The 69109-nt window shown below is 46.4% G+C and overlaps 2 protein-coding genes and 2 long non-coding RNA genes across 5 annotated transcripts in view; 3 read left to right on the top strand and 1 right to left on the bottom strand.

Annotated features, from left to right (window-relative positions):
* Nucleotides 1-111: 111 nt before the first annotated feature.
* LOC135318904 (uncharacterized) lies at nt 112-6880 on the top strand. Its single transcript, XR_010377338.1, has 4 exons — nt 112-388; nt 3852-3993; nt 4411-4542; nt 6809-6880. It is a non-coding gene; the product is annotated as an uncharacterized LOC135318904 (long non-coding RNA).
* A 15267-nt stretch (nt 6881-22147) lies between these two features.
* Nucleotides 22148-29689, bottom strand: LOC116153437 (uncharacterized). Its single transcript, XR_010383877.1, has 3 exons — nt 29460-29689; nt 27976-28072; nt 22148-25267 (listed from the first exon to the last, which is right to left on the bottom strand). It is a non-coding gene; the product is annotated as an uncharacterized LOC116153437 (long non-coding RNA).
* A 329-nt stretch (nt 29690-30018) lies between these two features.
* On the top strand, nt 30019-53803 carry BCL6 (BCL6 transcription repressor). Of its 2 annotated transcripts, none has more exons than XM_010976122.3 (10): nt 30019-30126; nt 40451-40489; nt 41505-41676; nt 43211-43432; nt 45053-46024; nt 46681-46865; nt 48269-48436; nt 49528-49658; nt 49772-49909; nt 52601-53803. In XM_010976122.3, the coding sequence occupies exons 3-10, from the start codon at nt 41516-41518 to the stop codon at nt 52742-52744; spliced, it is 2121 nt and encodes a 706-aa protein (XP_010974424.2). In that variant the 5' UTR covers nt 30019-30126; nt 40451-40489; nt 41505-41515; the 3' UTR covers nt 52745-53803. The 2 variants fall into 2 exon arrangements, with proteins under 2 accessions (XP_010974424.2, XP_031308906.1); XM_031453046.2 differs by lacking the exon at nt 30019-30126 and adding an exon at nt 38009-39291.
* A 12631-nt stretch (nt 53804-66434) lies between these two features.
* Nucleotides 66435-69109, top strand: part of RTP2 (receptor transporter protein 2) — a 3461-nt gene continuing 786 nt past the window's right edge. The window contains exon 1 of the mRNA XM_010976123.3: nt 66435-66598. Within this exon, the coding sequence (XP_010974425.3) occupies nt 66435-66598 (164 nt within the window). The remainder of the gene's footprint in view (nt 66599-69109) is intronic.

The raw sequence follows: 69109 nt of genomic DNA, 5'->3' as shown, positions 1-69109 counted from the left end.
AATACTCTGTGCACAGGACTTCGTGTTCTCTTTCAGGTAGTGGCTGCTCAAGGGATATTTGCAAAGTTAATGACTGAACGAATCTGCACTAGAGCAGATGTCAGGGGAATGCTGAGTCTAGAAAGTTCTCAGAGGGGAGTTATTCACTCCCTCTTTCAACATGGATTACTCATCACTATTCTTTCAGCATTTATTCAAAGGCTGCTGTACACTGGGGAGATGATATAAAGAATAAGTCAGACATGAGTTTTAGTCCTCGGGTGCTTACGTTTTGTAAGATGAGAAATGACTGGTGTTTTTCAAGTCTGAGAAGAAGCAGACACTAGCAGAGTAAACATAATTCAAGCTCAGAAAACGGACAACAAAACATTCAGAGGTGACCAGTAAGGTAAGTCTAGTGTTGAACAGGCAGGAGTGGCTCCTTATAGAGGAAACGCAGCCGAAGATGGTGAACAGTCACTGATGACTCACCCATCAAAATAGGAAGCTCTGTCTGGTAAGGAAGATGGTGACATCCAGGCGGCAGAAACCACGAAGGTTCTGCACAAATACTTACCACAGCCGACTGCACCTTCGCTGCCTGGGCTGCTGCCTGAAGAGAGGGGAGGCCTACTCACTGGCCATGGCTCCCCGGAGGCAGGGCAGCACTGTGGAGGGAGACCCCAGGATCTCAGGGTCACTGCCCCACTCTGAACAAAGTCTCCCTCGTGTAACAGCTCTGCAAATTTGGGCATATAGGAAAGTGGAGATAATCACAATTTCCCTTTTCACTGAGTTGCTGTGAAGACCAAAGAGTTAATACCTGTAAAGGGTATAAAGCAGTGCCTGGCTGGTAAGAAGCACTCACTTAGTCATTAGTTATTGTCATTGTACTGCTATCCTTGATTCCAGTGGCTTGTATATTGGAACGGCAGCAACCCTAATGAATTTTAGAAGGAAGAGACGATGCTTACATATCACTTGGGTATGAAATAAGAGTATGTCATACAGCTTGCATCTTAGATAACGGCTTCATTCCTAAGATGACAGTTCTCCTGTCAGCCAGGAGCTGGCTTCTCTCAACTGCCAGACAGTTGTCCTCTGTGGCAGACCTCCAAGTGGATCATGATGTTCCCTGTTTGGGGACTTTAACCCAAGACTTTTAAGAGGCACAGAATATCATCCTGCCAAAGCCACACACTAACATTGTCTTTCACTCTGCCAGACCATTGCACCTATCAGACGCTATGATCTATTTTTAATATTTAAATGTTACTCTACCTTGAAAGTAGATATTTCTTTATTCAGGCAAATGCTGATTTAATCCCTGTATTTCTTTTCTATTTAAAACATCAAAATATATATTTTAAAAGTATATACCTTAAATAAAAATAATTCATTTAAAAAGAATTTACAACTAGATGTTGGATCTAACTCTTCTGCAAAAATAAAATTCTGGTTTTACATTTTGCAGGTAGTCGTTTAATATAAACATGTTTTAGTACAAATAACAGCTTTCAAAATTATGACTACTGAATAAATATTTTCAGAATGTAATTATTTCTATTTATTTATGTTTATGTATCAAATATTACAACTTACCACCCAATGCTAGGGTCTCAATTTGCCCTGTTTTCTTTTTGAGGGAAAAGTAATTAGATTTATTTATTTATTTACATTTGGAGGAGATACTGGGGATTGAACCCAGGACCTTGTGCATGCTAAGCATGTACTCTACCACTTGAGCTATCCTCCCCCTTTGCCTTATGAGATGCCTTAAATAAAAGAACACATTCATAAAAAGGAGAGATACTTTCCAAATTGTCTGATAAGATAACTTAGTTGAATAGTCAAGAAATTAAAAAAAAAGCCCTCGAGTTTATTTCACACCAGCATCAGCCAGATAAAACGTTAGGGGCTTATTGCTAGGTGGGCACAAGAGTGGGTCTGAGATCATCCAGAGAAGGTGGTGGCTATAGTGAAAATAGCACAGACTTTGGTGCCAGGAATATGGCCCTAAAACTGGATACTGACACATTGGCCAAGTGTCTTCTGAGCCTCACTTTATTCACATGAAAAAGAACCATAGTAAAAGCAACCTCACAGGGTCATTGGGAAGATTAGATCTAATAAGTTATATAAAGTGCCTGGAACATAGGAGATGCTCAATAACTTGCAATTCTTATGATGGGGCTCATTTTGATGTATTTGCTGCAGATACAATTCGATGGTGTTTGCAGTGTATTTTTGTCGTTGTTGTTTATTGTTGTATTGGTATTTTAAAAGGCATGTTAGCAATTCTTCCTCCATGAGGTTGCCCCAGGGGGAGCCAGAAGAGGCTGGCTCATTCCTCTAGCCCATAAGACTTTCTAGAGTGCCTGTTCCAAAGCACACTGGAAAGACCATCACCCTTTGTCCACACTCAGCAGGCTACTGTTGATAATGAAGAACAGGAGGTAGGGAGACCAGAGACGTAGTCCTGTACTCCATCTCAAAAGGGCTCTGTGACCTTGGGTCAGTTGCCTCCTCTCTCTGGGCCTCAGTAGCCTAGTTTTAAGACCAGGAAATCAGATAAAATTTTATCTGGGAAACTTCCAGTTCTAAAACTGCATTAGGTAACCAAATCTATGATTTTCTGACTTAGGTATAGGTTCAAGAGAAAGACAATCTGTAGAAATGACTAAGCAGGTAGGAGGCATAAACTGTCCAACTCGTGTTTGAAAAAGTGTGCTATTGACCCGAAGTTCATGTTTTCTTAAAAGCTAAAAATTAAAGAAGATCAGATCATTTTTCCCCTGTGACCAAGGAAGGATTTTCACACAAGCTTTATCGTCAACACCTAAGATGGTCATTTGTAAATATTTCTCTAGTCCTGGCAATAGACATGCACTTAGCACAGCACACAGTATCTTCCTGTTCACTCTGCTGACCAAGGACTCACATATGGGTTGGGATCTGGGGTAGAGTCTGTGGCCCTGGATCCTATCTGTAGCCGTTGAGGTTACCCACCACATACAGCCCCAAATATAGTTGGTGAGTGCTAGCTTGCAGTGATAAATTATTTCCTATACTTGAACCAATGAATAAGTCCAGGTCTAAACCATCCATCTTCTAAATCTGATCAGCCATGGAATGGGTCACCTTGGGAGGCAGAAAGCTCCCCGCCTGGAGATATCAAAGGAGTACGGTGGACTCTTTGTGAGGGGTATCATGTTGGACATTCAGGTATAGAGTGATCTCTAAAGTCCTTCTGAGCCGACGTGTATGATTTTCTGGTTCTACCTAGTCTTGTCAGGCTGACTCTGGAATGTGGGTGATGGGTTTTATCATACTCTAAAAAAGAAATGAGTTGTTCAACCCCGACAAGGAAGAGAAAAAGGCCAACTCCGCACATGGGCTAAAAGAGTCTTTTACTAAAGACACCAATATTCCAGGGTTCTGAGCCATGGAGTTATAAATTTTGATTAAATATGAATGACAGCATTGTGAAAAAAAGTTCAGCAGAGGTAACTGACATGCCCAAACCAGGACTTGGCACGCCGGAGAGGGCTAGATCACCTTGCCGGTAATCACTACGCTACCTGACAATTACCTGCCTGCCCACTTCTCCCTGGATCCTCCGAGAATCCCTGGACCTGGCTTGGTTTGTACCCAGCTCAGTACCCATGGCTCCAAGAATTGTTCTTTAGCTTAATCCAGTCCTCCTTCCCTTGGCATGCTGCCTGCTCCAACCCAGAAGTTAAAAGGTTGCACTTCCTTAAAATGTAGTATTTCCCAACTGAACCTGCATCAATCAACTGATTAGTATAATTGCACATGCATTGCTCAAGGCCCAACTCTGGCTAATGATCGCTGGCTTTGTCTTATACCAGGCTGGCCTTTCCTTGATCCCGCGGAGAACTGACCCCTTGAGAAAAAGTGCACAAGAAGATCTGAAATGTAACAGGGACAACACCATGTCAAATTGCCATAGCCATCCAGAGGCCATCCGTTTGCAGCGTCTGTCCAGATCTGGTAAGGCAATTGAGTCTCAGTTTCCATGGTGGGGTGTGGAGAGTGACTCAGAAGATAAAGAATGGCATGGTACAGGAGCCACTACAGAGGTTTCCTGCCCTAACTCTCTTTTTGGGCTCTTTAGCTGGCCCTACACTCCCCTCAGTTTTCTGATTCCCACAACTCACCTTGGGGTGGCGTTGATTTGCTGGTTGGATGAAGGAGTAGCATGGTTCAATGCCGGGAGACCTGGGGGCTTGGTCTGTGGGCATCAAGACAAGCTCGTGGTCTTTACAGGACTCACCCTGTCTTCAGCTGGAGCCCAAGACCAAGGAGAGCAGCCCATCCTTAGAAGGAGTCTACCTGAAAGGCCAGGTCCATGCTTGTCAATGCAAGGCAGGGTATTAAGGTCTGGCTCACTCCACTGTTCTCTCTCAGGAACCACAAAGGGGTGGTAACACCACCAGCTGGAGAGCAGGGCTCACTCACGCTCTGGCTCCTGCCTGCTCCTGTCTGAGGTTGCTGTGATCTTCTCTGTTTGAAGAAAGCTACTTGGCTCTAAACTAAAATGTAAGTCTCATGAACGAACCTCCTTCCAAAGAATATGCCCTTCTCTCTCTCTCTCCTCTTCCTTTGCCTCTGTCTTCCTTTTGGTCATTTAGGTGGTGATACATGTTCACAGGGGATTAAAACATTTAACATGGTCACCAGAGAAGCCCAAACAGCAGTGTTTTGAATCTGTTGATGAAAAAAAGGGAAGTGATACTGGCCATTGGGTGAGCGGTGACATCAAAGAGAAGCCGTGTTCTCTTCCCTCCAGTGTGGCTGGGATTTTTTTTACCTCAAGAAGAGGATTAAATAGAGCTTTCCAGGAAAAGTATGACTCGTATTTTTATTTTTTTGCTCCTTCTACCTTCTTTTTGCAATCCATTCAGAAATATGTACATGCATTTGATACCCAGAGACCAATTTCATTTTGTGCAGAGACCTAATGCCATTGAAAACTGATACTAGGACTATACTTAATGAAACAATAACGTCCAAAGGCTTTTATAACCACTATGTTGATCCTCTGAACAGCACAGCAGAGTTTGAAAGGACGAGTATGAGTATTACCCCAGTTTTGGGGGGAAAGCAGGGCCAGAAGGTGAAATGCCTTGTCCAGAGGTCATACACCTGACAGACAGAAGCGTCAAGACATCATCACTTTTCTAACTTCAGGCTCAGTGGGATTTTTACTACATCTTACTGCCTCTTCCCACACAATAATCTTTTGAGATTAAGTCTCTAGACTCTAGAGTTGAGCCCATGGAGTTACTAAAAGGACTAAGAAAAAAGGAGCTTTGAAAAGGTTATATTCTTATCCCTCTTTCTCTGCACAGTGTCTGGGAATCAAGGGAAAGGAGTATAGTTTAAGATTGCTTTAAAAATTCGCTGGCCCACGGTTACCTGACTAATGACAGTAATAAAATCCTGTCTATCGAGACCACACTCGTCTTGGTTTTTCTTGGCTCATGACTTGTCTTAGCTGAGTGGCCAGCTATGTGCAAGTTAACTGGTAGGAAGGTTTTCTGGGCACAGTGACAGGTTCTGAGGCTTCTGTTGAGATCCAGGAGCAAATTTAGGCAGATTTGTACCTGTTATCAGGAGGAGGGACCAGATACTGAGCACATGGCAAGCCAGCAGCACTGCCCAAGAGCTTTGTCTAGCACAGTCTGGACTGTGTGGTCACCACCTGGATCACCTCCTGAACTCTGGGGAGAGAACTGATGATTACTGTTCAGAAGCTGGGTCTGCTGCCGTGGGCAGTCCAGGATCTTGAGAAAAAAATCAATTTAGCGTGCCTACCCATGGGGGAAATTTTCCAGTTCCTACCAAATGAGGGTAAGATTAAAGGGCCCTTCCTCCCCTCTCTCAACTTCTCCCAGTCATTATCAGCATCATAAAATCAACCATGGGTGGCACTTGGGAGAAATCATGGTATGGTGGCTCGTGCACTCAGCTAGGAGTACAAAGTCCCTGTTTCTCTCCAGGCTCTGTGTGGTCTTAGACAAGTGATTTGACTTTGTGGGTTTCAGTGTCTCCATCTACCAAACGGGAAGTTGGACTACATAACCTTTAACATTTCCAGGCCTGAAATTCTTTGATCCTATCTAGAATATCAAATTCTGGTCTAAACATGCTTCACCAAAAGTGTTCAAAGGTCCTCAAGCTTCTTATCTTCAGTTTGCCTCTCTCTTCTCAGGGTTGCCAGGGTGACAGTGAGCAGGAGAAGCTGCACCTCCTTCCCCACTATAGTGATCACCCGGCACCCACCCACCACACCCCCAGCTCCTCCCTTTGCCAGCGACCTTAGGCTCCAGCCACTGAAACATGCAGACACAATAGGAGGACTATTATTATGCAGAGGGCTCTCACTTTAAAGAGGAGAAAAGAGAGTCACAAGGGCTGTGAGACCCAGTCAGTTCCTGAGATGGGCCAGGACACCAGCCCAGACACACCGACACCCTAGCTGAGTGCTTGTTCCATGACACCACTACACTGGAAATTTCTTTTCTTAAGCTCTCACTTGGATATGAGAATGTCTTCTGTTCATGACTCCCAGAATCCAGGGGATTACATTTACTGACTGAAATAAGTGACTATCTGCCCTGCATCCCCATCTATATCCATTCTAACTCCTTTTATCTTGTCTCTTCCCTGTAATTATCTTTATAATCATAAGTGTTTCCAGTACACTACCTTAAGTTGTTTCTTAGAGAAAAATGATATTAGTTAAAGTAAGAAATAAATGAATAGCAAATATTAACAATTAGGTCATTTCTTATTTGTTTAGGATACAAGATTAAAAAACAAACACATGAAAGCAAAAATAAAACCTCTCCGTACCCCATCACTCTGAAATATCCGCTGGGAACATTTGGTGAGTTTCCTTTCAGTGTTTTTTCCATACACATACATGCATACTTACTGTTCATGACTTTTCATAGGTATTTCAAAGAGTTGTTAGGACTTATCATCATGATACACCTTTGGCCTTATATCAGCTGTATAAGATCTTCTATCAGTTGTGTATGGAATTCTTATAATTTGCTATCACTTGTGGGGTTTCTCTTTTCTAATTAAACCGTGATTGACACAGAGCCCACTGCTGAAACTACTAAAACGTGTCAGGTCAGGAATTTGGTGTTGGCTTCCCTACCTGGACATCTTCCAGAAGTGAATTTTGAAGCATTGGACAGTGTATTTCAAAACAGCTCCAGGGTTTTTAAAAAGTCAGCCATTGTTAAATATTCATTACATATAACACTTACTGCACATCTGCTATATGTGTCAGACATTGTGCTAAGTGATTTGCATATATTCTATTACTTAATCCTTACTCCCTGGGGATAAGCATATCATTGTTCCCATTTTGTAGATGAGGAAACTGGGGCTTAGGGAAGTTCCACCACCCAAAGTTGTGTGGCTAATAAGTGGCAGAGTCTTGCTTCAGACCTGGACAGTCTGGTTCCAGAGTCCACGTTCTGGACTCAAAGTCATGTCACTCACTAATGCACCAAGCTGGAGAGGTGTCATTTATTGGAAGGAAGGCAGGGTCTCAGGGGCAGTCGCTTGTCCTAGGAGACGAGACCTGCTGAGGAAGGCAGCAGGTGTGAGCACTGGACCCCAAGTCAAACAGGCATGGGCTCGGAGCCCACTCTTCCAACATGCAAGCCCTGTGACCCTGGACGCGTCCCTTTCTTGTCTGAGCATCAGTGCTGGCATCTGTAAAAGGTGGGTAGTAGGATCCGTCTCAGAGGCGGCGGTGAGGACTAAGGCTGATAACATGTGAAAGCATCTGGCATGTTTCCAGGCATATAGTAAATGCTAATAACATTTAGTTGAATCTGAATCTGAGCAGAAAGTTTCAAGTTGTGACCTGGCTTTTAGTCTTGGATCCAACACACTTGATATGTGATTTTGAACAAGATACTAGGGCTTTTCTAGGCCCACGTTCCTCATCTTTCCAGGAGGCAGCTGGACTAGAAGATCTTCAGGAGCCTGTCTAGGATCACAGGCCTTTAGTTGGTCCTAGAGGAGTGAATGTGGCCGGGGGCAGGGTCTTGCCTTCTCAAATCAACCCAAAACGGGGCCAGAGTCTCCGAAAACAGCATGTTTCTCCTTAACCCCTCTGAACTGTGGATTTTCTTGACTAGATCCAAGCACTTGGAGCTTTCTGAAATGACTAAGGGCTGATGAAAATCTCAACTATTTCTTAGAAGAAAGGGTGAGGCCACTGAATGCCAGGATGCTTAGCTGCTTTCATTGGCCCTTCTAGGAAAGGAGAGGTCACAGTTTCATAAGCTTCCCAATGATGAAAGAAAAGAACTCTGACTTGCTCTAAAGAATACAGCTGGGAAATCATAGAGCCAGAGGATTGCTTGAGTCCCTTATACCCGATCATCTGTGATTCAGTTGTAAGACAACCAGCCAAGTTTTAACCAAAGGGCTCCTAGATGCCCAGTACTGTGGAGGGGGCAGAAGTGATGTGAGTCTCGCTCTAAAGATGCCTGCAGTCTGCCTTCATCCAGGAGACAGAAACCAAGAGTTGGAGAACATAGACAAGTTTTGTTAGAATTTCACAGAAAAGATACCAGAAAAGATTTCCCCTACCTCCCTGGCCACTCCTACATCCTCGGCCAGTGAACTTCTGACCAGAGTGTGTCCCAAGGCTCAATGGCTGGACCTCTTCTTGTTCATGCTCAGTTCTCTGGGGATCTTATTCAGTTTCACAGTTTTAATAAAATCTTAACAGTGACAGCTCCTAAATGTTTATCTTTAGCTTGGATCTCTCCCTAGAACTTCAGACTCCAAAACCCAGCTGCTTCTTCAGTCATCACCATTTGCCTGTGTATCTGGCTTCTCTTATTGGACACCTCCAAGTTAGAGTTCCTGATGGGCACCTCAGTCCTTCAAATCTACTCCACCTGCAGACTTTCCTTGTCTGGTGAATAACAATTCCATCTGTTACAGTTGCTCGAACCAAAGAACTTGGAGTCATGCTTGACTCCCATTTCTCCACAACCCACATCCAAATTACCACCAACACTATTGGCTCTGCCTTAAAAGTACAGACAGAATTCAAATGCTCCTCACCATTTCCTAGTCCAAGCCACCATTGTCTCTCTCCAGGATTATTATAACAGCCTCCTAAACAGTCTCGATGCTCCCACCCTGCCCATCTCAATGGAGCAGCCAGAGGGATTCTGTGAAAATAAACTTTAGATTCTGTCCAAATTCTCAGTGGCTTTCCAGAGTCATAGGAACTTCCCTAATAACCCATGGGGTGTATATGACATACTGCCCTTTCCTCTCTGTCCTCCTCTCCCACTGCTCTGCCCTCCTTCACTCTGCTCCAGCTACACCAGCCTCCATGCTGTTCCTCAAACACAAAGGGACACCCTGGCACAGGGCCGTGATGCTGGTACCCTCTGTCTGATGCCTCCACCCTGCCTATTCAAGCGGTTCTCTTCTTCACCTCTTCCCAGTCTTTAGTGTAACCTGCTCAGTGACGGTACACCAGCACTGAGCATTCTTCCCCTTCACACATGCCTCATCCCTCTTCCCTGCTTTTTACCTGCTTTTTAGCATTTACTACCACAAAAACAACTGTACATGTTTACTAGCCAGCTTTTTATCTGTTTCTTCCTACTAGAAGAAAATTCCAATGGACAGTGGAACATAGTGCCTGGTGTTCAGTGAATTTCAGATGAAAAAAAATGGGTGGGGGGTTGGTCAGAGACATCATTGAGGAGCCTGGGTTTGAGTGATGCTCTGAGCCATGGGGAGGACCTGAGTGACCAGAGGCTGAGCAAGGAATGCCTGGGGAGAGAGGCACCAGGCAAAGGCCAGGTGGGGCCCCATGGGGATGGGAAGGACCATACTAACGGACTTACTCTCTGTCAGCATATACCTTCCTGCATTTATTTCTTCCTATTGTCTATTAGTATAAAGGGAAAATCCCACAGCTGCTTTGTATAATAGAAATCTCAGGGATAGAATTCAGAGTCACTGACCTAAATCTAGAGGTGTGACCGTGGACGAGCCGCCTAACCTCTGTAACTCTCTGCTGGTTCATCTCCCAAAGAAGGGGAACAACACTGGCTCGCGTTCTTACGGGGCTGTTGTGAAGATCAAACAAGGTGAAGGATGGGAAAGTGCTTCTCACTCGGAAAGCTGGGCGATTGCAGTGGGGATTAGTGAAATGCATGAGCGTGCCGTTGAAGTAATCTTTCAGACTCACATGTAGATGATCTACCTCCGTGGCAAGGAAAGGAGGGGGGTGCTCCAAATCGGTGACTCATTCAGAAGGCCTTCATCGGGGCTTTCGAATGTGGGAGGGGCATGGGGAGGAGGGGTTGGAAGATGTACCCTCCTGAGGACGTGGCTAGTGTCCAAATAAGGTGCTATTTAGTGCGTGTGCTATTAGTAAATAACAATCCCATTTGTTACAGTTGCTCAGGCCAAAGAGCGTGGAGCCACGCTTGACTGCTGTTGTTCCCTGTGCACCAGGTTCTGGGGATGACTTCTCTGTCCATCCTTACACACATTCATGAGTTGGGTATTATTCCCCTCTTCTTTAGTGATGAGAAAACCAAGGCTCAGGGAAGTTAGGTTAACTTGCCCAGGGTCACACGCATATTTGGTGTCAGAGCCGGAAGAAACTAGCTCTGTTTCCAGAGTCTGTCTCTTTCCACAGGCTGTCTTTTCAGAGATCTTGATGGAATGAATTCAGTAGCCAACAGTCTCAATCACCTGAATTTGGGCAAGTGAATAATACACGAGTCTAACATCAGGGGTCCAGACAGATAGCAGACTCTGAGCTATTAAATATAATTCTAAAAGTGAAAAGGCAGGTCCGTTTGCCACCTGTGAATCTAAACCCTTCTCTAAGCCGCTGCCTTGTGCTATGACTGTTTTCTCATGGCAGTATACGGTAACAATTTAGAAGAAACCAGGGTTTTGAGCTAAATTTTCGATAGAGCATAAGAATAATATTGCTCATAGCAATACCCTCTGGTCTTTCTAAGCATCAGAAATTTTTTTAAAAAACAGTGGTATAAGAAATGCCATGATTTTTTTTGAAGGATTCGTGATCCAGTCTAGATTTTCACTGGGGACACTTCTGTGCAACGTGCCTGTTACTGACCACATCATGGGGCTTAGTCCACGTCCACTCTGTTTACATGTGCAGGCATCTTCACGTGCATGAGTACCACGTATGGTGACAGGTGTGATTTTGGTAATTATGTATGTAAATTCACTTGGGTGAGTAATGAATGTACAGGTGGATGGATACTGGGGCCACCAGAAGGTGTACTAGGCACCTACTGGGTGCTGGTGGAAGGAAATGGGAGGCATATCTCTTTGGATTGGCCTCAGATAACCATAAGAAATATATACAGATGATTTTAAAGAAGTGATCCTATAGGGAAGAACTACTTGGATTTGGAGGCAAAGGAGGACCATTTTTTCATTAGTGTGAAGCACTAGTTAGAGTGTTAGGGGCGAAGGAAGTCTGAGGAATCCAGTGCACTTAGCCATTTCAGTTTGCAAAACTGAGCTGCATTAGAGAGGGTGACACAGAGCTGCATAGGCAGACTTTTTAAAAAATAAGAACCCCTTGCCACCACCGTTTTCTGAAGGTGCCCTGAAACCCTGAAAAATGGGTTTTTGCAAGTTTGCCGAAACCCTGCCAAGATGGGGCAAGGTCAAGAGCTTGGGCTTTGTTTGTCTATTCTACATACACCTGTCAGTATCCACAAATTTCGAACTCCCAGTCTGTCCCCTCCCACCCTCCTCCCCCTCGCAACACTGGAAACTGACACAACACTGTAAACTGATTACAACTCAATAAAATAAAATTAAAACAAAACAAAAAAAGAGCTTGGGCTTTGTATTGAACTCTAACAGGGGCTGAATACCCCTCATCTGCTTTTAGCTCTTTGATCTCAGGGAAACTATTTTCATTTGGAACCTCTGGTTCTTGGTTTCTGCAGTGAAGACCCCTACCTATGTCTCCCATCAGTATTAAATTAGATTAGGTCACAAGGAGCTCAGCAGAGCCCACAGTATCTCACTCCCCCCAACCCATAAAGCCTCCCCCAACCTCTAACTTCCTCTGCATCCTTGGGCAAGGCACTTAGCCTTCTCTCTTCTCATCCACCACATTCAGGTGTTGGATCAGATAATTTCTAAGTTTCCATTAAATGAGTCTAGTCCTATTTTTTAACAGGTGGCTGGGATAGCTAGACGGTATATCAAATTGTCTATTTTCTACACATTTATGTTAATGAGCCATTTTCTGTGCTTTACCACATTTAATCCTCAAAATCCTTCAGGCACTGGTCTGAAGACTTACCTGTGAGGGAGCCATTGCTTTCCCCTTTTGTAAATGAGCAAACAGGCAAGAGTCATGGAGAGAAATGATCTCAGACCACTGCTTTGGCATCCAGCTTGCTGGAAAGACTCTTCTAAAAGGCTTAACAACAGCGTTAAACACAAGTGGAAACTTCCGAATTTTCACTCCATCCATCCCCCTCCTCTTGCACTAAAAGATTTAGTCATCTTCTCTCTATTTTTTTGTTGTTTTTTTCCGAAGTTGCCATTCAAGGCTGAGGTCATGACTCGCCTATGAGCCTTAATCAAATCTGGAAGGCAACAGGACTGAACACAGGAATCTTCCCTACCTAATTCTCGGACTGAACATGTACAAACAAAGTTGATGCTTGAGAATCCAGCCCTTGCTGCCTGAGGCCGTGGGGGAATATCTGTGAATTTTTATTGACTCTTTCCTGATCCTCCTTCTTTGGCATTTGACATACTTGTCACTGGATCCATGGTACAGCCAGTCTCTTTCTCTGGCCACTAATTTATATTTCCCCCAGAGGGCCTAGAACTCTGTCCTACACAGTGGGTGCTCACTGAGCTGGAGATGGTACTGCCAACCAGTAAGTCCCAGATTACATCAAGAATTTCAGCAATTGCACTGAATTTCTGGCCAGCCTTGAGGATTTGGTCAGCCTTGTTCTCAGCCTTTCCCCTCATGGATTCACAAAGCCTAGTTTCAACTAATTCCTAATAATGCAATTACATTTTTGGAAATTGAGCCAGGTTTCATATTTAAATGTTGACTTTCAGCACGCAAAAAAGGTTGGCCAAATGCAGGAGTGACTGGAAGATTTTGGCAAAGAGATTAATTGGGATTTTCCATTTTTAGAGCAGCTGTGTGTGCTCATGCACAGGTAATACTCTGGTCTCAGGGGTTCCCAGGGACCAAAGCGTGGGCAAAGCATGAACCAGAAAACCAACACGCCAGATAGGAAATTATTAGTATTCTCAAAAAGAAAATGAAAAGTAGAGGCAGAATTGAACTATTTCCTCTTTTAAGGAGTTTCTTTCGGGGGGCATGGGGAGAGGTAAGTCGGTTTATTTATTAACATTTTGCTTTAATTTAGTGGAGGTACTGGGGATTGAACCCAGGGCCTTGTGCATGCTAAGCATGTGCTCTACCACTGAGCTAAAGCCTCCCCACCTTGTTTCCTCTTTTAAAATGCAATAATACCTACCTCTCAGGGCCATTGTGGGGATGAAATTAGAACATATATGAACAGGCTAGCTCAGAGCCTTGCTCAGAACCAGGCGCAATGCATGTATTTCATTGTTAATACGACAACATGGGAGAAGGCACTGGTCTGAAGTTAAATGACTGGGTTTTGAACTTCACGCTGCAGCTCACTAGCCCAGCTGGTGCCTTCCCATCTTGAGTCCCAATTTCCTCATCTCTCTAATTGAAGTAATAATCACAGCATGCTTCACAGGGTCAAAATGAGAAGCATATTTTAAAGAATGGCTGAGAAAGTTCTTTGCAAACTAGACAGCTTTCTAGGCTAGATAAAGCATGATTAGGTGTATACCTAATCTCTGTGCCACTTTTTTCAGCTCTTCTCTGTCTGAAATGCCCTCCTTCCCCACACCTCCTCTTCTTCTAAGCTGAATGTTGACGCCCTAACCTTCATTCATAAGTCAGGAGAGCATAATGGCTAACAGCAAAGACTTACATGGTGAGGGTTCAAACGCCCCTCTCTGCTGTTTGTGAGCTGTTTGACCTTAGGCAAGTTACTCTTTGCGCTCTGGTTTCTCATCTGTAAAGCGAGGATAACAACACTCGCCCCTCCATCCTATAATGTTGCTCTGAGTAAATAAGCTCACAAGTTTGAAGTACTTAGGTCAGTATGTATTAAGGCTGATACATATGTTAGCTCTGATTAGGTCAAAGATTTGTTTATTATTTTGATGGATATGTTCTTTACTTTGCATTATTTTATTATTGTGTTCAAACTCCACCCCTCTAAGAAATGTTTTTAGATCTCTTAGTCTGAACCAGTCATAGCCCCGTATTCAGCTGAAGTATACTGGTTGTAGCTCAGTGACAGCCCTGGCCACCGCTTCTGTGTAAACTGCCATCTCTCTCCTGCACTGGCCTATAGCCCTGAGCGACCGAGACTTCTTTTGCCTCTGTACACTTGGTTGATGCACATCAAATATTTGCTGTATTGGACAGGAAGTATGCAAATGTAGGCAGGCGAATAAACCTATATATACTGGACAATAGCTAACAGCAACCTTTACGTGAAACCTGTATTTTAAAGACCGAACACATTTATAACATTAAGCCCCATACCTGACATATAGTAAATGTGTTTACTTGGAAGCATAGAAAGATAACTAAAGGTACAGTAAGTCCAGTGAAAGGTTTCAGTTTATTGGGTCCCTCTCATTCAAAACATACATTAGGAAAGTAAGTGACTTATCATCTAATAAGGGCTAGATTAAGATACATACCAGGGAAAGTAAAAGTAGCTTCTGACCTCCCGGCACTCACATTCAAGAAGAGAGACATTCCTATTACTAAGTGATTACAGAGGCCCTGGGTGCAAAGCTGGGTAGGAGGGATGTGCACAGGAGTGCGCCTTCAGCAGCTCAGTCACTACTCGAAGGCGTGGGCCTCCTTGATAAAATTGCCCAGGTATGTTCATTTGGGATGACTGCACCTTCTTTTCAATAACTAGGGAACCAGCAGAGAAGGCTCTAAGCCACCAAAAGGAAGAGGGGAGCAAGTTAGTTATGAGGATGTGGTGGTTTACACACAGCACATATAAAATAAAAAATAAGAGAGGTGACACCATAAGCCACATCCATAGGATTACATCTCAATAGATTTCTTAATCTCAACCATTTTGATATTAAACGTTGATAAAACACTGTAAAACAAAAAAAGTGCTGGCCCAAAGGGGAGACCTAATCTCCTATTAACTCCACTTCCACCAATGGCTTCACTTTAGCTCCCAATTTTGCTATCAGTTGAGAAATGAGCTTGGACTGGAGTATTTCTAAGGACCACTTCATGTTGACTCTTTTTTAATTTTATTTTTAAACACCTGGTCTGATATAAAAACCAATCTTTCTTTCTCACATCAAATACTACCTCTATTTTGATGAATCCCAGATTGATGTCTCCAAACCAGACATCTCTTTTGAGATCAGGTCTCAAATACCCAACTGCCTACTCTGACACCTGCCTGGGAGACATCTCCAACACACCCTGTTCAAAACTGAGTTCTTTATTGCCAGCAATTCCCCCAAATCCCCTGCAAACTTCTCCTTTGCAGTGTTTCTAACTCAGTAAATAGAAACACATCCATCCAATTGCTTAAAGCGGAAACTTTCTTGATACTCCTCTCTCCTTCACTACCCGCTCCTGCTCAATCCAATCTTTCTTTCAATCTTGTCAATTCTACCTTCAAAGTATGTCTCAAGTCTTCCCGTACCTCACCGCCTACACTGCTCCTCCCTAGTCCCAGGACTCCTCCCTCTTTCTTTTTAATTGAAGCATAGTTGGTTTACAGTGTTGGTTCATTTCTGGTGTACAGCACAGTGATTTAGTCCTAAAGAAGCTCCTCATGCTTCTTTCTAAGTTATCTTCCACACAACAGCTGCGGTGCTTTTCTTAAAATATAAATCAGATCATGGCCTCACCCTTCCTAAAAAGCTTAAAGGTCCAGCTCCTGACCCTCCTTCCAAATTCATCTACTACTCTCTCCGTTTGTACTGTGCTGTCTTCTATCTGGCCTCTGCACCTGCCATGTTTCTACCCCCTTTAGGGTTATTGACCTCTGTTCCCTCTGTCCAGCACACTTTCGCCCTCACTCTTGGCCTGGATGACCCATATTGTTTTTTCAGATCTCAGCTTAAACGTGACTTTAATAGAGGGGCCTGTACATTAGGTAAATTACATTCTTCCTCCACCTCACAGCACCTCATTTTTTCCTGTATCTCAGTTACCATAATTCATCACACATCCTTGTCTGTGGATTGGCTTACAATGCTTATCTCCTCAACTAGACTACAGGCTCCTCCGGGAGCAGGTCTGTGATTGTTCTTTGTATATGCAAAGTCTAGCCTGGTGCTTAGCACATAGTAGGTGCTCAAATCATAACTTTCGTGGCTGCATATTGATAGGACTTGAAAATAACAACATATGTTTATTCTTTGCTGAAAAGTCCAACCAAACGGCTGGTAACATAGGGAAACATAGTTGAATATTTTCTGTTTCATCAGTCTTTTTAGTTCCTAACCCTTAGTGTCTTGGAGCACCCCTCCATTTCCTTACTGACCCTTCCCAGTTTTCAGCGTTGTTAAAGGAAATATCTTGGTGTTACAAGTTCCTTGGCTTTGCTCCCCTTAGACACATTTCACTTTGTGCAGGAATTAGGCTTCCAGTGTTGTGTTGGGTGAGCAGTGTTGGAGGCAGGATGGGGTAGAAAGGGGGACAAAAAGGAACTATATGGGAGAGGTGGTTACCCTTGTACAGCTTGGACATTATTCCATGTTGTTGGAGAGTTTTTTCTTTTTTAATGCCATGTATATCCAGTGTTCTCTTCTTTCCACCTCTAGGAATCCAAAAATAAATGAGCTGTTGATCATGGGCATGGCACTGGCAGAACTGGCAAAAGCGGGCAAAGGTGCTCCCGATTCTAGGGAATCTGCTCTTGCCGCTGCCACGCACGCCCTGGCCCCTTTGGAGATTATCGTGCTCCTGTTTCTGCTGAGTCCACTGGGTGCTTTGTTCCTTTTAAGCGCCTATTGTTATAGATTGCAGGAAGTGGGACACGGACTTTTGAGTAGTTGTTTTGCTTTGTTTTTTAATACCTCTGACAGAGGCCCGTTGCTTCATCTGCTTAACCATCGCCTTGTTCTGCTACTGGAGTGAAGCCCTTACCTCCTCTCCAGCACCCATGCTCGTATTTGCTCCCCTCTTCCCTATCAAGACCAACCTGCTCCTAATCCCTTTTTATGCTACTGTGTATTTACCCCCTATTTACCTTTTCATATTTACCGTTGGTGGGATCTGCTCTGCATTTGTTGCAGAGACAGGAGGGATAGACTGATGCATGGATTCTATTAGCGGGACGAAGTCGGTCCAAGATTCTTCCTGTCATTTGGGTCAGGCCTTTGGTACAAAGTTATCCTCCCTCCCTGTTTGAGTAACTCACCCATCAACTGAAGGACTTGAACAATATATAGAAATCCACCTTGTTGATCCTAGAAAACAGCCATGAGAAGTTTGCACTTTGTTTATACCTTTTTCTAAGACTAAAGTTAGCTCAAAACAAAGGATTTGTTCCATTTGGGTGCAGGGGAGGGGTAGGGAGGGTCTAAGGTAGAAAGAGGAGAAAGAGGAAGAAGGTACCAAGAAGGAGGATCTAATACTGGATTTCAGTTCCCACTACTGGGAAATGGTTCATTTCCAATTCTGCATTTCAAGAATATCAAGACTTTCTGATGATCTTTTTTATTCTTTTTGGATCAGTATGAATCCTTAGCTATAACTTATGTCTTCCTGTACTGAAAGGGTTAAAATATTTGGGGAAGTGAAATAACATGTCTAAGGATGGTTACAAAGTCAAGACTGGAGCCTCAAAGACATTGGTCCCCAGATATAATCTGGGTCCCAGAATCAGTAATGGAATAACCTGACGGCTTCACTTCACTGTGATGGTTCACTTATTAGTTTGTCCATTCTCTCAGTGTTCAACAACCACTTTGAAATGCACATGATCATTTTCAAAGTACTTTCCTTTCCAAATGTACTTGATTCTCACGGGAATCCTGCGATGCAGTCCCATAACAGAAATTACCATTTTAGAGAACAAGAAACTGAGACTCACAGAAGTTAGACAGTTGTGGAACTTTAACTGGAACCCAGATCGTCAGACTTCACAGTGAATTCTCTTTCAGTTCTACCTACTTTAATTCAATCAAGATTTCCTAAGTTAGTGCCATGTGCTGGACACAAGTCTAATACAACAAAAATGAAGTACTCTTGTCTTTGAGGAGCTTCTAGCCTGTCAGAGGAAGGCAGACATCAAGGCCCGGGTGTGGAGTGGAGGTAAGTGCTGGGTTCCTTGGAGAATGCTGAGAGTCTGGGGTAGAAAGCTGTTTAGGAGACGAAACTGGAAAGAAATCTGAGGGTCTAAAGAGCTTGATTTCATGGCCGACCATCACCATTGTCAAATCTTCTCAGTATATCTTCCCAAACTATGCCCTTTATTAATGGCATTATTAATCTTTCTCTGTTCCATTTTCTTTTGAGCATTCTACTGGCTTTTCAGTACTGGTGTTTCTAAAGGGTAGGGTTGTTCTTAGCAACCTTGCTGTTTAGACACCAGAAGCAGCTGTATTTCCAACTAATTTTAAGACTGCCAAAACTTTGGTGGTTTTATGCATGTGCCATTTTTATATCCAACTCATCACTGTCCGGCCACAGAATAGAAATGGTTACTACTCCTGGCACATAGGCCCAACCCTGAGGCAGGCTGGGCCTTAGGAACTAGGGTGCTATGGAAACAGGTCTGGATGCAGCGCTGGCACCTGCATAGATCACCTGTTAGTGTATCATCAAAGGTATGGGATACCCAGAGGGTTGGAGTAAGCCTGGGCTTAGCTGAGTAGGCATCAGGATGTATTAGGGGTCCAGATCCTGTTAAAGCTGGTGCTGGGTCCTGGTGTCCAGACTGTGGTTGTTACTTGAGGCTGTGTGCTTTGGAATAGCATGATGCTGGGTGGCCTGTCTGCTCCTGGTAGAACCCTTCAGGCACATGAAGATAGAAAAGTCAGAACCCAGGCCAAGCTCTGGTCTGAAGGCTGAGCCAACCAGTGATGGTGGTGGAGGACACAGCGGGGACCCTGCATGCCCCAGGCTCTCGCGGGCCTGTCCGTCTTGGGTAGTGGGTATTACTGGATGGTACACTGAGGCAGCTGGGCTATGTCCTGTTCTGATCAATACCGGATGAAAAACTCAGAGAGTGGACCTGCCCAAAGAAGGGAGTCGATGCCTCACACTGGTGTTGAGGTGGGAGGTGGGAGGTGGGACACAGCTCCTGAGAAGAAACCAGAGAGTTTTATTCAGCTCAGAATCAGGAAGTCTGGGGCCCAGCCTGGCAAGTGGACTACCTCTTGCACGACCTAAAGCAAGTTTTGGCATGTTTCTGGGCTTCTGTTTCCTCAGTAGACTCATGCCCTCTGGGGTCAGAGTCCCCTGTTGTATTTACACTTGTTTCCCCAGCATCTAGCACATCGTCTCTCCCACGAGACTGCTGATGAACTGGGTGTTGTGTGAATGCGGAAGCTGAGCATGAGCAATCCCATCGGCGGCTTAAAGGAAGAGGGGCTTATCAGAACTGTGGTCCTTACCTCACCTCCTAGTTCCTGATGCCCACCCCCATGCTCTTTCCTGAGAACCAGACATTCAAACAATGGTACAGGCACTCCCTAACCCCACCAAAGTTCCTAACAGCCTTGTGATTCTTTGAAGAAAAAAAAAATGATGTAATTTTTTTTAATTGTCTTCCTTAGAATTCCCTAGTCAAACATGTTATAAGAACCATGAACAGATCCCCTGTAGTCCCAGAAGGATCTCAGAGAAGGTCTATTTACCAGGAGAGCTCCTGGGTGGCCTCACAGAGAGAGCAAAGTAACCAGGAAACCCTCTGACATTTGCAAATGCCGTGAGACACCAACAAACAAGATAAGCACACCTAGAGGAAGGGGGCGGGGATAGATCACAGGTTTACAGGGTCTGTTTAATCTTGTTAGGGTCAATGTGTTCAGAACGGTCATGTTTTATTGGTGTGGAGACACGTGTCTCCCTGAATGAAAGGTCTTCTCCAAGAGAGAGTGGGCAGTTCTCACTTTTGCTGTAGGCCCTGAAGATGTGGAGGTCAAACATTCCAGTCTGTGAATTAGAGGACTAATTGCTTGCACTTAAAAGACTTTACTTAGGGCTTTTCAGTGTCTTGAGTGTGTGCTTGTGAGTTAGATAGATAGATATTAAACTAATATATCAACATTACACAATTTGGAAGACAAAGAATAAAGGAGAAAAAAAGCATCCATAATCTACTACCCTAAGACAGACAATGTCAATAATTTCGTTGTTGTTGTTAATTGTGCACTTTTATTTATACCCAGACTAATTTTTATGTAGAGTATTTTTAAACATAGCTATAAATATACTATTACATATATTATATATAAAATATATATCCTATACATGTATGAAGTAGGATTACATATAATACATACAAATAATTTTATATGTAATCCTACTTATTTTTACTTTATCTGATACCATAAACATTTTCCAATTCTAATTTTTAAAAATTAGTCGTATTATAATTTATTCAACTTTTCTCCACCCAACACCCTTGCCCCCAGCCCAGTCATGATGGGACATGTATGTTATTCAACTTTTATGTTGTTAGATATAACGCTTGGATACGTGTACTCAGTCAAAGTTTTTTTTCCCCCTATAAGTTGAATTGCATCTTGAAGATAAATTCCAAGAAGTAGAATTTACTTTGTCCAGATGACTATGTTTATGATTCTTGAGACATGCAATCAAACAGATTGCTGAGAGTCATGGAGTAGGGTAGGATTCAGTCTCACCGCATTTCACCAAGAATTGTTTAAATGTCAGCCTCCATAGTGAATATAAGTGTTGGTTCAAAGATCTTATAACCATTTGGCAGAGAAGTTGATACAAGTGGGAAAAGGTGAAGGGAAAGAAGAAAGAGACACTTAAAATTCAGTACAGCACTGGAACTGGCCACCATGGGTAACTGACAATTGGTTAGAAATGGATGAGGCATATCTGAAATAATATATATCAATGTAATAGCAGTCCTCAGTTTACTAAAGTGAGTTTACTAAAATAAATGATTCAAGGTGGACTGGTTGATGGAAATCTACTACTAATGTGCGGGATGGTCTGGGCAAACCATTTCCTCTCTGGATTTTTCTGGTTTAGATGGTGGGGTCATATTAATAATGAAGACAAACATAGAGTTGTGGGGGCCAGCCAGCTGTTCTTCTCTAGACCCAGAGTTGAACTCTGATGAGACCCACAGTTCTATTGGAGTTGTACAGTGAAAAACCAGACATTCTATGAAGCTCTTGGGGCTCCCCCAACCTCAGTACTGAAACTGCAAGTATTATACATCCCATATGGACTGATGGCTAGATCTTTCAAAGCCTTGTTTCCCTGCAGAGTTTTCAGAAAGAAATGTGGAGTAAGCAGATTAATGAGGTGGCCTGGGTCATCTACCACCATGACAACATTTGGCCTTTGGTGCCTCCCTAGCGTTCTCCTGACAGTTCTTTGTCCAGATGGTGACACAGAAATTAGCTAAATTGCTTTCAATTTAGTAAACTAAAGGAATAAATGCAGGTTCCCCCAGATTTCAAAAGGGACCTGGATCACCTTTTGGAGATTTCTGGTACTGAAATAAAGAAACAAAACCCTTTCCCCCAATTTTTTTTTCAAAAATATTTTTTAAACAAAAAATTGAAAAGATAGTACAGAGAACAACCCTGTACCCAGTTTTTTGTATTATCAACATTTTATATTAGTACGGTACTTTTTTTAAATTGAAGTGTAGTCAATTTACAATGTTCTGTTAATTTCTGGTATATAGCATTGTGATTCATTTATTCATTCGATACACACACATATGTATATTCCTTTTCATATTCTTTTTCATTATAGGTTATTACGAGGTACTGAGTATAGTTCTATTTGCTATACAGTAGGTCCTTATTGTTTATCTATTTTATATATAATATTTAGTACCTGCAAATCCTGAACCCCCAATTTATTCCTTCTCCCCTCTCCCCTCTATAGTGGTAAGTTTGTTTTCTGTATCTGTGAGTTTGTTTCTGTTTTGTAAATAAGTTCAGTTGTGTCCTTTCTCCCCCATATGGCACATTTGTAACAATTAATGAAACAATACTGATACAATATTATTAGCTAAATTCCTTCATTTATTCAGATTTATCTAGGTTTGCCTTACGTCTTTTTCTGTTCCACAATCCCATCTGGGATACTACATTAACACTAAGAGGTCACATCTTCTTAGGCTACTCCTGGCAGTGGCAGTTTCTCAGACTTTCCTTGACAGTTCTGAGGAGTACTGGCGAAGTATTCTGTTGGATGTTCCTCTGTTGGAATTTGTCTAATACTCTTCTCATAAATAGGCAGGGGGTAAGGGAGGAAGACCACAGAGCTAAAAAGCCTTTTCCATCATCTCATATCAAAGGTACATGAAATCAACATGATTTATAATTGCTAAGGTTGACCTTGATGACTTGGCTGGTGTAGTGTTTGTCAGGTTTCTCCACATAAAATTATTTCATCCTCCCTTCCTCCCTTCCCATACTGACTCTCCTCTTTGGAAGGAAGTCACTATGCATAGCTCACACTTAAGGAAAGAGGAATTATCCACTCCTCCCCATCCTTGAGGGTAGGATTTACAAAAATATCTATCTACATAAGTTATTTGGAATTCTGCTAGGAAGAATTGTCTCTTTTCTCCCATTTATTAATTTATTCAATTTTTATATCAGTATAGATTCATGGATGGATATTTATTTTATACTTTGAATTATAATCCAATATTACTCAATTTAATTTTTTTTTCTCAAAACTTTACAGTTTTGGCCATTAGAAGCTCTTCCGATGGCTCCAGTGTCTCTTTGAAATACCCCCCATTGATGTAGCTTTTGTTTGCTTGCTAGTTTTTTAGCAATTCCTTATTTACGGGGCTACAAGATGTTCCATTCTAATTTTATGTACTTGCTGCCCTTGCCCTAGATCTAGAAGCAGCCACGCCTTGCCCTCCACTACTGGAGAGTGGTGTCAGACATCAGCACCTGCCACTAGCTGTGCTCTTTGCTGCTGCAGCGACATTGCTTCTAGGCCAAACACATATTACATTTTACATTTGAAGATCAACACATACACAATTAAAATACAGTAGCACCATCCATAAGACAAGTAAAGGTTGGTTAACAGTATGAAATCACAGCACTGTAGGGGCCCGCGGGGGCTCCTACACTGGGACCCACACCTAGAGCTTGTGCACGATGGTCTTCTCCCTTCCGTCCTGTCACTGCACTGCTAAGACTGATGCACAACCTCAGTGGAGATTATGCCAAAAGTCCAAAGGTGGCAACTTTTCTGAATGTAAGGCCTCAGCAAATGGCCCTTTTGCAGGGCTGCCCACCCTATATCCTCTTTTCATGGTAAGCCATGGAAAATGCAGTGGATTTAGAATCAGGGTGTCAAAGCTCTGGATCTGGCTCTGTCTGATCCAGTGTGTGTGGCAAGTGCATTCTGTGTGGGCCTCAATTTCCAAATATATGAAATCAGTAGTGCTGAATTAGATAATTGCTAAGGAGCCTCCCAGTGCTGGTATATTATGACTCTCAATAGCTGTCCACTGAGAGAATGTAGTTGGCTCCATCTCTCCTTGTACGTGGGCATCAATACTCCAGAAGGTGTAAGGGGAGGGATGGTGCTGGGGTGGAGTTCACTGCTAATAAACAGGAGCTACTTGATTATTTCCTGAAGATGCCGACGTCTGTTAAAGGCCTTCTTATGTCTAGACAACCAGGCCTGAGAAACTTCAGACCTTTCTTTTTAAAGAATAAAGATTTTAAAAGTATAGGAAATATTGGTAGAAAGTATTTCTCTTTCATTGTTTTCAAGTTTGTTCTGGTAGAGCAAGCTTTTTTTTTCTTTTTTTTTTTAAATAAGGGCAAACTCCTTATCTGTTATTTCCTTTGACTTCAGACAATTACCTTTAATGCAGTGATGGGTGAGCTACCTCTAAGTTTCTTACCAGGAATCTCTCTCTAGGTTTTTTTTTTTTTTTCCTTCTTCTTTTTTCTTTTTCTTCTTCTTGTGTGTGTGTGTGTGTGAATATTATGATATTTTTTACATCCCTGTGGGTCCCAGTGGCTTAAAGAGTGCCCAGTTTACAAGTGTCAACTCCTTCCTATCATTACTGGGACAGTTTCCAAAAACAAACGGAAGAAGAAGAAGAAAAAAAAGAGAACTGTAGTGCAGAAAAGACACTTGGGAACTGTCACATCTGATTATGAATTCTGGAGATCAAAGGTACAAGGGCTTAGAATTGGCCTCCTCCAACTCTTAACATTTAAAATCTTCAGATGGCTTTTGGACCTACTCAACACAGTCCCAGACTTTGGTCTATAATTGGTTAAAAATTGATAGAGGTGAGGATTCTGGGACTGCCCTCTTTACTTAGAAGTTTACATTTTAACTCCTTCTCCCACCCCAGGGACACATATACACACAGCTCCTTTCCAACCCACCTCCAACTTAAAGTTATATGAATATGTATTTAGATGTAAAGGCATAGGATTTGGAACAGACAGACAGCCTGTAAATCATCTGGGTTATTCTTTCACACAGTTGAGGAAACTGAGTCCTGACAAGTGATTTTGCTCCAGGTCCCATATGGAGTTCCAGGCAGAATTGTAATTAGAAACCAAGGTTTTTTGGCCACAAACCCAGTCATTTTTTTTTCCCCTGCCTCACACTGTGCCCTCACGGAGTTGCACGTTTATGCGTACATCTCTGTATGTACATATGTTACAGAGACACCGACATGTAGGAATCATGCACCGAGCATCTGTGGTCTGACCTCAGGGAACAGTTTAATGACTCGGATTTCAGGCAGCTGAAAGGGTTCTGCGGGTGGAGGTTGAAATAAACAAGAAAAGCCACTGTGGAGATGTGAATGGAAAAGTACCGAGCACTCCCTCCCTCGGCACATTCTTCTGCTCTCCAGCTCTCCCTGCCATCAAGCTGGCTTCAGATAGGCTTCTGCATGGTCAGGTGTACAGAGGGCGGTGTGGAGAAGAAAGAAAAAAAAATGCAGACACAACAGGCAAATCAAGTTTTTCCACTTCTAGCCTTAGGTAGTAAAGACAGCTCAGTACAGCACCGGCGGGAGGGTGGGCCAGTCACCCAGAGTTTACAAACATTCAAGTGCTCTCCTCCCTGCATCCCCCTCCCCGTTCAGCTGCTGCTTTCCCTCATGCTAAGGTTTCATAGGAAGTGAAAACCCTGTTATTCAAAACAGTGATCGAATGCAATAAACAAATGATTATGCACCCCCCCCATCACTTCTCTATGTTAAGCTCTTGATATTTATTTCCATTTTAAATAAGTGAGAAAAGTGTGGAAAAATCAGTGTTGTGGGGAAAACTCTGAGCTAGGCTGGAAAGGTTTCTAAAGAGAAAGAAAAGTCTTAGAATAATACAGGCTGAAAGCAGGCAGCATATGGATCAAAATTAAATGTTGACACTTCTTTTTCTGAAGGTACTGACTGGAAATCATCTTCTTTTTTTTTAATGTCTCAAAACTTTCTGCTCAATTTCTCTAAATCACATCAAAAAAAAAAAATCCTTTCTTTCTCCAAGGATAATAGAGAGCTTGTTTACAATAGTTCTGAGTGAAGGATTTGAAATAAAACGAATGAGTACATAAGATACCCCATAGCAATCAAAAGAAGTGTCAAGGATTGCAGCACAGGTGACAGGCATAACCAAGCCCGAATGACCATCACAACTTAATATACATCATGACTTGGAGTTCGTTCGGAGAACCAGTTTACAATTTGCACAGAGCCCAAAGCAGACTCACTTTCCCCAATTCTGCCAGCAAACAAGACATCCACCTCCAAACCCATGTAGTCAGAGCACCTGGATTCTCTAAACCGACACAGGACCATCAAACCAGGCTGACCTCTTAGTGGTGTTCTGGGGTCATGCACGTCTTGCCCGCAGTGATGACTATCCAGTACTCTTGAAAGAAGGAAGCCTCGAGGGAGGAGCTGAGTGATGGATTAGCAAGGTTCCTTCCAGTTCTAAAATCTATAATTCTGTGATGTGACAGTTTAAAGATCTACCAAGGTACCAGAAGTTCCTAAAAGGTGAAACCAGTTTCCTATTTGGAGCCCCCTTAGAAAGAGGACAAGACAGTGTTTATTTAAGGATAGTTTCCTTTTCAGCTATGACTGAATCATGGGGAAGGCTTTGTGAGGGGAACTTGATGCAAAAATCTATTCCTTTCCTTAAATAGATGTAATATTAGGACTAGGGTATTTTATTTTGTAACAAAGCTTATCTTTATCCAGAACGTGTGCTTATGAAACTATTACTATGCCCAGACCACCAAGGCAAAGAGGCTGGCTTGGTCCTTTGAGCATTAACAGTCAGTAACTATTAAATCATAGGACTGGTTGACACATAGTCCCTTCAAGTCCACAGGAATCACGCATAAGACCCCAGACATGGAATCTCTCTTTAGAGCTTCTTAAGTATTTGAATATATTCAAGTCAATCCTTTCTTTAATCCTATTCCATAGCACTGCTGGAGTGAGTGAGGTGAGGGACATCCACACGTGAAGCCAACTGGCTACTAATAAGTGGAGATCCAGAATGAGAGAAGGCAGGACATTCTGGAAGGAATCCAATTGGTGTAAAATTTGATAGTTACTTTCCCAGGAATTGAAAAGAGATTGAGAGGTGGGTACACAATTTTCCTCACTATTCATTCAGTAGAGAGAAAGGGACCCACCTAAAAGTAAGTCTTTATCTTTTGAACAGTTTCAATTTTATTTTCTTCTAAAAGCCTCCTGTTCTAATCAATCTCTTTCAATATGAACACTTTAATTTGGCCAAAAAACAAACAAACAAAAAAACAAAATCAGTAGTAGAAATGTGGGACTCTGGCACTTGGCCCCAGAAATAATGTTCTGAGAAGGTCTGAGGTCCCTGGTAGTGGGATTAATTCTCTATAAAGCAGACCTGGGTGGGGTCGCCCTCAAAGGGCTCCCTGAAGAGACTTAAACAGGGCTGAGGTACCAGAAGGGTGAATTCATTCCCAGCCCCCACTCTGGTTGGTTCTCCTGCCAGAGGGAGATTTCCCTTTGCTCTGCAGCGCCCCCATGGGGCTAAGATTGGAGTGGCAAAGAGAACATAGGAGGGACAAGTTGTGTGTTTGAGGGGGGAGGAGACAATGAGGTAGAATGGCAACTTTGACAAATAGGTGACCAAAAATTACAAAAGTGATCTCACTGTAGAATCAATAATAGGGCAGAGCCATACAATTCACATCCCAAACCACATAGATACACCTGAGAAACCCTAAAGTTCTTATTACACGTAAAAGAAAAAATTATCAAACACATAAATACACAAAGAAGATCACTTCAGCAAAATTGGGGTGTCATTTTGAATCCAGTGGGATTCCTTTACAACTCTTTGAAAATGAGGGAGAAGAAGACAAAAAAAAAAAAAAAAAAAAAAAAAAACCCAGATAGTCTGCCTTCTGGCAAAACAAACCTGCACTTGACGATACCATGCTTCTTTGGGGGTAAAATGCTCACTCCAACAACAGTGACAGAATTAGGCCTATGTATATTTTTCAAAAACCCTTCACAAGACAGGCTTTTTCTGCAAAGGCTGCAGTAATCCATCTGTCAATAAGTATTAAAATATTCAGATTTCCCAGGGACAGATACTTACGCATATTTCCTAAGCTCCAGCCCTCGTGGAAAATAATCAGCCCCTTTGGATCTCTCCTGATTCTGAAAGCCTCAAAACAGCTTTTTCAAAAGTGGGGCTGCATGGAAAACAACATTTTCAGCGATAGATCTGAACTTCTTACGGACTTCTTCCGAGAAAGAGATCCCAAATTTCCCAGGAAACAACCAGCAATCTTTCATAGCTCTGCTCACTTCTCCACTAAAAACCCAAATGTGGGGTTAGGAGAGGTAGATTATTTGGGAAGATATCATTATTGGAAATTAACACGTGCAGAAATTTTGTGGAACCTTTAAGAACTCGTCTGTAATTTAATGAGTCGCCTGAAGGACTCTCATAGCCAAGGCTCAGAACAGCCTGACCTTTGAAAGCTGCTTCTGGTCCAAACATTTTGGGTTAATACTTGAGGAATCTGAAATATTATTTTCCCCTCACACCCTTCTTTTAAGAGAGAGACATAAAAGAAACAAGAGTCTCCCTTATTCAGGGATGAGTAGGAGGGGAAAAAACCCCAACCAACATTTAAATAGGGAAACTGGCAGTTCTGAGTAAACAAACCAAGGCCCACAGTGAAATGATTCTGCACTGCATTTGCCTTTAAAAAGAGGAAGGAAGGAAGGAAGGAAGGAAGGAAGGAAGGAAGGAAGGAAGGAAGGAAGGAAGAAAGATTCGCCCCTTTTCCTCCTCCTCTTAACTCAGCTCTAACGCTAAGAGGACTGTGCTGCGTGCAGCGCCTTGTAGTTGTAGCACAGTCTGTTCTAAATACACGCAGTATCTGTGATACTGGCATGCCAGGCCTTTAGAATTCCCTCCGGCTGATCTCTTTAAACACAGACAGGAGAGATTTTTTACAGCGACCTTGAAACGAGCTGGGAGGCAGAGGGGGTGAATCAAAACCTTAAGAAAAAGCAAAACACAAACACATATTTAGCTCACAGAATTCTGTAGAACACACGCTTACACAAACCCACATACACACAACGTTTCTTGTAGCAAGAAATTTCCTAAGAGTCAACAATAACAGAAAGAGTAAACCCACCACTTGCTGTCCTGGAAAGAAACAAACCAAAACAAAACAAATCCTTTGAACATGTTTCTCAAGGCAAGGAGAGCCTTCTCTTAGTAAAAGTCCAAGGGGAAAAAGAAAATTGCACCCCTCCCCAAAAGTGGGGGTTGGGATTGCTACATACGACCAAAAATTTAAGCTGCTTTCAATAGAATCAGTATTAAAATAACACATCTTCTTTAAAGCGCTTCAGGGATTAGACAGGGGAAAGAAAGAAACACTCAAAACAAAATCCAACCGATGCGGGATCCTACGATTTACGTAACATCACAAAGTTGCAAAAGGCGAAAATCAGAAGCAAAAATCCGAAAACAATCAAAATACAACCCCAAATCCCAAGCCACTACACCAGGAAAAAAAAAAATACTGTCCCAAATAAAAATAAAGCAAATGAACCCACCGAAAAACTGCTTGGCAAATATTTTTCTCGTGGTGCCTAATATTTCTAGCTGGAGAGAGCTGTGGTGTTTATTGTTTTTTCTCTTACTCGCCTCGAAACCTACTATATATAACAGACTTTTTCCAACGGTTCGACCTTCTCGCTCCCTTTTGTGTATTGAGCTCGAGGAGCTGAGTTTATGGGTAAGAGAGGAGGAATTAGCCCCAGACCCCGGGAAAGCAAAGCGCACTCCCCCTCTTATGTCACCGAATAGCAAATTAGTTCTCAGAATTCCAGAGGCCGAGCTTTGCTACAGCGAAGACGCCGACGTCACAGAGGGGGCGCCCACGTGATGGTGGCGGAGCAGACCGTACCATCGTCCCGGGCCTGGGGAGGGAGAGCCACCGTCTGGCCCCCGGAGCCTCGCATCTAAACCTCCAAACCCTAGACGCCAAGGCCATGAGGACCTAGGAATATGCCGGGTAGTGGGAAAATGCCGTGGCTTTGAGGGCTTTTTATGGGCGAGGAGAGGCAAAGGTGGCAGAGAGCTGACACCGAGTCCTCCCCTGCCACGTAGCAGTGGTAAAGTCCGCAGCTCAAATTCCGAGAATTGAGCTCTGTTGATTCTTAGAACTGGGGTTCTTAGAAGTGGTGATGCAAGAAGTTTCTAGGAAAGGCCGGACACCAGGTGATTATTGCTGTTGCTGCCGCCGCTGCTGCTGCTGCCGCCGCCGCCGCTGTTGCCGCTGGTGCCGCTGCCGCCGCCGCTGCTCATGATCATTATTTTACCTTTTAATTCTTTTTTTTCCGCTCTTGCCAAATGCTTTGGCTCCAAGTTTCCTATGTGTATCTATTGATGTAAATGTATATATTTATTTATTGTAGCTGTCAGGTGTTAAAATAAATGCCGAAGATTAGTCCCACGTCTCTCCCACTCTAGGATATAGATTTTTATATATTTATTATTTTATTCTTGTTGTCTTTGAGTGAATCGGCCGGTTTGGGGAGGCTTTTGCCGCCCTCCCTTGTGTTGTTTTGGTTTTTGAAAAGGAGGTGGAGGAGAGGAAGGAGGGGAATTAGGGGGTGGCCGGTGCAGAGAGGACGAGACAGTGCTTGGGGGGTGATTCGGGCAAGTCTGGGGGCTGTCTGGCCCCAGACGGCGGAGAGGACGCGCGCTCGCGCTCTCGCTTTTTCTGCTGCTGCTTGCGTACGGCTTGTGATCTGGCTGGATTCGTGCGGCTGTGTTTTTTCCCTCTTTTCTCGCTTGCAAACTGCTTTCCTTGCTCTCTCGCTCCAGCCTCCCCTTCCCTCCCTCCCTCCTCTGCTTCCTTCCCCTCTGCCGTCCTTCTTGGTAACTCCGAGAGGCGAGGAGGGAGGCTGCCCGCTCGCTCGCCCCGCTGGCTCCCTTCTACTGGCCTCGGTCCTCTAGATTCCCTACCCCCGAGCCGAGATTTGGGAGGAAAAATGCAGGCGAACTCCTCGGTTTTTTGTTTTTGTTTTTCCCCGTAAACCCAGATGAAGTGTCGGTTCTACTATTTCCTTTTAGAGCCGTGATCTTCCTAACGAGATCCGACTGTTTTGGTGTCCCCTTCCCCTGTGTTTTGGGAGAGGCTTAGCTTTGCCTGGGGGCGGGGATGTTGAATACTTTGAAAATTATTCTTTCTTGGTTTCAGTCGACGGAGTTGGGAACCCCCGCGCGTTCCCTCTCCCCATCCTGGGGAGAGAGGCTGGTGGCGGGACGGGGATTTGGGGGGTGGGGTGGGAGAGGGGTGCGCGTTTGCACCTGCGGTGCTGTTCAGCGTGCGGGGATTCCGGGAACCTTCACAGGACGGCCCAGCCAAGCGGGAAGGTGGCGGGATTTCTGGCGGTCGCGGTGTTTGTATTTTGGGCGCTGCGTGACTCGGTGTTAGCTCCCAATGGCTGTTCCCCCAGCTTTCCTAAATTTTATTTTTCCCATGGTGCAAGCTTTGTAAAAACAGGCAAATAAATTTTTAAAAACCCTGCGGGCCAGAGAGTAGCCGGCGTCAGGCTTCAGGTTCCCGAGGTCCTTGCACTGGGTGAGGGGAAAAACAAACAGCCCCAGCCCGCGTTCCTGCGTGCAAGACCCAGGAGGAGAGAAGGGCACTTTGTGGCCCTGACTGGGGGACCCGGCGCGGGAGGAGGGGGCGCGGGCGGGAACGGGAGATCTTTGTGAGTGATTTTGCAAAAACGGATTGCGAGGTTGGTTGGATTTGCAACCTGTGGCTCTCCTCGAGGGAGTAAGAATGGGGGAAGGCGGCGGCGGCGGCGGCCCGGGGCGGGAGCGGGTAAGGAGTTGGAGCCTCGGAAATCGGCTGCGGTAGGGAGCAGCGGGAGCGAGGGGCCACCCCGCTGCCGGATGTAGTGACCGTGGTAAATGTCTTGAGAACTGTGGATTGCATTGCCTTTATGATGCCGTGTTATTGGAACTCTGGCCAAAAATGGAACTCGCGTTGCAATAATGAGTTTTAAAAGCTACCCCATGGAAAACAAGAACACACCTTAAAGATTAAAAAAGAAAAAAAAAAAAAAGAATGAAAAAGACTCCTTTTATACTGTGCCTTCTTGGAATGTTTGACTTGGTGGTAGGGGTCCTGACAGCTGAGCAGAGGGAATGACCCCAAACTGGGTGCTCAAAGTCCAGGGCTGTTACTGGGTCCCTGACCTCCTTAGTGAGCTGGTCATCCCCCTCAGGAAACTGATTTAGTCCTTTATGGATTTTTTAAAAAATCAGTTTAGTTTCCAGAAGGAAAGTCTTGTAATGCTTTTACTTTTTTTTTAATGTCAGTATATGCTTATATGCTTTTTTTTGTTTTTACTGTCCAGAAAAAAAAAAAAAGTGGGGCAGGAGAGAAGGAACCAGGGAAAGGGCTGTTTAGAAATACAGTTTGTGGCTCTGAGCGATGCCACCGGCTTCCTCTACAGAGACTGCCAGTTTCCCTTTTTCTTTGCAAGGTGTGTGTGGTTTTAATAAATAACTTAAAAAAAATAAGAGGGGGGACTGGTAAGATCTGTCAGGAGACAGGTATCTATTTTGCTCACTATTTACTACCAAGAGCCTTTGGCACTGGAACAGAACCTCGTAAATCTGCAGCCCAAGTTGAAGTTCATCTGGCCCTAGTCCACACGCTATTCCTGGAGGTAGCAAACATGAGCTCAAAGGAACGAGGTGAAATCACATTCTCACTTTTAAATATATGCTTTTTTTTTTTAAGGAGAAAAGATATTTGTCTCTGAGGGAGGAGGAAATGGAAAGGGAGTACCAGGAGATGGGCATTCCCTTGCTAAAATGACTACAGTTGAGTCTTCAGGCCAAAATAGAAACCTGTAGATGGGAAATATCCCCCCTTCCCCCATTTATAAATAGAAGTTTCCAATATCCTATTTGGAAGACTTTTCCAATACTGCAGGCCCAAGCATTGACTAATTGCTTAAAGATCTGTTGATAGTGGCCATAAAGCTAGAAGCTGTTTGTAAAAACTGGGCAATGTGAAGAAGATAGCTAGAAGAAGTGGGAATTCTCCAATTAGCGATTTCTTCTGTGCTCAATTTTGAAGGGTTCTGCCCCTTGTTTTCTTAAAAAAAGACTGTTCAATTTTTATTCTGGGTTTGGTGGACAGGGATGGGACTCAAAACTCTTAAGTTGTCGTTTGCTGAGCCTTAAAGAGTTCCAGTTATTGGTTGAGTAAATGGTAGCCATGACTAGATGTCAAAATTCTTCCTTCCCTCTCCACTGCCGGGTAGCCACACTCACAACCCACTTTGTTGTGAAAAAAATTGATTCAGAGGAGGTGGTGCGGCAGCGCCACCCCTCGGTGGGTGAAACTATTTGCAAAAGTCAAATATTTGAAAAATATTGTGAAATGACCTTATGAGGATTTTTTTCTTTCTTTAGAAAGAGGATTGACAAAACTAACTTTAAAAAAAGATTTCGCAGTTGGTCTCAAAAAGAGGGGGAAAAGCTGCTTTCCAGTTAGGATGGTGTCACAGGCAAAGTAGTTCGAGTGTGTGTGTCTGTGTGTCTGCATGTGCGCGCGCGCGCAGGGGAAGGTTGCTGGTTGTCTTTAAGTAGGCGAGTTTTCCAGGCGGTGGTAGTAGCCCTCCTTCCCTATTGGACTTGACTTCTCAGGGCACCTGAATTCTGCTGCCTGTCTGATACTAAGATAAAGAGGAATGTTATGGTGTTAAAAAGCATAGTGACTGGAAGTCCTGTCGTTTTGCCAGCGATGCTGGTGGTGTATATCGGGGGATGGGTTGGGGAGGGAGGTTTGTGGATGGACTGGGGCAATGGTAGGCTGGTCTCCAGCTGGGTTTGGAGCCCTCTGGGAGTCAGAGTAGTGTGGCGCGTGCCGGTTTCCTGCACTGCGCAACAAGTGGGAAAGCCGCCGTAGTGATCCGAGCGAGGGTGCTGTGTTGTGGGAAAGCTGGCTGGTTTCTCTTCGCCCCACTGGAAGCCAGAAACGGCTCCTCCTAACCCTTCTCGCCTCCCAGTCCGAGACCAACAGCCCCACCAAAAGATCATATTCGTCCCCACTCCCCCATCTTCGGCTTAGCGGTGCGCAGTAAGCCTGGATGGGACTCTCCTGCCCTTGGCCTCTAGGGCCCCTTTTCTCCTTGGGAATCAGAAGTTTATTCCTGACTTTTTCGCTGGTTGACCAGTATTTGGCAGGAAGTTCTGCTAATACTGTCGAGTACCATTCTGCTTGTTGAAGACAAGTGCACCCTTTCTCTTCCCATTACATTCAGCATTTCGGACTGGAAAAATCAACATATAATACATGAACGCAGCTCCAGTTACCGCGCTGTGATCGCTAGAGGCGTGAGCATGGGAAAGAAGACCCAGTAAATTAAATGTTTTCCAGTTTTGCCCTATGGAGGCAACCCCCTCCCCCTAATAGGGGAAAAAAAAGTAGGGGGCAGTCGGGTGTGGAAAGCTGTGGTCGCGCGGTGATTTTCGGACAGAGTCTGCCACCTAGTGGTAGACTCTGACTTAGTTCACCGCTTTGGGCAGTCGGCCGACCGCGTCACCTTCGGGCCCCCAAGTATCTCAAACGGGTGCTAGGACTGACAGGGGGAGGACACCCTCCGATGAGGATGACATCCGACCTCCAGTGAATGGATGAAAATTATGAAGTCTCCGGATGATTGCCCCATCCACAGTCGCCCAGCGACGGGCATCTGCTTCTGCTAAGAGAACCAAGAATTACCCCATTTTGAACACACTCTCCCAGTCGCTGTGGCCTCTCCCTGAGGAAAGTCGATAGTGGAGGGGTGCCACAGGGTCTCTAGGACAAACAGCTCTTCACAGTTGAGGAAACAGACCTGATGAGAGGGTTAATAGTGAGTTAACCAGAACTAACCGGAACTAGATTTTAAGCTGCCGAGTTCCAGGTCAGTGACTTAAAGTCCAAAGTGAATTTATCTCCACTCTTTTGAGGTGTCTAAGAGAAAGGAACACAATCAGAGAGAGCCATGATTTCAACCTCTTAGGTCACCATAGTTTGAAGAGGTTCCCCAGCTGTTCCCAAGGAATTTGTTTAGAAAAGTATGGCCCAAGATTTTCAGTAACAGACTTGAAAAGACTACAGTAGTACTAAGGGATGGGGGGTGGGGTCTTAGATCTTGGTGGGGGCAGTGGGAGACTGTGTATGCGTGTGTTAGGGCGTGATTAAGATCCAGTCCCTAGACTTGAAGAGATGAACCTCGCTGCTCCCGAGGCTCACATTGGAATCCTGAAATAGCTCTCTTCGCCTTCCAAACTTTGCTTAGTGGCTTGGCGAGAAGTCAGTTGTGTTTGGGTCCTCTGGACAGGCAGAATGTAATCCACAACAGCTTCGTAGCAAAGTTTTCTTTTTCGGAGCTCAAAACTTAAGATGGTAAACGCGTGTCCGCGTGCTGGCGACCCCTAGCGATAGCAGGCTCATACACCCGCTGGAGAAGCCGTTGTTTCCACTGCCCTGGTCCGCCGGAATCGAGTTCAGTCTCTCCTACTGAGGGAGAAACGCGCCTCTGTTCGGGTTGGAAACAAATCTGGGGACTCGTTTGAAGAGAGGTCAAGTCTGACTCATCGCTTTCCAAGGACAGTTAGTGCCTTCCATCTTCATTAACGTGAATAAAGACCTTGGCTGACTTCTGTCCAGATCGGATTTTTAAGGGCATTGTTTGCTTGGGGAGCTCATGCCTCTCCCCTCCACTACCAGCCTTTTTGCAAAGGCCGAGCCCGGCCCAGCCAGGATGGCCAAAATATCTGTGCTCGGGGACGCGGTCTGCTGGCTTTGACTGCCGGCCCTTTCTGGAAGGCTGTCGCGAGCTGGGCGCCTGGGGAGCGTCCCTTCTGCAGCTCCTCTTTAGATCTTGATGATAAAACACATCCCTCTATTTTATTGCATTTCCTAGAAGCTTTCAGGCTTGCAAGACCTCTGTTGGCAGGAAATATGATGGAAATGAAAGTCAGGACATAATGTACCTGAACACCTCCTCGGTCACCCAAAAGCTACAGCCGGGGCCATTTATCAAATTCGCCTTCATCTACGTCGTCTCCCCACTCTCCCGCCCCCAGTCAAGAGCGCGAAGAGTGTTTCTTCCCTAGAACAAAAACAACTGGGCGATTTGACCCTATCTCCCTACCGCCTGACCACCTTGGCTAGACCCGAGCAGCTCATTAGCTGAGACGCTGCGGAGAAAGGGAGCGCTCCGGCAGGAGCCCTGATGCGGGTTCCACTGCGGCAGCTCCAGTCTCATTAAAATTCCTCGTCCCTGCCCCCTGAATGGTGGTTTGCACTTTCAGATTCTCCTTTGGATTTCTCAATGAGTTATTGGAATTGTTAGATTACCAATAATCCAAAAGCCAGTCGGGATCGAGAAGGGGGTAGGGCGGAAGGCATTCTCCAAATCCGGAGACTGTGTCTAAACTAGGTCAATGGAAAGGAGGGGGCGGGGCGACAAGGGTTGTCGGTTTCAAGTCTTGATGGAGGGCTCTCTCTAGTGTTAGGCAGAGGTAAAACATGATTAGGTTTGAACTCCCGGAACCACGGGACTCCATTCCAATAAATGCATTTACTTAATTTTAGCTTCCCTTCCTAGATTCTCACTCCATCCCATATTAAATTTCAGCCTTCGCTTTCACCTTTATCCCGCCGGGCGAAGGGATGAGAAACTGCTATTTTATGAGGCCAGAGAGTGACCCCGCCTCCGCTGCTTGTTGGAGGCGCGGCGTAGTGTGACGCTACTCGCCAGTTTTAGGACGGGAGTGCAGCCTTAGAGGCTGCATCTTTCGCTCCCCTATTCCCCACCCCCGGACCCCGAAAATGCCTCTCAGGCCGGGCTACTGAGACCGATTAGGAGATGGCGCCCAGGGGGTATAATTCCGAGGAAGGCTACGGGAAGGCGAGGCAACCTTGGAGCGCGTCTATAAGCGCGCTAGGGTTTTTGCGCCCAGGCCTCTGCCTAATCCCGAAATTTTCTCTACGGTTTCGGAGAAAACGGATTCGGAAATCCCGAAATCTGGCCAGATTCGGCCTGGCAGCTCCTACTCTAAAGACCTTGGGCGGTAACCGAGCCGAGCTGCGTTCCCCTTCTAGCCAACGTAGGCAGAAGGGGCTTTCGGTTTAGTTTTCCTCCAACTCGACTGGGGCGCACTGGATGGAGACCCTCAGCCCCAGGGATTCTTATCTTTTAGACTTTGAGGCCTCGCCTAACCACCCCCTTAAAAAAGGAATCCCGGGGTGGGGGAGCAAAACGAGAGAAAGGGAGAGAAAAAAAGACTCATCAGGCAAACAAACTCTGGAATTGGGCAACTTGAAGTCATGAAATAAGTCTGGGATTGGACCCAAATTCCTGGGTTCTAGGCTGGCTGTGCGACTAACTTGTCTGACTCTCCCCATTTGTAAAATTGTTGTGGGGGAAAGGTTGGACTAGGCGAACTGTGAGAGCCCTGGACGGGGCGCGGACGAGGGATTTAGGGGAAAGTGTGCCCTATTCCCCGCGAGCCTCCCCGGGCGCTCCCCGCCCCACCCCCCGGGTGAATCCCCGGCGGCCAGCGCGGCACAGGCAGCGATCCTGGCTGCCGTCTGGGCCGATAGCTTCCTGGAAAGTTATTTGTCTTTGGAGCCGGCGATAGGCAGAGACTGTTCTGTGAAATCTGCTGAGTTGAGATCGACTACGTTCCGGGAATGAGAGGGCTGTGCCATTCCCCTCACTGCCCCCTGCCTTGACGGCGTAACAGGAAAAAAAAAAAAAAAAAGGCACACACAATGTTAGCTACCGAGGTGCACGAAAAGTTTTATTTGAATGTTACCAAATTAAGGGCTGCCACCGGCGTACCGCCCGGTCTCCGCCGCGCCTACGGGGGCTTGGAGGTGGACGAGCAGCGGTGCTGGCTACACGCCCGGGGGTGGGCGGTCCCTGGCAGACAGGTATGGTGTGGTGAGGGGTGGGCGAATCCTTGGATCCGAGCAGGCTCGCCGGGGCTGCAGGGCTCGGGTTTGCGCCTTTGTGTGTGAGCGGAGACAGGGGCTGCCTATGGAGGCGGGGGAGGGGGGCGGGAAGGATGGGGTTGTTTGTATTGGCTGGCTCCCTCTTTTTCCTTCTCACTCTTTTCTCATCTCTTGTCTCTCTTCCTCTCTTTTCTGCTGTCTTCTCTTCTTTGTCTTAAGGGGAAGGTCCCTCTTTTTTCTCCTCCGGTCCCTCTAAAGGATCTGCCTTCTCAGGTGCCTCACTGAAAATACAGGGGGAAAGCGCCAAGGGAGAAAAAGTGTGTGGGGGTGGAAAAGACCATGTTTTACTCTCACTCGGTGGCACTGTGGCTGCGGCTGGGATGGGGTCGGGGAAGGCCAGGTCTGGGCTCTTCCAGTTGTCAGCTTCTCCTTGACAGCTCTGCTCTCTTGGTTGTTTTCGTGGAACACTGGTGGGGTAGCTGAAACTAGGAGACACAGTTCGTCCTGGGCTTTGCTTGGCATTAGTTCTGAGACCTTGGGCAAGACTTACCCCCTGGAGCCTCAGTGTCCTCCCAGTAAATTGGGGCTGTTATGAGGATCAGATACAATAATGGATGGAAAAGAGCTGAGTGGTCTGTGGAAAACAAATCAAATGCTACTGGTGCTTCAACACCTGTAGAGAGAGGTGCCATTACCCACCCACCATAACCCATGTACTCACTACTTGTGGGATCTCCTAAGACAAAGCTAGCTTAAGAAGGAGTGGACTTAATAAGGGCATGGGTCTTAGTGAATGTGCATTTGTTTTTGGTGAAGCCAGGCAGAGGTTTAGGGTGGAAAGTGCCCAGCCCAGAGCCTGGCTGACAGTGGACCCAGGGGAATTATTTTGTTTGTTTGTTTCAATATGCATCTAGAGTGAGTCATTGCCACTTGTCAAGGTGAAATGGCAAATCTGGGCTTCCTGTGGTTCCAAAACTCTGAGAGTGGAAATCCACAAGCGAGATGGTGGTTGAAGTTGGTTCAAGGACAGCCTTAGGTACTCCAGAAGTGTAGAAGGATCTCTTCTAAGGGGGAAGAGGAGAAGGTTTATAAATAAACCTCACATGTGTCTTCAGCATTCTTTTCCCAAGGAGATAATCACTGAACTTTAGCTAAGACCAATTTAGTGTATCTCTCTTTTCCCATCATAAATTAGGATGGGGAGAGGAGGAAGTAGGTTCTTTCATCTTTTTTCTATCCTCTCCCTTCCCCTATCTCCTTCCCCCACCCTCACTCACTCACATGCACACATTAACCTTGAAGCCGATGAGATTGAGTGACTGGCACTTGGGACCACAGAGAAATGTCAGAGTGTTTGGTTACAGACTCAAGGAAACCTCTCATTTTAGAGTGTTCATTTGGTAAGACTCAGCAGCCTGGAATGGGGGCAAAGTGTTTGTGTGGGGGAAGGAACTTAAAAATGAGATTCACCCACATCAGGGTGCTGTCTTGCATGTTCTACAGCACGTAGGCTGATTTGGAACAGGGACAGGAATTTGAGCCAGGAGACCTAGGGCTGGGCCACTCACCATCTATGTGGCCCAACATGACCTCCCTGGCCTCAGGCCCCTTTACCCGGGAAAATAGTGCTAAAGGACTACACTTTAAAAAAGGCAGGGGTGGGAGTGGGGTTCAAATATTGTTTGGTTTGCAGCCCACGTATGATCATAAATGAGAGTCTTTCACCTTTGCTTTGAATTATTTTGTTTTAGAGAACCCATTTGGGAGAGGGTCCGTATTTCCTCAATGCTCCCTGACCTGTTCTCCGCAAAACTATGCAGTTAAATCTTTCACCAGCAGGGGGAAGCACAAACTTGGAAGTTTGTAGCAAACTATCTGGTCTTAGACCCAGGAGGGATGAGAGGAAATTTTGAAAGAGAAGGCAAAGATTCTCGAGAAAAGAGTAGATAAGCCATCTCAGGTTGTATTCTGCAGATTTCTTATTTCGTCTTAAGTGTTTAGGACAGTCCGGAAATCCTGCCTGGCTGTTTGTTCTGAGCAAGCCGCTTGAACCTGAGTCTCAGTTTTGTCACCAATGAACCAGGGATAAAGATATTGACCCTGTCAGGTTTTGGAATCATTCTAAGACTTGAAAGATAACATTTTAGCAGGTTTTGAAAAGCTGCCAGAGTTTTTAGACCCCTGTAGGATCACTCTCATTAATATTGAAAGAATTACTTTTCTTATTTTTTCTTTCCTGTAAACTCAAGGGCCTTTGGATGGCATACATTTTTTACTTTGAGAGAGGAAATAAATGTGTATAGGTATATGTAATTAGTGTATGAAGTTGTATTCCCAGTACTCAGGGTAAAAACATTATTATCGCATAGCTTCGGGTGCCTGTTGTTTCCATAAGAGCCAAGCTGGAAAAAATGTTTGCTAGCTTGTGGTAAAACCGCACCAGCTGGCAAGCTGCAGCTATCAAAGTAAAACTAAATATGTGTGTCCTAAAATAAGACTATAGTGGACAATCTTACATTCATTAAATCAATTTCTGTTTTCTTTTTCTCTTCCCTGCAGGTTTTAAGCAAAATTTTGGACTGTGAATCAAGGCATTGGGTAAGTACATTGAACTATGTGCTTTAAAAAGTTGTGGACAGACTGGTTCTTTTGAATTTGCCACCGCACATGTTTCTGTGAATGGTGCCACTTTTCATTAGATGAGATAAAGGAGAACCAATTCCCTCTCCATCACACCCAGCCCTTACCCCTTTGCCATGCATTCAACAATCTTAACATTGCTGTGTGATCGTTCCCCTTAATATTGTTGTGTGAACTTGTTTCGTGGTTCACGTTAATTTGGCACCTGCTATGCACCAGCATGTGCTAGGTGCTTAAGGTACATGTAGACAATTCTGAAGGCAAATAGAGGAGAGAGAGATGGTGGCTGGGATCATGAAATGAGATACTGATGAGAATAGCTGAGTTTTTTTTAAGCTTTTTTTTTTTTTTTTTTTTTGATGGGGAGGAAATTAGGTTTATTTGTTTGTTTGTCTGTTTTAATGGAGGTACTAGGGATTGAACCCAGGACCTAATGCATGCTAAGCATGCTCTACCACTGAGCTATACCAACCACCACCTCCCCACTCCCACCCCAAATAGCTGAGATTAATGAGAATCTACCATGGACCAAGCATGAAGCTCTGATTTTTACAGCCACGTAGGAATTACTACTCCCAGTTTGGGAAACCAAAGCCCAGAAACAGTAAAACAATCTGCTTCAAGTTACACAGCCTGCAACAGGTATGGCCAATGTGCTAACCTTCAAAGCATAGCTTCTCTCCCCGGTCACACATTCACTGCCTCCCAGTGCCGGCAGAGTGTTTGGTATGTGGGAAAAACATTCAACAGATCTTCATTTCCTTCGCCTTTCCCCTGTAGGGCTTTCTGTTCCAACTTGTTGGATAAAGATTGTTCTCTTGATTTTCATACGTGAAGAGTCATGCCCAGAGAAGGGCCATGAGTTGTTTGAAGCACAAACACAAGGGAGCAGACCAGACCATCTGCTATCACACTCCTGGTAAGAAGGAAACAGATTCTGAAGGACTAACGGGATTTTGACCTTTTCTTTCAGGTGAAGAAAAAATGGCCTCGCCGGCTGACAGCTGTATCCAGTTTACCCGCCACGCCAGTGATGTCCTTCTCAACCTTAATCGCCTCCGGAGCCGTGACATCCTGACTGATGTTGTCATAGTGGTGAGCCGGGAGCAGTTCAGAGCCCATAAGACAGTCCTCATGGCCTGCAGGTGAGGGGTCTGGAAGGGAAAGGTGGAAGATGGGTACGAGGCGGGTGGTGGTGCTGGCTGCCGGTTCTCAGCATCCAGGCCTCTTGCTGTGTGAGGGGCCGAGTCTCATTTGTCCCCAGATCTCTAGCACATGGCCTGGCAGAGTGGGTTCCCAGGAAGCAAATACACAAACAGACTTTTAGAAAAGAGTTTCTGTTCTATAGGAACAGAACAAGAAGAGATCATACACTGGCTCCACAAAAGGTGTGTTTCGGAGCAAATGTGGAGAATAACCTCAGTGAACCAGTGAAAAAATGAAACGTGAAAGAGTTTTTAAATGCTTTAAGCAAGTTTATTTGAAATTTTTTGCTCTTTTATTCTGTGATGGTATTACTTTTTATCACGACTATATTGTCATGGGTGTTTCTGAGCATATGTAAGTTGGTGAATGTGAGCTGGCTAATCCCTCATATTTGTCAAGTATTTCGAGTGTTCAGGGCAGTTTTATGTTACATCATCTCCCTGGATCTTCACAGCAGCCTGTGTTATGGATGACACATGATTAGCTCCATTTTATAGATGATAAAAATGAAAACATGCATAGGGGAACTGAGGTGGAGTCAGGGATCTTGATTGCCCGTAGAGAACTTATTCAACATCTACAACAAGCACTTTTTTTTTAATAGCAGAGAGAAAAATATTAGATAACACTGAGTGCTAACAGTGTGCCATGCATCATTCTAAGCCCTTTACATCTTCATTCTTGCCATAGCTCTGTAAGGCAGACACCTGTCACTGCTTAGCAGATAAGGAAACCGAGGTGCAGAGAAGTTAAATATCTTATCCGAGGTTGCACAGCTACTCCCTGGGTCAAGTCTGACCCACTTCTGGCAATATGCTCAGAAAGAATAGACACGAGATGACAGCCCAGAACTCCGGCCTCTAACTGAGTGCTCTTCCCTCTACCAAACACGTAGTATCTGGAGGCATGACTTGACGTTGACTTGGCTCTCCTAGAAATACTGACCTTGTGATAGTCTGTGGACTTTTGGAAAATCAGTAGACTGCAGATGTAGGTGTCACTTTACTTGTCGTCAATACCCAACTCACTTCCTAAAAAATACAATAGGATTTTTAAAATAAGGATAACGTGATGGAACAAGAAGGGAAATGCTTATTTCAAAGATAGAGACTAAGAATAGTTACTGCAAATGAGTGTTAAATTTAACTCTGGCCATCTATGCAGTTAAGACCAAAAGGGATACAGGTTCTATGACTGTGAGAAAAAGCACTTCACCTCTCCGATCTTAGCCTTCCCCATTTATAAAGAAAGAAAAGGATAGAATCTACCTGGCTGTGAGGAACCCAGGATAGTGTATGTAAAGTGCTTAATGACTCTGGCATTTAGTAAGCTCTCCACAAAGGGCAGCTATTATTAATTGCTATGGAAGTTCTAGGAATTGGTCCAGGGCACAGGGGCTGAGCATTGATGCTGACAGTAGTTGATGACAGTTTCTATATGTCTGTCATGGTGAGACGTTTCTTTGTTTTACAGTGGCCTCTTCTACAGCATCTTCACAGACCAGTTGAAATGCAACCTTAGCGTGATCAATCTGGATCCCGAGATCAACCCAGAGGGGTTCTGCATCCTCCTGGACTTCATGTACACGTCCCGGCTCAACCTGCGGGAGGGCAATATCATGGCCGTGATGGCCACAGCGATGTACCTGCAGATGGAGCATGTCGTGGACACTTGCCGGAAGTTTATCAAGGCCAGGTAAGCCGCCACCCAGACGGAAGCCTTGGAATTGGAAGGGGCCAGAAGAGATGAGAAACATGTGCAGAAAAAATAATCCTCTGTGATATGCCACAACCTCCCTTTCCACTATTTTTGCACAGTCGCCTTGTCCAGATGTGCCATGTGCATCCCCACTGCTGGCTTCCTCCCCTTCCCCCACCCCAATCCTGCAAGCCACGTTTGGATGCCAGCTCCTCTGCAGATCTTTGTGCAGTTATCACTTAGGTTTTTCCTCAGCTCTTCAGCTGTGTCTCAGAGCCTTCTGCCTGTCCTTTAGACCCAGCTTCTGTCTGAACTATTTGCATGCATGTTTTAGATCTCCTTCAGGCTTCCCGTGTAACTATTTACATATGTGCCTTAGTTCCCCCGCCAGCCTGTGGGTTGCTTTACTCATCTTTTCTGTCATCCTGTTCCTACGAAAGAGGATGTTTATGGTATTAAATTGGGGTCAGGGGGTGTAACCCCTTACCTGAAGGCTGGTAAGACATGACCATCATTGAAAAGTAGGGAACCTGATAGCCAAAGAAGGCAAGAGCTTTACTAAGTGGAACAGAGACTCAGGCCTTGACTTCTTTAGAACCATTTGACTCAGCCGCTCCAGGGTGATTGCATCCGTTCTCAAACAAAAATGTTTCCAGCCTCTGTTTGAACATCTCCAGGAGCCAGGAACTCAGTGTTCCCAGAGCCACGCCATCTCCCTTGGACAGTTTGGAAGCTCCTCTTTGTGGCGAGTTGAAATCTGGCTCCCTTCAGCTTCCGGTCTTGCTTCTAGCCCTGTTAACTGTGATCGTACTGAGCTGGCCTATTTTTCGCCCATATACTGTTGCTTCCAGTACATGCAGCTGGAGCTGATTGTCTCCTGTGGGTGATAATGGTGGCAAGATCATCACTGCCGTCATTTAGCAGTACTGTCTCTGGGTCAGGCCTTGTGCTGGGAGCAGTTAAGTAACTTGCTCCAGGTCACAGAGCTGCTAAGTGGCACAGCTGGGACTGGAAACCAGGTCTGGCGGCTTCAGAGCCAGGGCTTCCAGCACTGGCCTGTGCTGCCTGTTCTCCAAAGCCAACTTCCCCGTGACTCCAGTCAGCACACAGGGCAAGTCCTTTCTTCACAGGACACCAGTTTGACAAGGGCCCTTTGAACACGTGGCACCAGCATTGCATGAATTCATCCCTCCCTAAAGCTCAATTTCCATGTGTGTAAAAGGAAGCTAATCAAACCTGCTCTACCTTCCTTGCAGGATTCCGTGGGGGTGAAATGAGATAAGGGCTCTGAAAGCTTGATATGCTGTAACATCAGAATAATGATAGATAATCATAGATCACACACACACATGCATATGTGACTTATACAAGATCACATCTAAACAGTCACTGATTGTGTGGATTACTCACTTCCCTTCTCTAGGCTTCGGCTTCCTGACTGTGGGCTAGATTGCTAGATTTTTAGCAGGACTGCCTTGTAACTGCAAGTGTTTCCTTACGCCAGGGCCGCATCACCCGTGTCTGCCTGACCCACGCACAAATGTGGTTTCCTAGACCAGTGTCACCTGGAAGGTTCTGATATGGGGTTTAGTGTCTTCTCTCTTTTCCCTCTTGCAGTGAAGCAGAAATGGTTCCGGCCATCAAGCCTCCCCGTGAAGAGTTCCTGAATGGCCGGATGCTGATGCCCCAGGACATCATGGCCTACCGGGGTCGCGAGGTGGTGGAGAACAGCCTGCCGCTGAGGAGCGCCCCCGGGTGTGAGAGCAGAGCCTTCGCCCCCAGCCTGTACAATGGCCTGTCCACGCCACCTGCCTCGTACCCCGTGTATAGCCACCTCCCTGTCAGCAGCTTCCTCTTCTCTGACGAGGAGCTGCGGGATGCCCGGATGCCTGTGGCCAACCCCTTCCCCAAGGAGCGGGCCCTCCCCTGCGATAGTGCCAGGCCGGTCCCCAGTGAGTACAGTCGGCCGGCCATGGAGATACCCCCCGGCGTGTGCCACAGCAGCATCTACTCGCCCAAGGAGGCAGCCCCAGAGGAGGCCCGGAGTGACATGCACTACAGCGTAGCTGAGGGCCCCAAGCCAGCCGCCCCCTCAGCCCGGAGCGCCCCGTACTTCCCCTGTGACAAGGCTGGCAAGGAGGAAGAGCGGCCGTCCTCAGAGGATGAGATCGCCCTGCATTTCGAGCCCCCCAGCGCACCCCTGAACAGGAAGGGCCTGGTGAGTCCTCAGAGCCCCCAGAAATCCGACTGCCAGCCCAACTCGCCCACGGAGTCCTGCAGCAGCAAGAACGCCTGTATCCTCCAGACCTCAGGCTCCCCTCCCGCCAAGAGCCCCACCGACCCCAAAGCCTGCAACTGGAAGAAGTACAAGTTCATCGTGCTCAACAGCCTCAATCAGAACGCCAAGCCTGAGGGGCCCGAGCCGGCCGAGCTGGGCCGCCTTTCCCCTCGCGCCTACGCTGCCCCTCCAGCCTGCCAGCCGCCCATGGAGCCCGAGAACCTTGACCTCCAGTCCCCAACCAAGCTCAGCACCAGTGCGGAGGACTCCACCATCCCACAGGCCAGCCGGCTCAATAACATCGTCAGCAGGTGATTGCGGAGGCAGTTGGGCTGGGGGCAGGGTGCCCCGGGCAGGGTTCTGACGGACGCAGGGGCTGTGTTCCTCTCTGGCCTGCAGTGCTGAGCATGTTGGAGGTGTGGGAGAAAGGCTATTGATTGGATTAGCCTAATAGGGAAGGACATTAAGCGTCAGTGTATTTTCATAGCAGAAGAGGTCATTCCCCTTTGCGGTAGGAGAGCATCCCAAGGACCCCCAAGCTCCTGCAGTCTCAGTGTGGCCGGGGGTCCTCCTGCTTCCACTGGACTGAAGGAGGCCATGGACTGCAGAGCTGAGGGAGAAGAAACCGGGCCTGGGGCAGGGGAGGGTATAGCTCAGTGGTTGAGTGTGTGCTTAGCATGCACGAGGTCCTGGGTTCAAGCCCCAGCACCTCCATTTAAAAACAAACAAACAAAAAATTTAAAAAAAAAAAAAAAAAAGGCAAGAAACTGGGCCCAGGAGCAAGATCTCAGCTCAGTTTGACCCCCGTCAGTGATCTCCAGGTAGGCTTGAGGATGAATATCTCCATGGCTCCAAATCCCAAGGAAGCCTCTGGGCTTCCCTGAGCACAGGGAGAAGGGATGGCATTGAGGCCAGGCGGAGCGCATCACCCCGTCCAGCTGCTGAGGCTCTTTCCTCCTGCCCACAGGTCCCTGACGGGCTCCCCCCGCAGCAGCAGCGAGAGCCACTCCCCGCTCTACCTGCACCCGCCCAAGTGCACGTCCTGCGGCTCGCAGTCCCCACAGCACACGGAGATGTGCCTCCATGCTGCCGGCCCCACGTTCCCCGAGGAGCTGGGGGAGACCCAGTCCGAGTACTCGGATTCCAGCTGTGGTGAGTCCCTTTCCCTCCCTCCCCTGGCCAGGGGGAAGAAGGCCGCTGCCTCTGCTCCACAGGGCTTGTGTTTCCCTTTTATGTATGTTGTTGGGAAAAGCCCCCATTGGAAGTCCGTTGGCATCTAAAATCACCAGCCGATCTCCCCACTCTTGACCTCGTGGGGAACTAGGCTGACCAAAGCAAGGAACAGGGCATTCCAGTTAATCTGGGGGAATAGAGAACGACCACACTGCCTTTCCAGCTTCCTTCTAACAATGGTAGCTGTGGAGCTGGCTATAACCAGCTCCCAGAGCCTCCTTGGTCCCTCTGGACTCTAACTTCTGGTGCTGATCAGCATGCCTGTTAGTTCACTCTGCTAGGCTGTACATTCTGGAAGGAGAAGTGTCTGGCCTTATTCATCCCCGTGCCTCTGGTAGGGCCTAGCGAGCCTAGCATGGAGTAGGTACTCAGTTAATGTTGGCTGAACTCAATGAGTTGAACTGAATTATTGAGTTGAAGTTTCTGAGAAGTTGGTGACTGGCACCCCCAGTTTCCCCTCTTCCCCCAGCTCTGGCTATGGTAGCATAACCCAGTAATACCTATTTAGGGGTCAACCACCATGATGTATCATTTTTAAATTGTTAAAACAAAAGAAGAAAATCAATTACTTACATTGAGAGGTTTGGCACAGGTTCTTGGACTGATAGTTGGGTGAGCAGGGACTGTCCCCTCCCGTCCCCTTGGCCATTTGCCTTTGCTCTGCACTCCAGTTCCTTCTCTCTGGGCCTCTGTTTCTACTTCCACCAGCATCTTTGGTCTCCCTATCTCAGAAGTGTTTGGAAGACACAAAAGTCCAGATAGGTGCAAGGGTGACCATGGTCATCGTTAATGCCTCCTTCAGTGACCTCAGAGTATCGTTGACTTTGATTCATATCTTACATTCCTACGATGCTTTATGTTGTACAATATGCTCCTATGAGGTAGGTGGGGCAGGGCTTTATGATCCTGATTTTGGAGATAGAGACACAGACAGAAACTGTCTTACCCGAAGGCTTCTGTGTATGAATATAAATAAAACTATGAACTGATAAGGAAAGTGAGTTCTCAGAGCTCTGGAGAGAAGGAAGTGCCGTGCTGAGTCTTCCTCAAGCTGGTGCAGACCCTGTGGGTTCCTGTGGGTTTGAGTTTCCCTCCTGCGCCTTAATATTCCAATCTGTGTCCTTTCTCCTCCATGACGGAGACTCTATATGCTCAGAAAAAGAGTCCCCACAGGCCCTTTGCTCTGGGCCCCTGTGAACGTAGGGTGGGCAGGGTGCTGGGGGCTCAGTCTGCCACTGGGGGTGGCTGCAGAGGGGAGGGGCCTTGGGGCCCTTACCTCCCTTCCTCGTGCTGACACTGGTGTCCCCTCCCACCCCCCACAGAGAACGGGGCCTTCTTCTGCAATGAGTGTGACTGCCGCTTCTCTGAGGAGGCCTCACTCAAGAGGCACACGCTGCAGACCCACAGTGACAAACCCTACAAGTGTGACCGCTGCCAGGCCTCCTTCCGCTACAAGGGCAACCTCGCCAGCCACAAGACCGTCCACACGGGTATGGCCCTGTCCCACCCACCTGAGGCACCTGTCCCGCCTCTCTCTGACATTGTGGAAGGGAAAGAGAGCCAAGGTGGCCCCAGGAAGGGCAGTTAGCTTTGAAATCCAGGGCCCAGGGGCAGGATGGGGAGAGGATTTTGGAGAAAGCAGTGTGGGACTTGGTGCCCGGCCGCAGGGAGCAGATGCTGTCCTGGCCTGAGCACGGGCCCAGCCCAGTCATGTCTTTCCTTAGTGACTTGTCCACACCCTGTATTCTTTGTCTGTCCTCTGAGATGCTCTGTCCTGCTTCACCTTTGCTGGGGCTAGAAGTATTAATCCCGCTGGACAGGGGAAGAAACCTAGGCTGAGAGAGGCAAAGTCGGCTTTTATAAAGCCAGAAAAACACTAAAGGCCTGTTGATCCCCTCTGAGGGCTCGTTCCTTATCGACTCGCATTCCTTTACCAGGTAGCTTCCAGTAACCTAATTGCTGTCCAAAGTTGACTCTTGGTATTTTAAATGGATCCATTATCCCAGAAATTTTCCATGAAGGAAGGCTCAGTCCTTCTGTTGGTTTCCTCTGTCTGGGAATCTGCTCCAGCTCAGGCCCCACCTCTCTTGCAAATGGAATCTAGCTGTAGTTGCCACAAGTGGAAAAGCATGTTTGTTCTAGAAGAAACTAGAGCAGCCTGATTATATCTCTCTGGGGAGTGGGGTGACGGCCGAATCAGTCTCACCCAAGGCGAGAGCTGGAAGAGCCTCCCCAGGTCATCTGAATTCACCCCTCAGCCCCCAGAGAGGGAAACTGAGGCCCAGAGAAGGAGAGTGGCTTGTCCAAGTCCCACAGTTGGGCACCCCTAACGACAAGCCCGGGTCCTGAAACCTCCCTGCCTGCCCCACACCTGATGTGGCTTCCCTGCTGTGCTGCTGTGTGTGGGAGAGAGGGGTGGCAGGCCGGGGGGCAGGCCCCTGGCACCTCTCTCTGACGTCTTCTAAGGGAAAGAGAGCCAGCGTGGCCCCCAGAAGGGCAGCTTGCTTTGAAACCCAGGGCCCAGGGACCACAGAGACCTCCGCTGAATATAGCTTTCCTTTTCTCCTTCTCTGGGTAACAGGCGAGAAACCCTATCGTTGTAACATCTGCGGGGCGCAGTTCAACCGGCCAGCCAACCTGAAAACCCACACCCGGATTCACTCCGGAGAGAAGCCCTACAAATGCGAAACATGTGGAGCCAGATTTGTGCAGGTGAGCCGGGGCCGCAGGGAGAGGCCCCCACTTCAGGGTGTGGATGGAGCCCAGGGGGCCCGGCAGCCCTCCCCGGCACAGCCCCTCACTGTGCTCTGCACGCTTCCCTGCAGGTGGCCCACCTCCGCGCCCACGTGCTCATCCACACTGGCGAGAAGCCCTACCCCTGTGAAATCTGCGGCACCCGCTTCCGGCACCTTCAGACTCTGAAGAGTCACCTGCGAATCCACACGGGAGAGAAGCCTTACCATGTACGTGAGCCTCTGGCGGCTGCTGGCTGCCTAAGGGGGCAGGGAGGTGGAGGGTGGGGCAGCAGAACTGTCTGCTCCAGTCTCAGGCACGCAGCACGATGACCCCTGAACTCTAGTGTTCATAAGGCCTGGATTTGGGCCTGATTTTCAAAGACATCCGGCTTGACCTTGAACTGAGTCTCAATTTGTATGTCTTTAAAGTGGGGATAATAGAGTAGATGGTCTGGGCCTTAGGAAAGAGGTCTGGACTATAGATACATAGATAGTGGAATCATTCATTCATTCCACAAACTTATTTATTGAGTGTTTACAACATGCCCCTAAACTGGGCTGGATGTCTGTTTACCTAAGAGGAGCTCAGGTATTTGGGAAGCAGCAGTCATAGAAAAGGGGGGGGGGGGGATCCAGAGGAATGTGGTGATAAAAGGGGGAGAAAAAAAAAATCAAAATAGAGAAAAGGCCATTTCAAGAGGCAGGCAGCCAGCAGCAAGAGGCCGGGATGTGGCCGTTGGAATCATAGGGTTTTATGGCAGGGTCTCAGCCAACTATGGCCTGTGGGCTAATTTTTGAAATTCTGTGAGCCAAGAATGGTTTTGATATTTTTAAATGGCTAAAAAAAATCAAAAGAACACTATCCTATGACATGCAAATTATGTAAAATTTAAATTTCAACGTCCATAAATAAGGTCTTGTTGGCACGCAGCCTCTCACTTGTTTACGTATTGTCTCCGGCCGCTTCCAGGCTACAGCGCAGAGCTGAGCAGCGTGTCCGAGAGCGTCAGGCCCACAAAGCGTAAAACATCTGTTGTCTGGCTCTTTGCAGAAACACTTTGCCGATCTCTGCTGTCGAGGGGAAAAATACTGGCCAGGCAGCTGGGGTATCTGCGTTCTTATTCTGACTTTGACCCTTTTTAGGGCCGTGGGCAAACCCTGACCTTCTCACTGGGCCACAGTGGTCTCTCTCTGTGAAACCGTGAGGATGCTGTGGATGAACAGTTTTCAAACTGAGCATCATTTGGGTTCTGCAGCCCCGCAGGGCAGGACTGGAAGCCTCTTTCCCTTTCCAGTTTCCATTTAATTGAAAAAAGAGTCCGTGGCTTACAAGTGTGGAAACTACTGTCACAGGCAATGCTGACTTTGATGAGTTTATGGCACCACTTTGGGTAGCGAGGAGCACACATATAACCCACATCACAAGTGTTAACCTGAAAAGGTGGTTATTTTTATTCACTTGTTTATCAGTCTTTGAATGAGTATCTTCTTACTTGCTGTTTGTTCTTGGGCAAATCGATTATCTTCTCAGGACCTTAGTTCCTCCTCTGTAAAATGAGCCTGATAATAGCACCTACCTCCTAGAGTTGTATTAAGTTAATGGATTCCCTAAAGTGTTCTGAACAGTGCTTGGACATCACAAGAGTCCAGTTCACATTTGGTTTATAATGATTTGTTAGACTTTTAGATGAGCAATATGTAAGAATGAGGAGCGACCTCCGGAGAATGTTGACAGAGTCCCTGACAGAAGGGGAAGCCAGGGCTCAGAGGGAAATGCCCTGCTCAGAATGGACACACAGCAGCGGGGGGGATAGATGAAGGAGGGGGGCATGTCTCCCAAGACCAGGGCTCCTTCTAGTCACTGTCCTGTCATTTTACTTTTTTATTTTCCTAAATTTATTTCCATTTTTATATGAAAGCATATTCTCTATATGAACTTATTTTGTTACACTTTTGCTAGAGAGCAGTTTTAGATGTACAGAGACGTTTCAGAGAGAATACAGAGCGTTCCCATATGCACGTCCCCTGTTGCTAACATCTACCAGTAGGGCACATTCAGCACAACTAATGAACCCATAAGGGTACATGATTATTAACTAAAGTCCATACTTTATTTGGATTTTCTTAGTTTTTACCTAAAATGGCGTTTTTCTGTTCCAGGCTTGCCTTCAGGTTACCCCGTGATGTATAGTCATCCATTTCACTTTTAAGTAACTTTTCCACTGAAATTGTCATCCATGCATTGAATCAAAGGAAGAAACAGCTCTACTTGCTGATACTTTGTTACCTTATCTAAGTTAAAGGAATGTAAATGCATATTTTAAAGCATGTCCTAAACTCGAGAATTTTCATAAATTCAGACCGCTCTAATCCATTTGTCCAGATATTTTCAGATTTATTGCATAATTGCCTAAGAGGTATTTTCTATATTCTGGGAAGATTATAAGTTTAGTAAGAAGTAGTTACCACCATCAAAGCATTCCCCACCTAAGAAGGATGCTAATTCATGAGACGGCAAGGCTCTCTGGCATTACCCGGCAAGGCCAGAAATCTTACAGAGGTCAAAGGAAAAAGGGATTGTCTTCATCCTAGGGAGATGCAGAAAAGCCTTAATAATTAGGGGAGTGTGCATATGAACTGCGTTTTGGGGTAAGACTTGAACTTGTGGAGCTAAAGCAGGGAAATGCATCTCAAGCAAGGGAAAGCGCATGAGCAACACTTTGGAAAGCAGGGAAAGGACATTTGCAGAAAGCTTACTTGTCGCTTAGCAGAAGCCAGGACTCATGTGGGTTCTCAACCTGGCCTTCCAGAAGGAAGAGCTGCCCCCTTCCTCGAAGGGAGATGCTCCTTCTCAAGGTCCTTGAGTCGTGTCCGTTTCCTGGGTTGATGACTAACGGTGTGCCTCTGGTTCTCCTTCAGTGCGAAAAGTGCAACCTGCATTTCCGTCACAAAAGCCAGCTGCGTCTTCACTTGCGCCAGAAGCATGGGGCCATCACCAACACCAAGGTGCAGTACCGCGTGTCCGCCACTGACCTGCCCCCGGAGCTCCCCAAAGCCTGCTGAAGCACGGAGTGTTGATGCTTTCGAGCCCCTTCTCAGAATCTACCCAAAGGATACTGTAACACTTTACCATGTTCATCCCATGATATAGTGCCTCTTTCATCCACTAGTGCAAATCATAGCTGGGGGTGGGGGTGGGGGGAGGGGGCCGGGGGGCCAGGGAGCCCAGGCAGCTCCCCTTCCCCCGCTGCCGTAAAACATTAAGAAAATAATATTGCTTCTTCTCCTATGTGTAAGGCGCACCATGTCAGCAAAAAGCGAAATCATTTTATATATCAAAGCGGGGGAGTATGCAAAAGTCATGACTTAACTTAGTCTGCAAAATGAGGAATGTATATGTTTTGTGGGATCACATGTTTCTTTTGTATGTAAATGTGCATTCTTTTAAAAGAAGAGACTTCGGTATGTTATCAAAGAGAGGGCTTTAATTTTTTTAACCAAAGGTGAAGGAATATATGGCAGAGTGTAAATATATAAATATATATATATATAAAATAAATATATATAAACCTAAAAAAGATATATTAAAAATATAAAACTGCGTTAAAGGCTCGATTTTGTATCTGCAGGCAGACACGGATCTGAGAATCTTTATTGAGAAAGAGCACTTAAGAGAATATTTTAAGTATTGCATCTGTATAAGTAAGAAAATATTTTGTCTAAAATGCCTCAGTGTATTTGTATTTTTTTGCAAGTGAAGGTTTACAATTTACAAAGTGTGTATTAAAAAAAAAAGAACAAAAAAAGCTGCGGAAGGAAAAATGTGTAGTTTTGTTCTAGTTTTCGGTTTGTATATACCTGTACAACGTGTCCTACGGTGCCTTTTTCCATGGAAGTTTTCAACTGGGGACGAACGCGCCATCCCTTTTTGAAGTGTAGGCAGACACAGGGACTTGGAGTTGTCACTAACTGAGCTCTCTTTGGGAATGTTTGTCTCATCACATTCTGCGTCATGCTTGTGTTATAACTACTCCGGAGACAGGGTTTGGCTGTGTCTAAACTGCATTACCGCGTTGTAAAATATAGCTGTACAAATACAAGAATAAAATGTTGAAAAGTCAAGTCAGCTTGTTCCGGGGGTCTTTCCTTGTGCCGGAATCGGGACTTGAAAGGGTCTGTTTCCCCAGCTTTTCCCCTGATGGGAGGTGCTCGTGGAGTGCAGCAGCTGATGGCTCGGGGGTCTCTTGGCTGGGGTTTGCTCCTGGTAGCTGGGCAGGGACCCACCTTTGGCTCCTGGCACCAGGATGGACCACAGACTCCGGATTCTGGTCAGGAGGGGCTCGGGCAAGGGCTTTTGGATGGACCTCTCACCTCTGTTTCTGGCTAGTTCCCTCCTCTTTCTGTGTTTTCACTCAGAGCTCTAGGCTGAGCTTTAAATGAAAGACCTCAGTTTTAGCCCTTCTGACACCAGTATATGAGTCCTCACCTCCTTTAGGCCTTGGAGAATTTGCCCATTCTGTGAAGCAGGAAGGCTCATCTTGTCTCCTGGTTTCATAAATAATTTCTCTCTGCCGGTATCCAGTGTGAAGGTGTCTGCTCTGGTTCATGCATCTCTCAGCCTTGGTGATTCAGAGACTGCTCTCTGCTGGGTGATGGACAGACGTCTACAGACTCAGAAGCTTTCTGAATTGCTACTAGCCAAGCCAGCCTCCATCCTAGCAGAAGTGTTCTTTGTCCCCAGAACTCAGTGGTGCAATCAGCCATCTTCTCCTGTGTGACTTAGGGCAGCATTTCCCTTCTGGGTCCCCCTCCCACCCTGTCCCTGAGGGGTTGGATTAACTAGACCATTTATGATTCCATGAATCAGACTTAAGTTCACTCTGTGGCTTTGGCACCCAGTTTTATTTTACCTAGAAAAACCTGAGGGACCAAGTTTGGTTGACAGGGACTAAGAGAAGAGAGTACAAGCTTGGTCCTGGCCCTTGGCCCAGGGGAGAAAGTCCCCACCCACCTCTTCCCGTTCCTGGGTGGCAGAGGGGCGGGGACATGAAGCAGAACCTTTCCCGGGCCCTCGGGCCACTGGCTGGACAGTGGTGTCACTTGGCAGTGCCCCCGCAGCAGGCTTGGAGCACGTGCGGGGAAGCCAGCAGTAGCTGACCACCCAGCCCCAGAGACAGCCTCACAAAGTGACACCACCCTCTGCCAGCCACACGGCCTTCCGGCTCAGGTTTCCTCTGAAAATTACTTTAAAGAACCTCCCAGCTCCAAGCCTCAGCTCACCTTGCTCTTTGAAAAGGGAGAAAATGATCCCTGGGCTCCCATAGAAACTTGGCCGAAGAGCTTACAAAACAGGCAGCTTCAGGAATGACGATTCACAGGCCCAAGGGAGGCCTGCGCAGGCCGCTTTGCTTCCCAAGGGCCTCGGACTGTGCTTACATGTCATCACTGTCTAACAGAGGGACGAGGGGGGCTGAGACAGACAGTGAGGGTGGCATTCGAGTTCAAATGAAAGGGAAGATCAAAGAGTAACTGCAGCCAATGGCGATCAATGATAAGTAAGGCAAACGTCTCTAAACAGATAAGCTAAGGCAAAGGGAATGTAGAGTTTTTATTGTAAAAGCGTGACACGAACGCTACTTTTAGAAAACGCATAACTTAAAAAACAGGGTGTGTGATGTTCTTCTCTATGTTGTGAGATTTTTAGGGGAAAGATTTTTAAGGACCAGAGTAGTGGCTGGAGGATGGACCCAGAGAGGTGGGTTGATTAGAACTAACTCAGGAGCTGGAAGGGATGGAGGGTGGTAAGGATCACCTAGTTCATGTCTGCCCTCGACCCATGAAAGGACTGAGGCAGGAGACGGGAAGGAACTTGGCTACTGTCACTCAGTGCTCTGGGACAGAGAGTGGAGGGCCGTTTCCTGCCCCTGACCCCACCCTGAGGGAAGGAAGAACAGACACAAATGTTCCCATTTTAGAAATGAGAAAACTGAGGAAGGACTTGTCCAAGGTCACACAGCTCAGAAGTGGTCAACTAATCTGAGTTCACACAACTGGTTGTTGCTAGAACTTCAATCATTTCCTTTTTGGGGGGAAAAATGAGCTATTCCCTTTGGAATCTGGGTTCCCATTCCTCTCTCTGCATCACTCATAGTAATAGTTTTATTAAACGGCGGTGATGACATCTTATGATTTTCAAAGCACCTTCCAGCACAATGTTCTACGCAGCCTGCCATGGGTTGGGGGATTCTGGTCTCCGATCTCTAGACCATTCCATCCCACTGACAACCGCTTCAGTCACGTCTCTGCCTCCCCTCGGACATCACCCACCACACGTGGTCTGGTCTGTGTGAGTCCCTGTTTCCTGGAACCAGAGGGCACAATTTACCCAGGCGCCCAGTTTTGAGGTGTCTACCAACAGGAAGACTCTTAAATACTCTTAGATTGGGTTCAGTGTTCTCAGTAGTGGAGGCTGAGGCATGCTGCGATCCATCTGAGGTCAAACACAAAGAGTAGTTTACCCAGTGTACTGTAACCGCTTGGAAAGACAGTGCTCCTCCTAGCTGCCAAGGCAGGGACAGGAGCCCAGCCCTGGGTGAGTGTATGCAACATAGGGCCACACACCTTCACTGAAGGAGGAAAGAGCGTCAGCATCACTAAGGAGGTGGCCTTCTAAAAAGGCAGACACTGACGCAGGAGGGCTGTGGAGTCTAGGAAGGGCACCCAGAGGGGCTCAGAGCCCCTGAAGGACTGTGTTACTTCTAAGTCCTTGGGGTCTTTCCTTCTTATTAAACGAGTCTGACTCATTTAACCTCAAGTGACTGGCTGCTCGGCACATCTGAGAGATGAGCTTCCTGGTCTCTCCCTCTCATGTGCACTTGAAACAAGCGTGCTTAGAGTCTGAGTCACAGACTATCATGACTGAAGGGGCCTTAGTGATTCTGATCTTAGTCTGCAGGTGAAGAAACCAGGCCCCAAGGGGAAAGGACACAAGCCTAAGGTCGTATCGAGAATTTTTATCAAAGAGGTCTCCTGACTCCCAGGTGGTTTGTAACATGGTCCCAGCCTTCGGGGAGTGTGCAGTCACGTTGGGAAGATAAAACATGGACATATATAGAAGTAAAATCACAAAGAGACACAGAGACAGACCCTTGTGGCTAATGAATGATGCTCTGGATAGTTCAGGGGCTTTGAGGAAAAGGATGCTCAGAATGGCAAACAGCTGCTTCAGGGCAGCACAGGGTGGCTGGCCAGCTGGGTGGGTGGCTGGGTGGAAGTACTCTCAGGACTTTTAAGCATCTGCCTCCTTTCTGTGGGACTGTAGTGCCTCCCTCTGTCTGGAAAGAGCTGTCCTCCTTGATGTCCCCAATAGGAGCCATCTCTGGAGGTGGTTTAGTTTGCAAGGGCTGCCTTAGCAGCGCACTGCAAGCTGAGTGGCTCAGACAACAGAAATGCGTTGTCTCCCAGTCCTGGAGGCTAGGACTCTGAGATCCAGGTGCTGGCAGGGTGGGTTCCTTCTGGGAGCTGGGAGGAAGGATCTGCTCTTAGGGTTGTCCTCTAGCTGCCGGCAGTCGGCTGGCCCTCCTTGGCATGCCTTTGCTTTTGGAAGCATCCCCTTGACCTCCATCTTCGTCCTCACCTGGTGTTCTCCCTCTGTGTGTGTCTCTGTGTCCAAATTTCCCCTTTTGTCTATAGATAGCAATCATATGGGAGCAGGGTCCATCCACCCTAATGATCTCATCTTAACTAATTACATCTGCCATAACCCTATTTCCAAGTCAGGTCACATTCTGAGGTGCTGGGGTTAGGATTTCAATGGAAGAATTTGGAGGAGGAACACAGTTCAGCCCGTGACAGGACTGTTTGTAGGGGGAGTGGTGAGATGCTCTTGGCAGTGGCCACCCTCACCTCATCCTTGCATGTGCTCCTGCGGTTTGAGGTGAAGGAAGTGAGATTTGGAGGGCCTCCTCAACTCCAGCCACCAGGCGTGGCATCATGGCCTCAGTCACGTTCCAGCCACCCACTGAGGGGGATTTGCTTGACCCCTCCCAGATGAAGAAGCGAGGTCACACTGCCACGCAGAGCCTCAGCTCTTTCCAAACCCTTTAACTAGCTGTGTCTTTCTTATCAATGGTGGGTCTCCCCTCAGAAGAGCACTGGGGGCAAATTATCTATGCTCGACAAGCAACCCCGCTTTCATCATGTGGAATGGAGAAAAGTCTAGATCCACGTACTTCTCTGTGGAATAAGAATCACCAAGCACCATTACAGGTTTGATAAAAGCCCCTGAACAAGAACAGGGCGCCATTATAGTTACTGGTGTTTTGAAAAGTCATGGAGTTTTGCGCTCACCCTGGTGATGGTCTGACCCTGCAGCTCTCTGCCACAGGAGCATTTAGAAGTACTTCTGCCTGCTCCCCCGGTGACACTCGTGCAGCCAGAGGTGAGAATCTCTTACTCTAATCCAGCCCCTTCATCATACATAAAAGGAAGCCAAGTGACATTAAGCAAAGTTTCTAGAAGGATTAGCACACAGCTCTCCAAATACCTAAGCCAGTTTTCTGCACTCTAAGTGATTGTTTTCTTCATATGTCATCCTATATGGAATCACTTCTTTGGTATGACCCTAGGGGAGCAAAACTTGGGCCAATGGGAAGAATTGGGCAAAGCTGAGCTGGATAGAATGAAAGATTTCCGTTGATGTCTAAGGAAGGAATGGGCTTTGGGTCGGCTGCTGGGCTCATCCCTCAGGTGATTAAGCAGAAGATGCACAGTGAGTTGGAATCAGTGTTGACTTGGGGTGACAGTTAGGCTAAATGACTCTAAGGTCCCTCTCAAGCTTGAGATGTTCTAAGACCCCATCCCATTTAGAAACTGGTTTCGACCGTGGGGAGAGGTCAGGAGTACGGGTCTGCTATGAATATCAAGAGAGAAGGGCATGATCACGCAAGTCTGGGGCCATTTTGTGTAGAGCTGGGCAGCTCCCGTAGCCCTAAACTGAGCTGATTCGAGGGGCGGCTGGTGTCCATCTCTTTTTTCCCAGCCCACCTGGCTTGGGGTTTCACACACATCATTTTCTGAGGGTGGGACTATCCCTCATCTCCCACTGTTCCTACCTGGAGCTCCCTATCCTTCAGCCACATGGAGAAATTCATTTCCCAAACACAGCAGCGTCTTTGACTACACCACGCCCCCTGCTTAGCATGTCTTTTTCCTCCTACTCTCCCCCAACCCTGGAAACTCTTTAAAAACCATCCATCCATGAGTTTCCTCCTCCTGGAAAACTGTGAGCATCTGTACAGGTTTGTTGAATGGTGGAGTGAGAGAGTGAGTGTGTCATTAAGGGTTCCAGTCGTTTTTCGAGCTCTCCTGACGCCTGGATTTTAAGACAGTTATTCCAGTGCAGTCTAGCAAACAACCACCAGGTGGCAGGGTAGGCCAAGCCGTGAAGGCCACAGGTACCTCTTCTTGAAAAGTAGGAAGGTGTAGATGGAGTCAGTGCCATTTTTTCCAGTTGGCCTCCTATGCCTTTTTGCCTGTTCCCTTCCTGCAAACCTCTTCTTCATCTCAGCAAAGCCATCCAACAGAATCGGTTACAGGATGTGATTTGAGGTCCTCTGGCCACCAAACCTCTCCTTCAGAGACCTACCTGGGTGTGTCGATTTCCACTGAGAAAGTCATTCGAGTCTCGGGTTGCAGTTCTCCTTGGAAATGAGGGAGTCATGTGCCAATTCTCAGGCGAAAGAAACCAATCCCTGGCAGAACCCTGGAGTGAGGCAGAGGCTTATGGGAGGATTAGTAAGTATAACTAACTTTAGCGATCACCGGGGGCTGTCATTTCCAAGTGCTCACTTAATCCTCACCATGACCTTGCCAGTCAGGGAGGAAAGAACCCCATCGGGCAGATGAAGAATCTGAGGTTCAGAAAGGAGAACACATGAGGAGGGAGTGGCAGGCTGGGAACGAACCTCTGCTTCTGACTGGCGATCAGGGGCTCAGCTCCCTCCAGCAGCACCTTCGTGTGTGGGCAGGTGGATTAAAAGTTAAGCTCACATCATCACACTACCTTCACACGCCCTAGTGCACGGCTCTTCCAACTGCACAACGCAGGCTGAGGACAGAGTTCAGGGTCTCAGAACTGCAATTCTCTTCAGATTTAAATCACAAATTCTGAATGGAGACAGAGAGGAAGCCACCAGGCATGCTGTGGGGCTCGCCCCCCATGTCAGAGTGTTGCCCTGAACTCAGGTGCCCGGTACCAGATGGCTACCTCATTCCTCCCCTTCGATGCTGAGGGCCTGGTGGAGGCCCTAAGCTTTGCTCCCCTGTTTATATTCAGTGACCCTGGGAAGCTGTGGGTGGAGGACATCATCTAACCCCTACTGACCCGGGCTCGGCCAGTGAGATCCAGGACAAACAGCTCTGGCTTTGGCTCAGGGTCACTGGCCTTGGTCAGGAAGAGTCGTCTCCGTGGTCCTCAGTTTCTGGCTATAAATGAAAAGATTGCCCAGGATGGTGTCCCAGGCATGGAGAAACCATGACTCTGGCTTTTCCAGGCTATGTAGCTGGGAGACAGAGATGGATGATTCCTCCCGCTGGAGGTGTCCTGAGAATAGAAATCAGGCATTTGGACCACAGAGTTCTGAGTGCTGGAGGCCAGCCCTTTCTCATCTGGTGCTGCCAGTGTTCCCTGTACCCAGCAGACCAACATTCACACATCTGGGCTTTGAGGCTTCCCTAACATTCGTCTAATATTTTCACGATTCAAGAAGGGCTTACAAAAACTCTCACTTATTTACAGTTCACACAAAGCTCAGAGTTCTTATGTATTTAGCAGTTTCATATCTTTACTGAGGCACCATCTTTCTTTTCAAAACTAGCACTTGTTGCTGTGTATTTCATTTTGAAATTAATATAGGTTAAATGCAGAAAAATCTGAAAACAGCTATGACAAAAATAATAATACGGAATAATATTTATTGAATATCCAAATTGTTTTAGGATCTTTTAAAAAAAACTTTTTACTTTTAAATTATAGATTCACAGGAAGTCACAAAAATAGTACAGAGAATAGTCTTGTGTCCCTTTCTCCCAGAATCCCCCAGTGAGAACATATTATGTAACAACAGCACAACATCAAAGCCAGGAAGGTGTCACAGTTGGTATAACCCAGAGATCTCATTCAGATTTCACCTGTACTCATTTGTGTGTTCGTGTATGTGTGTGTGTGTGTGTGTGTGTGTGTATGTGTGTGTGTATCTCTATACAGTTTTATCTCCTGTGTGGATTTATGGTCACCACCACAATCAACATACACAACTGTGTCATCACCACAAAGCTCCTTCAGGCTAACCCTCCATAGTTATACCCACTTGTCCCCTTCATCTCTAACCCCTGGCAACCCCTAATCTGTCTTCCATCTGTATGGTTTTGTCATTTTGTGGGTGTTCCATAAATAAAATATAATAAAAGCTTTATAATATAATGGAATAATAATTATAAATAACATTTATTGAGCATTCACTGTGGGCCAGGAATTGTCTTCAGCTCTGTACAAGTATGAGCTCATTGATCCTCTCAGTAACTCATTGCAATGGTCCCTGTTACTATCCCTGCTTTACAGACGTGGAGACAGATAATCATCCAATTTTACTCAGCAAGTAACTGGCCGAACTGGGATTAAAATCCAGATCTGGCGTTAAGAGTTTCAGGTTTTAATTCTAATGTTATATTAGCTTTCTGAATATATTTAAGACAAATTTTTAAAAACTAAATAGAGAAGAGTTGAATAAAGGAAGAACAACAGTAGCCTCAGAAAATGTCAAAGGTTTGGTACCAAACTGACCACATTCTTGCAAAACAGTGCAATTAAGTTCAAAATCGATAGTGAAAAGGAAACTGGGAAAATTCCATTTGTCTGTAAAGGAGAAAAAACAACCACCCTTAAAACAATTCACAGGTCAAAGAAGAAGAGAGCAGGAGTTTATTTTAGCAAGAGAGCCAAAGGTTCACAGATAGGATGTCATTGCAGTGGAAGTGTGGTTATTTCAAAGCCCAGAACAAAGGCAACACTCTGCTGCCTCAGACTGAATCCAGGAGGCGGGGCTGTGTTTTGGTCATCCCGCTAGCCTCAGAGCCTCACCTGACACTCTGCACTAGCAGGGAGTCACTGACTGTTTACTAATGGATTAAGAAACAGACCCTGCTCTGGACAATGCTGAGATTCCCTTGAGTCCATAAGTACAGACAAAGCCAGAAGAAGGTGTGGGCCACCAGAAACAAAAGCACACCAAAACAAGGACAGAGATGCTCGAAGTTACAAGGATGGACATCTGTTATTAGGGCTGGTGACAGCACTTCGCTTTCCATGGTGCCTCTAGCCACCAAATTCTCAGCAGTGAATAGGGCTGGGGAGGGGAGTACTTTTGACCTTTGGAAACAGAAAATCGATGCTCAGGAATGAAAGTGATTGATTCGGGGTTATTACAAGTTTGAGATAAGAAGCAAGGTCTCCTGGCTCTCCATAGAGAGCTTTATGCCAAGGGTAGACCGTTCACATTGCCAGAGACAATTTGCCTGAACTTCCAGGAATTCTCAGGTTGAAAACTCAGAAATATTTACAAAGGCTTTCTGACTTTACTAGAATCATGGAGAGAATCATCAGTTACCAAATTATGGCCTCATATCACAAATTAATCACTTTTGCAGTCTTTAATAAAGCTTCCTCCTTGTGTCATTTTTCACACAGAGGCAGTGTTGTAATGACGTCACTGTGTGTGCAGTAGCTTGCGCAAGCCCCAAGGAGATGTTGCAGCCGAGATGCTGATGCTGGCGTCAGATGGGGCACTGAGTGAGCATAACACAGGCTCACGAACAAGGCTCTGTGTCTCACAGACATTATGTACCAAACTGGAAACAATGCTTTACATCATGAGACATCATAGGTACTATAAAACACTATGATCCATTTTAAATTAAATACGTTCTATAAATTCTAAATTTTTACCAATAAGAACTTGATTAAAAAAATGAAGGGCTGGGGAAGGTGGGGAGAAGAGAATGTGGAACTTTTGTTCATTCATTTATTTCTGTATTGCTTGACCTTTTACAAGTTTATTCTTTTAAAACTGGGCATAGGGAAAGGCTTAGTGGGTAAAAGTACATAGTGAGCCAGTCTGTTTGGGTCCAGATCCCGGAACTGTCACTTATTAATTATGTGCCTAAATTACTTAGCCTTTTGTTGTCTCAATTTAATCATATGTAAAATGGGGATAATAATTATAGTATCGACCTCATATAGTTCTTGTGTGTGTAAATGAATTAACACATGTAAAGCCCTTAGAAAAGCTCATCGTGCAAATTAAGCACTTTGTCACTGTTAACTTTTATTATAATTAAGGTTTACTAGGACTTTCCTCCCAACTAGGCTTTAAAATGAAGAAATAGCCTGTTGTTTCCTTTCCCAGTTCCTGATGTCTCAAGGACTCGGTTGCAGCTTCTCCTGTATCTTGCATCATATAAAGTCTCTTGGAAGAATGACCTGGACTCCCATGTGGAAACTGCAGCTACCCATGAGTTTGGTGGTGTACTCTGACAAGTTTCCATCAATAGGTCCCCTTGGACATTGAAACCATTCTGCACTGAACCTCAGCGTCTCTTCACCTTTGTGGACTTTGCTTAATTGCCTTGCAGGGACCAAGACAGATTAAGTAACCATAATGACTTTTGCACCTGCTTTGTCTACTTCATCCTTACAGAATTTACTCTCTAGTATAAGTTATTTTCAAATTCCCTCTTTCCCATGCTTACTGGCATCAATCCACATTAAGATTTCCCTGTCCTCCTATATCATCTTTTAAAAACAAGATAGGAGATGTTAGGCAATTTGATGGCTATATCCTGTGGGTATCTGTGTTCGTCTGACAAATGCTCATGTACCAAAGCAAACTTATAAGGGTTTCTTATTCACATGGACCTTCATTGTAGAAAATAGTCCATAGAAGCTTTATTAACAATACAAGCTAAATAAAAACATTTAATATTCAGATTCTGAGTATTAATTGCTTTCCTATATAAACTATTTATTTCTCCATTTTCTCATGACGCTAAGTCCAGTAGGTCTCACTTGGCAGAGCAAAACCTTCTACAGAGTTGTTCTGGATGATAGAGTGAAGGTTCTTCCAATCCCCCCTGCAGAGGGGTCTGGATTTGCAAGAGGCTAGACAGATTAGACTCCCAGAGCTAGAGTATCCTGGGAGCAGCACTGCAGAGCACCGGCCAATTCCTGGGGAAAGGAAGAGAAAGCAATGCCCTTAACTGGCCTGTTATTGACCTACAAAGCTGATCACCTAGCTTAAACCAATTCTGTGATTCCACATCCCCTAGAAGACAAAATCTTAATGCTTTGCACGACATTGAAAAATCTTTCATAATCCAGGTCCCTCATATCTCTCAGGCCTCAACCTTTACCACTCTCCCCTGTGATCCAGATGTACTAAATGATGGAATTTCAAGAATGATTCTAAATTATTTCATCCTCGAAGTCTTTGCCAATGATTTCCCTTGCCAATTTTGTTTGTGAGATACAAGTGCATAGTATTTAATTCTATAAAGGAATACAAGTTCATTTACTTATAAAAGTATTATCTAGGTGAGAAAAATCGCAGCCACGTATAATGAAACTGCCAGTGTGTGATGTGGCCACAGCTACAGCACATTTACACACTAGTGAGCTCCCACACTGCAGCTGCTGGAGCCACCCACTGTCATTTGCAGAAAAGTGAGGTGACAATTGTGTTCACTGATTGCTTCACAAGCATTTCTTAATGAGAGAAAACAAGGCAGCTGTACAGAAAGATGACTTATATTGGTCTCTGCTTAGAGGGTTCCCACATAAATTAAGCCTGATTCTAGGCTTAAGGGGATTGCATCATTTGAGTAAAAACAGACCCTGACAATTCTCACCCTCTATCTTCTTGTTTTTCCTTCATTGTCATTTGTTCTGGGAACAATGACACAATATTTTCCAGAGAATCACTCCTGGCATGTGGCTTTAGGCTGGGCCATAAACACCTTGATTCATTCAATTTCTGGGAACTCCTGGGTCCCCCCATCTCACCTGGCTGGTAACTGACTTCTGAGAGGGCCCCGTGAGGTGTGAGCAGCCCAGTCCTGAGGCCAGGCATTTTCTTGGCCAAGGAATTTCCCACTTCTGGGCCTGAGTTGTCTTAATTCAGTGTCAAGAGATTTCAGTTAAGAGATGGTGAGTTCAAGGAAGAAATCAAATTTGAAAAATAAAAGGCCCTTCTATAGCTCTCAGTGAGGGGCTCTGAGACACAGTCTTGTCCTTTCCGAGGTCTTCAGCACACAGCTGGCGGAGAACACTTCCCCACTCCCCACTGCAGGAGGGGTTGTGGTGGTGGTGTCCCTGACCCCATCCCATGCGATCACCACTTGGAGGCAACGGCCGGTCGAGTCTGGAACTCAGCACTGAAAGCTCTCCTTCTGGTTCCCAGCAACTCTTTTCAATTCTGCATTCTCTTCGCGCTGTGATCTGATTTCCAGGTGAAAGAACCATAAGATGATTACAGCTTAGATGTTAGCTAGTACGCCTCCCCTGTGGGGGTGAGAAGACGGAGTTCCTCTATGGGGAATGATTGGATTCTAAGATCACGCAGACCTTGGGGCAAAGCTGCAGTTGGCTGTCGAATAGCCTGGTCTTTTCCCTGCTGGTTGAGGCTGCCTCTCTCCGGTGACTGTACCTCCATTTGGATTATGCAAATTTGGAGCCAAGTTCCCTTCTAGTGTCTAAAATATTTAAATTGGGCATCAGGGAGCTGTGGTGCCCTGTCGCCAGGCCTCTTAGCAGCAGCGCAGGTGGCAGGAGACTGCAGCTCAGGACCGTGTTCCCCCAGCAGCTGCCTGGGACCAGGAACCAAATATGAGCTTTAACAATTGCATGACTTTATGGATCTGAAAGGTTATCACTGTGTTTCTCACATCACCTGAAGTTACTTTATTGCACCACCTGGTCTGTGATCTCAAAGGGACCACGTGGTATTTCTCTCTCAATCCTTATGTGTCAGGAGCTCAGTGGTACTGCAGCAAATGAACACAAGTTCTTGGTTTCAGAAGACCTGCATCTGAATCTTGGATGAGTCACTTAGAGTTTAGTGTGTAAACCTCAGCTTCCTGATCTGGATGAAAGGGGAAAGAATCCCTGACTTGCCAACACACAAGTCACGCAGCTAGTGCTTGGCACATGGTAAATGGTGGTCCAGCTCATCATGGGGTGTGGGAGCCCCGCATTTCCTTGCCCCTGCTTCTCCCTGGCCCCCTAGGGTATCACAGTTACCATCGCACGTGATGTGGAGAATGCTTGGAAGAGCAGCAGGGGTGAAACAGGACCATGAAATCGTCCTTGCCTCCTGGAGACCCCCGCGGGCCTGGTGAGTGTGGTCTGGGACTGCGTCTCCCACCTCACTCACTGCTCTTAGTGTCACCGCCCAGCCTTACCTCCCTAGCCTAGCTCGGGGCCCTGGCACACTCCTTTGGGACTTCCCTCTTCCCCAGTCCCAGCCCCAGCTGCCATGGTAACAGGTTCCAGGGTGACGAAGGAGGTTGCTGGGTCCTGTTTCCTTCTGGTCCTGTCAGTGTGGATTTTCAGACCTCAGACACTGTGCTGCTCTGCCCCTACCCGACCATCCTGTGTCCTCCCTTGGGTTGAGTCCAAACTTCCAGCCTTGCCAGCAGGACCATGTGTACCAGCCTGACCACTTGCGAGTGGAAAAAAGTCTTCTATGAGAAGATGGAGGTGGCAAAGCCAGCTGACAGCTGGGAACTCATCATAGACCCCAACCTCAAGCCCAATGAGCTGGCCCCCGGCTGGAAGCAGTACCTGGAGCAGCACGCCTCGGGCAGGTGAGAGGTGGGGTGGGGGGGGTGGGTGCTACGGGCAGCCCTGCAGCACAGCCCCCGGGACAGCTTCCAAGGGCAGGCAGAGATACCTGGAGCCCGACGCTGGGGTCAGCTCAGGTTAGGAGGCAGAGAAGGAACTGCCAGGTGGGTGGAACAGGCCTGGGTCCTAATCCCGGCTGTACTACTGACTCCTGGATGATCCTGGCAAGTCATGTTCTGTCTTTGGGTCTTGGCTTGCCACAGTAAACAAAGAGTTGTAATTCTTCAATGCCCCTGCAATCTCTGACATTTTCAATGTTTTTATCTTTTTGTAACTTCTTAAAGATTGGTAGGGACTGAGGCCATGAGATCTACTAGGGAAAGTCTTAGCTCTGCTCCAAGGTCTGTTCAGTGAACTCAGTACAATTAGATTTGAGTACAAAAAAACTTTATTGTCCACCTGCTACGTTCTGGAAACTGGCTTCCCAGCTAACCACCACTGTGAATTTGGGCGAGTCCTTTTCCTTCTGTGGTCTAAGTTTTGCAAAGTCAGGGAGTTGGCCTTAGGTGATCCCTCAAGTCCCTTTTACCTATGGGTCTGTGACAAAAAGACTTAGCTTTGGCCAGGAGTTCCAAAGGTCCTTAGGGCCCAGCATCTCATACATTATAGCAGCCACATGTCTGTCATACAGCAGAGTCCTTGAGGTCAAGAGGACATGGCCATCTGAAGCCACATGCCTCTCCCTTTTTTAGACCGTGGTTTGGGATTGAGGCCACAGAATGCCCTGCCCAAGCTGCCTCAAGCTCATGTCCAGGGTCTGTGCAGGCCTATTCCCTGGCTCCGTTAATTCAAGAACAGACAGTAACTCTAGGCCCCTAGGGAGGAAAACAGGTGGCTGTGTCCTGGGGGTGTGGACACACAGACTGGGCTGTTCACACCTGCTCGCGGTGCTGGGGGCGGGTCCTGAAGGAGGCAGGCTGTGGGTGGGGAGTTTACATTGTACTCTTGTCCCAAGATCTGCAAATATTAGATTGAAGCTGCCTTTGGGACAAAAGACAGAGAGACAGAGGTTGGTTGATTCATTTCAATTCAAATCCATTCAAGAGACATCTCTTGGGCATCTGTTCTGTGCTGGGTCCCAGCTCTGTCTCTGACTAGCTGTGTGTGTGCAGAGAGCTCTCTTTCTCTCTGTGCTTCTGTCTCATCTCAGTAGAATGAAAGGCTGACTAGATGATCCTAAGATCCCCTCCCACTAGATCTGGTGGTTTAGGATTTAAGATCTGAGGTCTGGCTTGAGGGAGGGGAAACAACTCTGGATTGGCTTGATTAAAAGATGGAGAAGGACGAGACTGCCGATGTGAAGCTCTGTGCTGGCTGGTGGGAGAGGTGCAGGGGCCCAGGGATTGGGGGGGCTGAGCTCCACAGGCTTGTGACTCCTCTTGCCTTAGGGCTCAGATGGTCCTATTCTTGGCAGGTGACCTGTGGCTCCCAGTTGGAATCAGGCAGGACTGGGGAAGCACCACCCTTGTGCATATTCTATGCAGAGGCTTACCTCATCTGTAAGCCATGGGATGCATGGTGCCCTGCAGCTCTGGCCCACCATCAGGGGACACCATCTTCTGGCTCAGGACCAATCAGGCTGCTCTGGCTGAGCAACCCTGCCTTGGGCTGTGCTGAGTACTGTTCTGCGCTTTTGTTGCCCAGGGTTCATCTCCACCCCACAGGCTGGGCTGCGTGATGTTTGGCATACAGTAGGCGCTGGGTGGTATCTATTGGATTTAATTGAAATCCTCATCCGAGATCCTTCAGGGCCATGACAGGTGTCCCAGGGAGGGTCAGCAGTGAAGGCAGACTCAACCCAGTGGACCCTGGACTGCCTTAAAACCTTGGTAACAGGCACCTGGAAGAAGTTTATCTCAAGGATGGAAGGAGCTGCCCTGGAGGTAATGAGTTCTCTGTCATTAACAGAGGATGGAGGCTGAGATAAGTCCCAGGCCACTTCCCTCCGTGTTTCCTGAGGCTGGGTCTCTAGGGGGCCCAGGTGAGACAAAGCAGCCTGTGAGTATGTAAGTGCACGTGTACATATGTGTGTGGAGGGGCTGCAGACCCGGATCCACCTTTCTAGTTTCTGCTGCGGGGCTGGAGTGGGGTCTAGGGATGATTTGTCAAGGGGCAGGGGAGTGTTCTTTGTGAAGGTGCAGGGACCAAACTCTGCAGTCCTCCTCCTGATGGCCCATCGCCCATCCACTTGTCCATCCGGTGGATTCTCGGGGGTTATTCTCTGGGTTATCCTCAGTGGTCTATGTGCTTGGGACAGCTAGAGGCATCTCTTCGCCCCAGAACAGACAGGGTGCAAGAGTGAGACTTGTGGTCATCCCCTGTATCAGAGTCATGGGAGGTCTGAGAGGAAGGATCCTTATCGGACACGATTACCCTGCATTTCACTGAAGAGAAATAAGGCCCAGATTGGGGGAGTGACCCCCATGCAGCGTCCAGACCCTTGTCCTGAGTGCATCAGGTTTGGGGAGGGCCGC

The sequence above is a fragment of the Camelus dromedarius genome, chromosome 2 (assembly GCF_036321535.1).
Source record: "Camelus dromedarius isolate mCamDro1 chromosome 2, mCamDro1.pat, whole genome shotgun sequence".
Classification (NCBI taxonomy): domain Eukaryota; kingdom Metazoa; phylum Chordata; class Mammalia; order Artiodactyla; family Camelidae; genus Camelus; species Camelus dromedarius.
This window is presented reverse-complemented; position numbering and strand designations above follow the sequence as displayed.

Coding starts and splice junctions, on each gene's coding strand:
- BCL6 (XM_010976122.3), top strand. CDS start 41,516: ATGGCCTCGCCGGCTGACAGCTGTATCCAGTTTACCCGCCACGCCAGT. Junction 41,677..43,210: donor ACAGTCCTCATGGCCTGCAG/GTGAGGGGTCTG, acceptor TTTGTTTTACAG/TGGCCTCTTCTACAGCATCT. Junction 49,910..52,600: donor CGGGAGAGAAGCCTTACCAT/GTACGTGAGCCT, acceptor GTTCTCCTTCAG/TGCGAAAAGTGCAACCTGCA.